The sequence below is a fragment of the Cardiocondyla obscurior genome, linkage group LG02, assembly GCF_019399895.1.
Source record: "Cardiocondyla obscurior isolate alpha-2009 linkage group LG02, Cobs3.1, whole genome shotgun sequence".
Classification (NCBI taxonomy): Eukaryota; Metazoa; Arthropoda; class Insecta; order Hymenoptera; family Formicidae; genus Cardiocondyla; species Cardiocondyla obscurior.
Window position 1 is genome coordinate 5,405,410 of NC_091865.1, and position 61,176 is coordinate 5,466,585.

At 41.5% G+C, this 61,176-nt stretch overlaps 3 protein-coding genes and 2 pseudogenes across 3 annotated transcripts; 2 read left to right on the forward strand and 3 right to left on the reverse strand.

The window, feature by feature from the left end:
- Window positions 1-9,425: 9,425 nt before the first annotated feature.
- On the reverse strand, window positions 9,426-10,722 carry LOC139110219 (histone-lysine N-methyltransferase SETMAR-like). The gene is made up of 2 exons (XM_070669856.1): window positions 10,294-10,722; window positions 9,426-10,076 (listed from the first exon to the last, which is right to left on the reverse strand). The coding sequence occupies exons 1-2, from the start codon at window positions 10,720-10,722 to the stop codon at window positions 9,426-9,428; spliced, it is 1,080 nt and encodes a 359-aa protein (XP_070525957.1).
- A 19,490-nt stretch (window positions 10,723-30,212) lies between these two features.
- On the reverse strand, window positions 30,213-32,145 carry LOC139111915 (uncharacterized). Its single transcript, XM_070672545.1, has one exon. It carries the CDS (start codon window positions 31,346-31,348, stop codon window positions 30,368-30,370), a length of 981 nt encoding a protein of 326 aa, XP_070528646.1. The 5' UTR covers window positions 31,349-32,145; the 3' UTR covers window positions 30,213-30,367.
- LOC139110234 (uncharacterized) lies at window positions 31,763-34,824 on the forward strand (annotated as a pseudogene).
- A 4,337-nt stretch (window positions 34,825-39,161) lies between these two features.
- LOC139110243 (uncharacterized) lies at window positions 39,162-49,082 on the forward strand (annotated as a pseudogene).
- Window positions 49,083-54,759: 5,677 nt separating this feature from the next.
- LOC139110248 (uncharacterized) lies at window positions 54,760-55,362 on the reverse strand. Its single transcript, XM_070669879.1, has one exon. The coding sequence runs from the start codon at window positions 55,360-55,362 to the stop codon at window positions 54,760-54,762; it is 603 nt and encodes a 200-aa protein (XP_070525980.1).
- Between the last annotated feature and the right edge of the window lie 5,814 nt (window positions 55,363-61,176).

Below are 61,176 nucleotides of genomic sequence, written 5' to 3' on the forward strand. Positions count from 1 at the left end.
TCTAAACTTTGGAGAGCTGTATCTCGGCAAGAGTTGGTCGGAACGGATCGAGTTATAAGAGTTTTCGACAGAACTCTTGTGGGGGCCAGCAGAACTCCGCTGAGAACTGCGAAAATCGTGAAAAAATTTCCTGTCTTATGTTTGAATACTTTTTTGATTTTTTAAGGGATTATTTGCACAGAACTCTTTATATAATATACATGTATAGGGAACTCTAGAACTCTTCAAAATCTATCGATTAAAAAAAAAATTAATTTATCGCAAAAGGGCTGCGTGAAGTTAGCCCCCCCATTATTTAATTAACGTTTTTATCGCTTTAATCGACGGAACTCTTTATAAAAATAATAAGGAACTCTAGAACTCTTGCGAGGGCTATCAAAACTCTGCTGTTTCTTTTTGAAAATCAAAAATAAGGGGCTAACTTCATAGACGTAACACCTGGCAAGGTGCTCCGTCCTGCACTGAAATTTCACCGCGATCGCGTCGCGTCCCTTAATCCGCGCGTATTCGATATCCCGCGTTAGATCACCGCGATAAACCACGCCTAGACGTACTATCCGCGTTACGAATCGCGCGCCCGATTATATCCGCGATCTCGCACAGGCGGCGTCAATACGCCCGCCGAAATTATTGTCGCGATCCGCCTACTGATTTCCGCGTATCGATTACCGTCGTATCGATCCGTCGTAGATCATAGTTTGTAACCGTGTTCACGCCTAGCGTCATATACTCTGTATTCGATCTTTGTTTATAATTGAAGGCGTCTCTATCACGCGTCCGTCAAATTATTTTGTGTGATAATAAACTGTAAGTTAATTTGTTACAAATCAAGTCTCGTACATTCTCGGATCTACAATTCTTTCGAATCCTGCATTTTCGGTGAGCATACCGGGTATCCGTCGTCTGCACGATATTCGATACCACAGAATTACGGTCGTTTTAATGTACGTAAATATTTTAGTAATACTAAGTTTTTAAGATTATTTAGAAAAAGTTTATTATCATAAAATGAAAAATATAACGGTTTTAAAATGTAGGCTCCAATTTGAAAGAGATTGATTCACAGTTTTTTATATAACATTAATATTATAATTAATTACGGTGTAAAAGAATAAAGTTGACAGTCTTCAATATAAAAAATATGTTTTAGGTGTACAAATAAATTTCCGCCGTTTTTTATTAAAAAAAATGGGCATTTGTTACAAAAAAACAGTACCTGTGTTTTAATCAAAGTATTGTCCATCGTTTGACACTAATTTTTGCCATCTTTCAAGCAGCATACGGATACCGTGTCGGAAGAATTCTTCACTTTTTGAGTTTATCCACGAATCGATCCAATTTTTCGTATCTTTATATGATGTGAAGTGCTGTTCAGACAAGCCATGCGCCATCGATCGAAACAAATGGAAATCAGATGGAGCAATGTCTGACGAATATGGCGGGTGGGGTAAAACTTCCCGATTAAGTGTTTGCAGATAAGTCTTGACAGACGTCAGTTTATGTGGAACCCAATGTCCTTGTTTCTGAATCATTCTCAATAATTTCAACCGATGTGAAACTGCTTGTTGAGTCACTTTTAATGTAAGTGGAAGTTCTTCTTGCATTTGGCACAAATCTTTATTCAGTAATTCTTCCAATTCCGCGTCGTCGTACACTTTCGGCCTTCCGCTACGTTCTTTGTTTTCGATGTTAAAATCATCGTTCTTGAACTTCTGAAACCACTCACGACAATTCACGAAATCGCGAATTTTTTCTCGTTACACTGTCATTTCCGCTCGGGACGCGACGGTTTTAGAACTATCGTGGTTGCCACTCGCGAATTGTTGAGTGCTATGATTTTGACATAGCAACAGCCGAGTGTATAGCGGGCGACCACGAGCCGCCCGCAGTTATTTGTAAAGTATATCGCGGTACTGAATATCGCCGTCTGTTATCCTTCCAAGAACGCTGTATAAGGAAGAAGACTGAAATAATAAACGGTGGTACATAAAAGACAGAGGTTTTTTTATTTAATAATTCCTTAATACTATCTGGAGAACGGACCCGACAGCAACCCCGCGGTGCAACGGTGGATACTCGTCGTCATCTCCCAAGGAAGTCTCTCAGCGTTCCCGAATAGTATTATCTAATCGTCTGGTCAGTTGATAGACCGGGATGCACTCGTCTAAATTCTCAGTTAGCCCCAGTGACTGTACTGCTACAGTCCATTAGCTCCATTACTTCAACTACTGTGGTGACGAAGTGTTTTAGAGAGGCAGCATTCCTATTGACTCTTGCAGGTTCACTAAAAATGCGATCGAGCCCGGCTTGAAAAAACAGGCGCTTATTTTCAAATCACTTAATGAGTTTACTCCATGACGGGTTGAGCGATTCAGCGGTGAGCGAAAATCCTGATATGAACTTTGCAGGAACCTCCGCAAGACATCCACGCAAATAGTGAAACCGCTCTACATCTGTTAATGATTTGCGCTGCATTACAATGGATGTAAACAAATCTCTAAATTCTGGCCACGCTGAGTATTCTCCTGAGAATTTCGATAATGAAATGATTGACAATCTAGAAGTTGTCCGCTGAGTTTCTTGAGGAGCTACAGGAGAAGGAATTGGAAATTTCTTTATGAGTGATGTCTTCACTCTACTGAGTAATCTCTTACTGGCCATATAAGCAATGGATTCCTTATAGAATGTGTGTTGCTTGAAATATTCATATTTCTTAAGAGCTACCGGCCATGTTAACTCAAAGTATAAATGCTCGTCGAGAAATGCCTTGTGCAAATCTTCCAGTTGATCCAACATGGCGTTGATTTTGTTTAAAGTTGTCTGTTCAGGATCTTCTGGGCACTTGAACCCGAGTTCATAAATGGCCTTGAGTCGGGCCTGTTGTAAGTGAACTTTGAAAACCAACTGAAGTTGCAATGCGCCAGGTAAATTTCTTCGAAATGAGCGGTCTTTTGGCACGTCAAGCTGTAGCGTCAATGTTGTTTTTTTGTCCTTCTGTTTTTTTGTTCTTCTGTTTCTTTTCTTATCTCTCTTTTTGTCTCTTTTCTTTTCTTTCCCTGAGTCGGCCATTGTGAACACGCGTGAGCCGGCACTGTGCACGTGAGTGTATGATGCTAAACACGCAAACACGTAATGTACTCGTGTTCTGCTGGCTCGACTACAAGTCCTGCGATCCAGCTCGAAGGATCACAATTATACAGGGTGAATTTTAATGGTTGTACCAGCCTTTTACCGTACGAGCTAATTACCGACTGGAACTTTGATTACCGATTTTTTCAATAGATCGCGGCGCTATAGAAATCGATCGCGCGTATAAGCAAGCTAAACATTTTTATTTAATATATATATTATTAATAATATTTGTGGCTTTAAAAGTGGACTTCCACACCACCTTTGAGGTGCCACTTTTGGCGCGTTAAGTTTTTTTAAAGTGGACTTTCGCCTGTAGCCATATCGTACCACATATCGTCCTATTTCCGACGGAAAAGCTAAACAGATATATTGAGTCATATCGCGTAAAAGTACATGCGAATGAAAATTTTCATCGGCATGCAATCGTGCGCAACATGTCTGCAATATATCCGTTTAAAACTTTATTTAAGTAATTGCTCAAAATGAGCCCCCTCCATCCGCTCACAAAATACCGCCCTTTTCAATAATGCGCTACGTACCCGGCGTAGGATCTGCGGACTTATTGCGCGGCAAGCTCGCACAATCCTGTCTTTCAAATCATCTACGCTTGCAGGTCGCGTAGCGTAAACCTCTTGTTTAACGTGACCCCACAGAAAGAAGTCTAGCGGTGTTAGGTCTGGTGAACGCGGCGGTTATTCGTGAGGACCATGAAGACCGATCCAACGATTACCAAATTTTCTATTTAACAAGGCTCTTGTTTTAATGGCCGTGTGCGCAGGATGGCCATCCTGTTGGAACCACATATTTCTACGTAATTCCAAAGGCACATCGTCCAATAAATTTCCAAGATCTCGTCTAAGAAATCTTCGGTATTGTTGGCCATCGATCTTCCCATCGATGAAATATGGTCCAACGATGTGGTCCCCAAGAATACCCGCCCAAACATCACAGACCACCGGACTTCTACTTTGCTGCATCCAGTAGGGATTCTCGGTGGCCCAATAATGTAAATTGTTAACCACCACCATTATTGGAAAATACATTCGTCCGAAAACAGAATGTATTTTGCAAAATAATAGTTTTCTTCACTTGCATTAAGGAACCATCGACAATACCGCAATCTGCGAACGTCATCGTTAACATGGAGTTCTTGAGTAAGGCAGATTTTATAGGGATGGAAGTGACCCGATTTTAAAACTTTACATACCGTCGCCTGACTCACTCCTTGGTTCCGAGCTACGGTCCTCGTACTGATGGTCGAATTATTCCGAACCGTTTCTCGGATTTGAGCCGTGTTTATATGCCGTGTTCGGCCTATAAAAAATATGAAAATAATGTAAAGCTATAAACTTATTTTAGCAAAAGTTTTTTAATTAAATATGTTATACCTGCAGGCTTAATAGGACGAAATTGTCCGTAACGTCGAAGCCTCGCCGCCAGCCTTGAAAAAATTTGTCGGTACGACTGTTTGCGCTTCGGGTACCGCTGAGAATACATTCTGCGGCTGCGCTGGATTTTCGCACATAGGAGGAACATTGGCAATATATTATTAGTAATTAAAGTATTGTTAAGCCTGGATGTGCTCAATACGCTGAGGCGAATAATAAAATTCATAGTTTGTTACTGTTTTACTTTCGCGTTTGTTTCTTAACGCGGTGTCTTTAACAAAAACAAATGCTTGTTACTGAAACAAACGCGAAAGTAAAACAATAACAGTAACAAACTATAATTTTTTATTATTTAGTCGTTGCCTCGCTTCGATATTGAGCAACAGATAACCATGGCTCATAATTTTACTAATAGTGAGATGTGGCGATACGCCAATGTTCATACTATGTCACGAAAATCCGAGCGCAGCCGCGAGAATGTATTCTCAGCGGTACCCGAGCGCAAACAGTCGTACTGACAAATTTTCAAGGCGCGGCGAGGTTTTCGACGTTACGGACAATTTCCTGTCCTATTAAGCCTGCAGGTATAACATATTTAATTAAAAAACTTTTGGCTAAAATAAGTTTATAGCTTTACATTATTTTCATATTTTTTTATAGGCCGAACACGGGCATATAAACACGGCTCAAATCCGAGAAACGGTTCGGAATAACTGACCATCAGTACGAGTGACCGTAGCTCGAACCAAGGAGTGAGTCAGGCGACGGTATGTAAAGTTTTAAAATCGGGTCACTTCCATCCCTATAAAATCTGCCTTACTCAAGACCCATGTTAACGATGACGTTCGCAGATTGCGGTATTGTCGATGGTTCCTTAATGCAAGTGAAGAAACTATTATTTTGCAAAAATACATTCTGTTTTCGGACGAATGTATTTTTCATAATAATGGTGTGGTTAACCGCCACAATTTACATTATTGGGCCACCGAGAATCCCTATTGATGCAGCAAGCGCATTTCACAAGTCCGGTGGTCTGTGAATGTTTGGGCGGGTATTCTTGGGGACCACATCGTTGGACCATATTTCATCGATGGGAAGATCGATGGCCAACAATACCGAAGATTTCTTAGACGAGATCTTGGAAATTTATTGGACGATGTGCCTTTGGAATTACGTAGAAATATGTGGTTCCAACAGGATGGCCATCCTGCGCACACGGCCATTAAAACAAGAGCCTTGTTAAATAGAAAATTTGGTAATCGTTGGATCGGTCTTCATGGTCCTCACGAATAGCCGCCGCGTTCACCAGACCTAACACCGCTAGACTTCTTTCTGTGGGGTCACGTTAAACAAGAGGTTTACGCTACGCGACCTGCAAGCGTAGATGATTTGAAAGACAGGATTGTGCGAGCTTGCCGCGCAATAAGTCCGCAGATCCTACGCCGGGTACGTAGCGCATTATTGAAAAGGGCGGTATTTTGTGAGCGGATGGAGGGGGCTCATTTTGAGCAATTACTTAAATAAAGTTTAAACGGATATTGCAGACATGTTGCGCACGATTGCATGCCGATGAAAATTTCATTCGCATGTACTTACGCGATATGACTCAATATATCTGTTTAGCTTTTCCGTCGGAAATAGGACGATATGTGGTACGATATGGCTACAGGCGAAAGTCCACTTTAAAAAAACTTAACGCGCCAAAAGTGGCACCTCAAAGGTGGTGTGGAAGTCCACTTTTAAAGCCACAAATATTATTAATAATATATATATTAAATAAAAATGTTTAGCTTGCTTATACGCGCGATCGATTTCTATAGCGCCGCGATCTATTGAAAAAATCGGTAATCAAAGTTTCAGTCGGTAATTAGCTCGTACGGTAAAAGGCTGGTACAACCATTAAAATTCACCCTGTATGAATTTTAACTTTAATGAGGTGACAGCAAAAAATTAGTTTACTATTCACATATACAGCTTTCGAAATTGAACAGAATCGTCGCGAGTCACAGCTGTACAGTCAAGTTAACCGCGCTAGACTGCAGTCACAATCACATGTTAATTGAGTCACTCACTGTAAATTCTGTCGAGTTTGTCTGTTTGTTGGTTGCCTTTTCTCTTTGAGGCGATATTTGGCCCAATGAGTCGTAAAACCACGCAAGTAGCCACTCCTGCGTGGTAAGTTTAAAATGTCCGTGTGATGTACTTTATTGAGTTCTTCACTCTGATGAATAACAGTAATCTTGAGATGTGTATTTTGAGAAGACTTCTGCGATGAGTTCAATACCCTAATACCCTGAGAGCTAAAATCCATTTTTATTCACACTAGTTATCCGCTTTACACAACTGCTGTACGCTTGAGCACCTACACCAGAATGAACGAGAAAAGCACGTGGCGACTGAAGTTTCTTCCGGCAGCGCCATCCGGAAGCGATGATAACGTGATGATCGGTCGATAATTGATTCTTACGCCCTCTCGGTGAGCGGTTGATAATTGATGAGTGCGCTCATGTATCGAGTCGTACTTAACGATTTCAATTTTGAACAACAGTGACTATAAATACATTTTATTTATATTAATGTAAAGAAACTATAGTTCTTTAATATTGCTCCGATTATTGCCGCTCTCTCTCGAACGTCGAAAAGATCGAGATCTGCACGATGATTAGAAGATAGATACAAAAGGTACACTTCTTATCAGTAATAGCGTTTTGCGGTGGATGAGTCACTCCGGTCTGCGGCGACGGTGGCATGCGTGCGCTAACGCATCAAGCTTCACACAACGATGCTCGCACATGTGCCGTGGAGCACCGAGGAGATCGAGAGGGCGGAGGAAATGGTAGTGGAACGCGATGTTTTAACTCCATCCTCCATTGAAACGTGCGATAGAGAGAGAACGCCATAGGCGATGCACGGGATTAAAGCGGTATACACTAGCCTTCTTGCTCGCACGCGTTTGTTTTAATGGGAAGCGTAAGGACAGACATATATGTTACTTAAACGCTACTATTTTGGTTTGTTATATTCGCTTACACCGCACGCGGTCTGATCTATTCGTACATACTGTAAACGCTAATACTTTTCTATATTTACGTGCTCCGCGAGCCGGCATTGCGTTTAAATGTAATGGCGTAAAAATAATTTATTAATATTATATTTAAAAAGAAAACATGTTATCTATTGATAAATTAAAATTTAAATATTTTTAAAATGTTTATGCAGGAATTTATGTTGATTTATTTTACTTCTCCATTTAATATATTAACATCAACAAATATCATGATGTCATTATCAATAATATTAACAATTAAAATAATTAATCAAAAATTAAAAATAAATTTATTATATTAGTGTTGTTTTGAGTTTTTTAATTGTTTAAGAAACTGCACTTGTTATTTTGTTCAAACGATATCACTTTTTGTGGTGTCGTAAAGCAAAGCGAACGTAATAGAGTGTTTAAAGTGTTATTTTTATTTTATAAGATGGTTCCAATCTTATGCTTGGAAATACGAGGACGTATTGTCAGACAGTGGCAGGCTAGAAGATCGGTAGCAGAAATTGCTGCTGATATTCCGTGCTCTGAACCAATTGTCCGACGATGGATACGACGATTTAATGAGAGCAGGGATTATGCTCTGCATGATCATCGTCCATTAAATTGTCGTCCTCGTATGACTACAGCAGAAGAGGATGAGGCAATCGTCGCTCGCGATGTGAATCGTCTTTTTGGATTTATCCAAGAAGCGATTAACGCAGCGAACGTTCAAGTTTCCGCGAGTACCGCCCGGCGACATTTAAACAAAGCCGGGTTATACTGTTATCGTCCAGCCCATAAAATTCCGTTGACTCCTGGTAATCACGAGCAACAGATCGCGTTTACTTAACAACATTTAGCGACAAGCCGTGCGGAGTGGGAAACCACGATATGGACCGATAAAAAAATCTTCGTATCGTGTGCTGATCACAAGTCACACGTATGGCATCCAAGAGATCAAAGGCTGGATCCGAATTACGTTGTGTCTACCTACCGTAGTAAGAGAATTTTATGTGCGATATGGGAATGGATACCCGGCACTACAATTGAAGAATTGGTGCACATATCTACGCAAATAAACTCGGAAAAGTATGTTCGCATACTGGAAAAAGTTTTTCTTTCTTCAATACGAGCAATATACTCAGAAAAGGATATGCCAATTATCCGATTGGTGCAGAATAATTCAGCAGTCTACATGTCACGTGAAACACAAGCGTGGTTTCGGAATCATCTGTAGATCTTCTTGATAGACTAGCCAGCTAGTTCGTCAGATTTGAATCTAATAGAAAATGTTTGGACGCAAATCGTTCAGCAATGGGAACCACGATGGAATAGAACGACAGCAGCATTAGTGGATCATGCGAGAGAAGTCTGACAAGGACTTTGGTTTCCATCGAACTTCCTCGCAAATTTGATTGATTCGATTTTAATCGTCTCAATCAAGTGATCGACCTGTCCGGTTATTGAACTGATTATTAAAACAGTGCGGTTCCACAGCTTCGACCACGAATTGGCCCTTTTCAGGACCAACAAATACAGGGTGTTAACGCAACATACACATCAGTATGTCGGGTTGCCTATCAACCTATCGACAGGGGCGGGCTACTAATTTATCGACACTATCAACAAATCGAGTTACCGAAATACTGCAGAATGCTGATCCATCTTTTTGGCGGGAGGGAGATTAAGTTTTGGCCACTCTAATATAATGTCAAATGTAAAATTTATAGCATAATAGGTATTGTCTTAAATAATATAAGGTTTAAATAACAAAAATTAAAATACGGGAAAACAACACATATAATAATTTTAAATATAGAAACATATAATAAACGGTATTGTTTATAACATATAGAACATAAACATATTTATACTTATAATAAATGCTCGATGTAACCACCGTTTTCTTCCAAACATATCGCCACTCTTCGCATAAAATTTTCCCTAACTTGTTTTAATGTGCGAGGAGTAATTTCAGAACACGCGTCGCGAATTCTCTGTTTTAATTCTTCAGCATTTTCTAGTTCATTTTTATACACTTTATTTTTTAAATAACTCCACGCGAAAAAGTCCAGTGGCGTGAGATCCAGAGAGCGTGGTGGCCACTCCTGAGGACCATAAAGCCCGATCCATTTTTCGGAAAATTTTTCTCTTAAAATATTCCTTGCCAAACGAGAAGTGTGAGCGGGATGTCCATCTTGCTGGAATCTCATTTCTAGTCTTTGTGCCAATGGCGCATCCTCCAAAAGGTCGTTGAGCCGATTCAGAAGGAACTCTGAAGAATATTCAGAATTTACATAGCCTTCAATAAATTCAGGACCAATTACATAATCTCCTATAATTCCGAGCCACACATTAACAGTCCATCTGTCTTGAATGTTTATTTCTTTAATACAACGGGGATTGTTCTCTGCATAATGGTGCTCGTTTTGCCGGTTTATGAACCCATTTTTTCTAAAAACGGCTTCATCAGTCCATAAAATATTTTTTAAGAATGGATCATTTCCGGCATCATTAAAATTTACCTGCGAATTATAAATTGGAGTCTAGTTAGTACGAAACTGATGGCACCCGTACAACACGCACGCTTGAAAGACGTTTTAAAAATATCTGTTCAGTCTAAAAGACATCTTAAAAACATTTTTTACAAGTTTAATGTTATATCGATAGTAACAAACAATAATAATTACGTTTAGTATATTGTAACAACAGAATAGCAAATAATTTTTTAAATAAACTTACATGGTTAATGATCCATTCACAAAAATTTAATCTTTGATCCTTATCTTCAGGTGTAAGTTTCTGAGAAGTATGCCGTTTAAATGGATGCATATTTAACGAATATTTTATAGTTTTATGCACGGCAAAATAAGACATATTTAAGTCCTTAGCAATTGCTCTCGTACTTGTATGAGGATTTGCCACAACAGCCTCTTGGAAAGCATCGATAATTTCCCGATTTCTTTTTGGAACATGAATGGGCCTGCGAGATTTGTAAAACTGGCCATTTGTTTTTAATCTCTCACAGAGACGGTGGAAAAATCCGTGGTCTACACGACGTCTGTCCGGGAATCTATTTGCGTACAGAGCAGCCGCTTGCTTCTGATTTTGTTGGCACTCACCATAAATCAGTATCATATCGGTTAATTCCTCATACGAGTATTTTTCCATTGTAATTTCTCAAAAGTTAATGAGACCGACCGTGTATGTTAACGCGACTTGTGTGACATGCACGCTTCGTTTTGATGTTATCTTTTTTAAATAAAAGATAAACGGCATTACAATTCTCAGGAGTGGCCACCACGCTCTCCGAATCTTACGCCACTAGATTTTTTCGCGTGGGGTTCTTTTAAAAAATGATGTGTATAAAACTGAATTAAAACATGCTGAAGTACTAAAAAATAGAATTTGCGACGCATGTACCGAAATCATCTTCGCATACTGAGACGAGTGAGGGAAAATTTTATGCGTAGAGTGGCGATATATTTTCCCGTATTTTAATTTTTGTTATTTAAACCTTATATTATTTAATACAATACCTATTATGCTATAAATTTTACATTTAATATTATATTAGAGTAACCAAAACTTAATCTTTCTCCCGCCGGAAAGATGGATCAGCATTCTGCAGTATTTCGGTAACTCGATTTGTTGATAGTGTCAATAAATTAGTAGCCCGCGCCTGTCGATAGGTTGATAGGCAACCCGACATACTGATGTGTATGTTGCGTTAACACCCTGTATATTGATTGAACATTTTTATTAGTTCGACATTTTAAATTGTCTTTCTAAATGCAGCAAAATATTAAAATGTCTTTCTCAAAACAGCGAAGTATTGTATTGTCTTTTTCGAGACAGCGGGACATTAAATTGTCTTTCACAAGACAGTGGAATATATTTTTAAAATTAAAATGTTAATTTTATTAATAAACAACATGTTTTCTTTCATATTATAATATTAATTAATACATTTTCACGTTTTTTGCATCGGCGCTTTGCTGCATACTTGCAGGCTTTATTGTATGATGCTTGACGCGTTTGCGCAAGCATGCCGCCGTTGCTGCAAACCGAAGTGACTCGTGCACCGCGAAATGCTATTACTGACGGGCAATGTACACTTAAAAGACGTGCAGGATTTATTATAGAGTGAGATCTTGAGAGAGAATGGTTAAAAGTAAATCCAAACGCTGACATACTGTAATTAGTGACGTTAAATTTCGTTTCTTTTTATTACAGGTAGGATTTTGTTCATAATGTAAAAACAAAAGATGTTAACAATAAAATAAAAAAAACTCTTTTTATTACAAAGAAACTCAATTGTGTCGATAATTAATAATTGTTGTCAACCTCCCGGAATAACCAAAGATCACATTATAATATTACTCGCTTAAGTTTTAATTGCTCTACAAACTGTTGAGAATATTATAATTTGCGTACTTTTGTAATATCTAAATTTTATTCTTTAGCGTTACGACCCTGAAGCTGTTACTGCCGTTAGGCACGTACATTATTATCTGTATTTTCGCACATCGAAGGCTGCTGTGTCAGTCGCTTTTAGTCGCTCATAAACGACACTTTAATCTAGTAAATCTTTATTCAAATATACATATACATTATAATACAAAGCAATCTTTTTTTTTGAACTCCGTTCTTCCTCAACACAAACAATAAAATAATTTAAATTTTTTGATGCATAACATGCATAAGTATTAAGATATGTATAAAAAATTGATTTAAAATTATATAACTGTTTCAAGAAACATTTTTGTCTTAAACTTACTCTCTTAAAGTTAATCAGTAAAAATATCGCTGATTGATTTAGTACAGCAGTATTTCACTGACAATCAGTGATTTTTAACTGAAAATCAGCGATTTTTTACTGATTTTCAGTGATTTTTTACTGATTTTCAATGATTTTTTACTGATTTTCAGTGTATAATAATACATGTACAACTTTGCACTGATTTTAACCAGTGAAAATAAAATTTTACTGATGGATCAGTTTACGGCAAGCCAATGGCAACTCGTTTGTTAGTTGCTAGGCAACACGTTTGTTAGTTGCTAGGCAAATTGCGTCTACTAGTGGCTAGATAATGTTAATTTTTCTTGTGACTGTCTCACGAAAACAGTTTCTGGTATCGTGTTTATTCGTGTTTATTATATAACGGTAAGTTGTATATAAGTTCACAAACGTTTTCATGCAATTATTAATTATTGTAGTATTACAAATTTGTAAGAGAAAGGTTTGATTCACCAACGCGAGTTAATGTAATCAGTAGATTAACTTTCAAAGTTGCAACTGCCAAACATAAAGCTGATGTCAAAAATATAGATTAATAAACACCAGTTATATGTTTCATGATTGCTACTCTGAAAGGTAACCATTCGATTAGATTAACTCGTGTTGATGAAATAGAGCCTAAATTTTATACAATATACATAATTTTTATATATGTAATCTCGTTCTTTTATTTATAGTACTTATATTAATCTTTTATATTAATTTTACTACATTTTAGAAGAAAATAATTGAAATCCTAAACTTATCTGTTGAAGAACTCGGTGCAAAAATTGGAGAATTATCTGATAAGGATACACAAAAAAATTTTGAAGGCTAGTAAACCTATATACATTTAGTAAAAAATATATACATTTTTCAGTTTATTTTTTGTATAATTTGTCACGATATTTCTTTTAGTAGTCTCTCCTCCCGGAGGAGAGAGTCGTGAACAAAAAGGGACGACCGTGCACGGACGAAAGATCCGTGCACCGACGTGCCACGAGGGGTAGGGAGGGAGGAGGGGTCGCGGTACCTCGGCCGTAGTCCGGCGCGGGACGGCGGAATCTTGCACGAACACGAATTTTGGGCGCCAGGCACGGGCCCCGCCGTGCCGATTTTTATCTCGGACTAGTTATCCGGTCCTCGATAATTCCGACCTAATTTGAATCGCCGTCACGCGCGGGGGCTAGCCCATTCGAACGGAGAGGGGCGGGGTATAGCACGCGGAATTCTCGGACAAACAGGAACGACGACACAAAATAAGACGTACGCGAACACGACTATAAACAGAGGATCCGTTTATTAGGTTCAACGGAACCACAATTATATAAAAAAAAATAACAAAAATTAGAATAAGCGCACGAGAGTGAAATCTTCTCGCGTCGGCCCTGGATGTTGTGATGCCGGCCACGCGTCTCCCCTACACGCGACGGGCCTCCACGGGACACCGCGGCACGAGAGAATCTACGCGAAAACTCGCCTGTCGCGAACGAGACCGCGGGATTGCTTTTCCGACCTCAGCCGCTGCCGAGGGCTCTCCGTACGGACGCGACGGACGACAACTTCACCTACGATCGAAGCAATCAAAGCAAGCGAATTGCCCCGACAGGTCTCGCGGGGCCCAGGCACCGGCCCTTGGACGCCCGTCGGCTGCCACCCACTAACCTTACGTCCTTGTCCCACGACAAGGATCCGCCAAAATAATCTAACGGGTCCACGTGCCCGTATTATGTGGCCGGGTATCGTCCAAGTCCGCGTCGGTCTCCCCGGGAGGCGAAGGGCTGTACAATATAATAATTCCGCAATGCGGGTGGAAAATCTCACCGAATAAACGCTCCCTGACGTCCTTAGGTGTTCTCGCTTTTCCTCGCACTCTAGCCCTCTCTCTCTCGCTCCCGCTCTCGATCGACTCGTCCTCGCTCTCTCACTCTGGCTCTCGCTCGAATCGTTCTCGCTCACTCGTACTCTCGCCCGCTAGTCCCTATCTATCGCCAGTCTCGCACGCCGGTCTACACGGAAGAGAGCGAGGACCGCGCGAATTTTCGGCACGAGGCCCGGCGCATCCCCACTCTCGCGTCTCGCGGATTTTTCCGCGCGCCACGCTGCCGATTTTCCGCGGGAGCCGCTGCCCTCACATAGCCCTATCGGTACTAATAGGTTGGCGCGAGCTTTGGATAGCCCGCGGTCGTGCCACTCTCCTCGCAGGTCCCATTCCAGCGTCGAGACGCGTAGGCGGTAGGTTTCCTCCAAGGCCCTCGGGATGGGTGGCCTCCCATCCCGGGCCCGTATGCGGTCACCCTTTCTTCCGGACTCTCGCGCCTCCACCCATGGTCTGCCCTTCTTGCCCCTCTCGCGGTGCGGACGGCCGATATTCTCGTTAACATACGATAGCAACAGAATCCAGTACCGCGATCGTTAATTATCGCCTCAAAATCAAATACAAATCCTCCGAAGATTCCCGCGCCCCTCTTTACTTTCTACGCTATCGGGCCCGTCTAACGCCGCTGCGTTTGTGACGGTCGCGGGGAGCTGCGACGAAGCAGCCGAAGCCGCCACGTCACAACTCCCCCACGCCAAGAAGGAGCGTATCGGGGGTCCTCCACCCGCAGCCCTCCCCTCAGGAGGCCCCAGGTGACCGCGGGCCCAGCGGAATCTCCGGAGATGATGATCCCCCCCTTTTTACGTAGTCCAAGTTCACATATCAGGGGGTGGGGGAAAACAATAGTTCAACAGAATACGCAGTCCGTATCCATTCTCTTCTTCGTACCACCAATACTTTATTTGGTCCCGCCTCTGGCCGAGTGCCATCGAGCGTGGAAGCGATATGGCTCCTCTCGCGAGAGAGCGTTACAAACAGGGGAAAGAAAAGCGCATAAAAAGAAATAACATTGTCAACGTAACAGCAATACCCCAAACGCAAAAAAAAATCTTAACCTAATAACAAATTAACGTAACCGACCAACCCAACCAGGGGGAAAGAAAAAAAAAATAAAAATCAAACTCACTCATATATAAACAAAAACGAAGAAAGAAGAAAAAAAAATATATATCCGAATGGCTTCGGGCCGCCGGTAAAGAGCCGTACAAGAGAAAGGCGCAACAGGAAAAAAAAAGAAAAAAAGAAAAAAAATAATTTTTCCCTTTCACCGGATCGGGAAGGCCAAAATAAAAAAAAACAAACAAAAACAAAAAAAAATATATATCGGACGAAACAGGACGATTCCTTAATAAAACTAATGTCGGCTCGGGTCACGGCGTCTCTGGTCCTGGTCGCTAGCCCTTCGGATTCCGGGCGGTCCACCCCGTCGTATCGGAGCCTCCTTTCCCACATTTCCCTTCCCTGGGACAAACGGGCCCTGGGCCCTCCATGCCTCTCCGCATTCGGGACAGCTTCGGACGGTGACTCCCGGACGTCCGCAGCGGTAGCAGTAATTCCGTTGGCGTGGCTGCGGGCAGCGGTGCATGAAATGATGCCGTGACCCGCAGTTCCAACACCGTTCTCGGTCCCTCCGGAGCTCGGGACGTCCTATCGCCGCTTGCTCTCTTGGTACCGGTTTTGTCTCCTTCTCCGGTAGCTGGGGTTCCCGTACCTGGGGTTTCTCTGGTTTCCCGTCCCAGGCCGCATCTTCCTCTGTCCCTTTTCGAGACTTAGCCAGGGACATCATCAACAGATTGCCGCGGTACCCGGCCCCCGGAATCATCTCGTTCTCGTCGGAACTACTGCTGCTCTCGGAGACGCTGGGCCAATGCTCTTCCGATGCCCACCAAAGCGGTGGTTTGCTCTCGGCCATTGCCGGCAAGGATATGGCTTTGCGGAGGGGTTCGATCCGTATTATTCTCGGGATCTTCCTCCGCTTCAGCTGCTCCTCTACCGACTCGCCGCAGAATCGCTGCAAGTGTAGATAGTGATTGCAGATAGCGATCTCGGCTGCCTCCCAGAAGCCTTCTCGACCGACGCTCAAGTCCTCCAAAAGAGCGGCGACCTCGCCCACCTGGTCCGACATAGCGGTCCGAGAGCTCCTTATTGTTAGTAGGTTCCTAGGAGTTAGAAGGGTCGTTATAGGGTTTCAAGTCTTTGACATGTATTTTTCCCCCTGGTTGTCCTGATTTATCCACGAGCTCGAAAACGACAGGCGACAAAACTTTCGCTATCGTAAACGGACCGTGAAATTTTTTCGCGAGTTTGGCTGCAATGTGTTGCGTGGCGGACGATAGAACGTGTTGTCTTTTAAGGACTTGATCACCGATCTTAAACTGTCGATCTTTATGCCGAGCATTGTAATATCGCGCTTGCTTCTGTCGAGCCTCTTCCAAATTTTCAATAACCCATTCTCTCAAAAGTTGAATGCGCTCCATGCGCTCTTTCCATTTTTCGGGCTCTGTAGGCTCAACCTCTACGTTCGTCTCGGCTTTTCCGGGCCTAATTCCAACCGGTTGCGGTTCCCTCCCAAAATTAAGAAACGCGGGCGTAGCTTGTAGCGACTCGTGGTGTGCCGTATTATATGCGAAACGAAATTCATTAATGTGTACGTCCCATTCACGGTGATCTCTCTCTAAATAAGCGGTAATCATGGTTTTTAAAACGCGATTAATTCTCTCTACTGGATTAGCTTGCGGATGATATGGCGGAACGGTTGAATGATAAAGGCCGTATTTGTCCGTTAATTCTTTAATATCTCGGTTATTAAATTCCGTGCCGTTATCCGTGAGCAGTACGCGCGGTGCGCCCCATCGAAAAATAATTAAATCTTCGATAGCTTCGCGGATTTTTGATCCTGTCGCTTTTCGGAGTGGTCGGCACTCAACCCATTTCGTGAAAAGATCTTGTAGGACGAGTAAATATGCGTGACCCGATTTACTGGTCGGTAACGGTCCCATAATATCCGCGGCGACCACGGTCCACGGGGCTTCGATAACGCGTCGTCCCATCAATCCGGCCGGTACGTCTTGTTCGACTTTTGTTTTCTGGCAAATATCGCACCTACGCACGTAATTCACGATCGTTTTGTGCATGCGCGGCCAATAATATCGCGTCGCGACTCGACGGTACGTTTTCTCAATTCCGAGGTGTCCCGCCTGCGGCGGATCGTGATTTTCGCGAATAATTTCGATCCTATCTTTTTGCGGTACCACTAATTTCCACTGATCCAAGTCCGTCACGGCTTGCGATATCTCCGTGCGAGGTTTCCGAAAATATAGTTCCCCGTCTGCGATTTGCCACCCGATGTGTTTTTGTGGCTCTGCCGTGACTTCCGCTCTCTTCGCGTCGTACCACTTGTCCGCATCGACCGCGACAGCACAGAGTTCTCCGTCTTTTTCCGGAATCCGCGAGAGTGCATCCGGTACATGATGCATCGCGCCTTTACGATGTTCGACGACGTAGTCGTATTCTAACAGTTCTAAGGCCCATCGCGCTAACCTTCCCGTCGGATTTTTCAAATTATGCAACCACCGGAGGCTACTGTGATCCGTAATTACGCGAAAGGAATATCCCTCTAAGTAGGGGCGAAATTTTTTTATGGCCCACACCACCGCGAGGCACTCCTGTTCTGTTGTGGAGTATCGCGTCTCCGCGTCCGACAATGCACGACTCGCGAAAGCTATTACCCGTTCTATACCGTCGATATCCTGTGTCAGTACGGCCCCGAGACCCACAGAACTCGCGTCGGTCTGTAACACGAACGGTTCCGAAAAATCTGGACACGCGAGTGTAGGCGGGGTGGTAATCCGTTCTTTTACCAGCTCAAAAGCCGCCTTTTGAGCATCCCCCCAACCCCAAGAGTTGTTCTTCTTGAGAAGACGCGTTAACGGTTCGAGAACGGTCGCACACTGTGGAATAAAGCGCCGGTACCACGACGCCATACCGATAAAACGCCGTAATTGTTTAATATTTCGCGGCGGAGGGTAATTCCGAATGGCTTCCGTTTTATCCGGGTCGACTTTTAAACCGTCATTTTGCACCAAAAAACCAAGATATTTTACCTGCGAGCGGCAAAATTTACTTTTCTCGGGATTTATTGTAAGTCCCGCTTCACGAATCTTCGCGAAAACTTTCCCGAGCCACACTAAGTGATTTTCGAACGTTCTTGTGACGACCACAATGTCGTCCAGATACGCAAACGCGTGTGGTTCCATTTCCGGCCCGATTAATTTATCTAACAACCGTTGAAAAGTCGCGGGCGCACCCGTTAATCCATACGGCATTCTTGTGAAATGATATAATCCACGTCCTGGTACGGTAAACGCCGTAAGTTCGCGACTTTCTTTTTCGAGCGGAATTTGGAAGTACGCTTGGCTCAAATCTATCGTTGAGATATAACGCGCGGCTCTCAATTTATCTAGGATCGCGTTCATGTATGGTAATGGATACGCGTCTTTCTTCGAAACACTGTTTAATTTCCGAAAATCTAAACAGAATCGATAGCTACCGTTCGGTTTCTTAATCATTACTATCGGTGTCGACCACTCACTTTTTGACGGCTCTATTATTCCCGCTTCGAGCATTTTATCGACTTCCGCGTAAATAGCCTCTTGTATCTTAGGCGAAACCGGATAGTATCGCTGTTTTATTGGCGCGTTATTCCCGACATCGATTTTGTGTTCCGCGAGCGTCGTGGCACCCGGCTTTTCCGGATCTCCCTGGATCTCGGAAGCCAAAAACTCGGCGAGCATCTTCCCTTCGTCGGGCGAGAGCTCGCTAAGACCGCAACATAACGCGAAACCCGGATCCGTTCGCGCCTCTTTCCCCCGCCTTGGAGGAACCCATGCCGCTCGCCCCCGCGAACCGGCCGGAGACGCTACGTGTCCCGCTTTTCGGTGCGACTCCCCTGGAATCGCCCGAATCCCGCCGTTCGGCCGCTTCCTTTCCAAGGAACGCCGTGGTTTCTCGAGCATGGGCGCCTCGCCCTGCTCAAAGCGATATGTCGTTGCGGTATTATTAGCGAAGTGCCACTCTCGCGTCGCGAAATCTATCACTAACCCGAATGCCGTCAAGAAATCCGTACCTAATATGCACGGTAACGCCAAGGACGATAACGAACAGACGCTCAGTTGCTGCGTCTCATTCCTCAAAGTTATCGGTATCGCGGCTTCCCCCTGGACGCTCGCGATTTGGCCAGTGGCGGTGATAACTTGATTTCCGGTCTTTCCGCCAATTTTAATTCCGCGTTTTTCCAGCGCCCCCACGGCCTCCTCCCCGAGGAAGGTCCGGCTGGATCCCGAATCCAGCAGCGCCGAGAACTCACACGGACCGACGGAAACGCGAAGAAAATTCAATTGGGTTGAGTCCCGAGCTCCGAACGCGCTATACGCGAATTCGCGACCCCCGGTCGCGACGGAACTATCGAGGCTCCCACGAAGAGAGGTCGGATCGCCCCGCAATTCCGGCCTCTTCACGCGTTTCCCGAACAATCTGGGCAATCGCGCAATGTCACTTCCGCGCGTCCACAGCGATAACAATGCACGCGCGGCTTGGCCTTACATTCGCGTGCGAAATGACCGGCTTGCTGACAATTCCAGCATTGGCCGATTAATGGGCGCGAAATTTTCTTCGGACCTGTCCCCGAAGTCGAAGGAACCGCTTCACTGGATTTACTCTCAGTCGTCCGCACCTGTTCCTTTTTCGGTGGAGGCGGACGCTTTTCCCGTGGCCTCGTCTCCGGAACGCTTACGGCCGCTATCGTGTCGTACGAACGCGGTGTATCGCGCCGTGTCGTATTTTTCGGCGAACGATACGCTAGATCCGGAAATAAAGATTTATCGGGTGTCGGCGGAGCGCGATAACTTAACGCAGCCTTATGGCATCCTTCCGCCCGAGCGGCTAACAATTCGAGAGCTTCTAGGCTATCCACCGAATCTCGCGGTATCATCGTTTGTAGCCGCGGTAACATTTGCCGATGCGCGTACCCGATTTTCTCTTCTTCGCTCCACGGCGGCGAGAGTCGATCAAAAAGTGACGTGAGACAGGTTAAATAGTCCCCGACGGACTCCTGTTCTCCCTGCGTACGCCGCATAATTTCGTCCCGAAGTGCGAACTGAAAATCCGGATCTCCGAAACGTATCCGCCACGCATTCTTAAACGCGGCCCAATCCGTAAAACGCGTTCTTTTTGCGCGAAACCAATGTAACGCGACTCCCGACAAAAAGAAGGGCAGGCTCTTCAAAACGTCTGTATCAGATACCGCAATTAGCTCTCGGCCTTCCTCAATTCGTATGAGGAAGGTTTCCGCGTCTTCACCGCGTGCCCCCGAGAATTTAAGATTCCATTTCCGCATGGTGTTGTATGCGGCGGCTGCGGACGTACTCGGTTATTCCGGCGAACCCATACTGACCGGACTTCTCCGTTCCGTTCGCGGTTCCGCGCGAATTCGTCGCGTGGTAGTCTCAAAAGGGCTATCGGGGCGCCCCGCCCCGCCCGCGGGTACCTCAAGTTGTTCCGCGTCCGACATTTCGTTATTTCGCGATCTCCCGGCACTCGAGGCTCGACGCGACGTTGAAACTCTCCGCAACAATCTTAGCGCGAGTACAGAGTCAGATCCTTCGGTCGGCAAGCCACGTCTTTCTAATTCCGCGACGAGATGTGGACGGTCGGAAGCGAAAACCCAGTCGTCGTCCGGGCTCTCGGGGCGGCTCATACGGAATCACGCACCCCGAAACTACCGAAACGCGGATACTTATCGCTAGCCCACCCGAAAAATAGCACACAGAGAGAGAAAAAGAAAAAAAAATATAACTCAAGCAAAAATAAGAAGTCTGTTCTCGGCGCACAATTTTCGTACGCCGGGAGGCTCACCAAAGGCAATAAAATAGTATAGCGCAATCGCGCTCAATCAATTTAAGATACAACGCCAAAAAAAAGAACAAAATCATGCACGCAACACAATACAGTCAAATGAATTCAAATTATTAATACACCCGGTATATAGGGTGGTATGCGCGAGGCAACACAAAGCAGCGCGATCGTTATCAAAGCAAAGCGCCGATCGTAAATACGGCTTGGAATCTTCCGCGACCGCGAGTCGAAAGCACGCGGCCGGCACACCAAATAATTATTTCTTTTAAAATTCCGAAACACGAAATCGCAAAGTTTCCGTCAGTCCGAGGAATTTTCCATTTGGCGGCCCCACGTTGGGCGCCAAATTTTGTCACGATATTTCTTTTAGTAGTCTCTCCTCCCGGAGGAGAGAGTCGTGAACAAAAAGGGACGACCGTGCACGGACGAAAGATCCGTGCACCGACGTGCCACGAGGGGTAGGGAGGGAGGAGGGGTCGCGGTACCTCGGCCGTAGTCCGGCGCGGGACGGCGGAATCTTGCACGAACACGAATTTTGGGCGCCAGGCACGGGCCCCGCCGTGCCGATTTTTATCTCGGACTAGTTATCCGGTCCTCGATAATTCCGACCTAATTTGAATCGCCGTCACGCGCGGGGGCTAGCCCATTCGAACGGAGAGGGGCGGGGTATAGCACGCGGAATTCTCGGACAAACAGGAACGACGACACAAAATAAGACGTACGCGAACACGACTATAAACAGAGGATCCGTTTATTAGGTTCAACGGAACCACAATTATATAAAAAAAAATAACAAAAATTAGAATAAGCGCACGAGAGTGAAATCTTCTCGCGTCGGCCCTGGATGTTGTGATGCCGGCCACGCGTCTCCCCTACACGCGACGGGCCTCCACGGGACACCGCGGCACGAGAGAATCTACGCGAAAACTCGCCTGTCGCGAACGAGACCGCGGGATTGCTTTTCCGACCTCGGCCGCTGCCGAGGGCTCTCCGTACGGACGCGACGGACGACAACTTCACCTACGATCGAAGCAATCAAAGCAAGCGAATTGCCCCGACAGGTCTCGCGGGGCCCAGGCACCGGCCCTTGGACGCCCGTCGGCTGCCACCCACTAACCTTACGTCCTTGTCCCACGACAAGGATCCGCCAAAATAATCTAACGGGTCCACGTGCCCGTATTATGTGGCCGGGTATCGTCCAAGTCCGCGTCGGTCTCCCCGGGAGGCGAAGGGCTGTACAATATAATAATTCCGCAATGCGGGTGGAAAATCTCACCGAATAAACGCTCCCTGACGTCCTTAGGTGTTCTCGCTTTCCTCGCACTCTAGCCCCTCTCTCTCGCTCCCGCTCTCGATCGACTCGTCCTCGCTCTCTCACTCTGGCTCTCGTTCGAATCGTTCTCGCTCACTCGTACTCTCGCCCGCTAGTCCCTATCTATCGCCAGTCTCGCACGCCGGTCTACACGGAAGAGAGCGAGGACCGCGCGAATTTTCGGCACGAGGCCCGGCGCATCCCCACTCTCGCGTCTCGCGGATTTTTCCGCGCGCCACGCTGCCGATTTTCCGCGGGAGCCGCTGCCCTCACATAGCCCTATCGGTACTAATAGGTTGGCGCGAGCTTTGGATAGCCCGCGGTCGTGCCACTCTCCTCGCAGGTCCCATTCCAGCGTCGAGACGCGTAGGCGGTAGGTTTCCTCCAAGGCCCTCGGGATGGGTGGCCTCCCATCCCGGGCCCGTATGCAGTCACCCTTTCTTCCGGACTCTCGCGCCTCCACCCATGGTCCGCCCTCCTTGCCCCTCTCGCGGTGCGGACGGCCGATATTCTCGTTAACATACGATAGCAACAGAATCCAGTACCGCGATCGTTAATTATCGCCTCAAAATCAAATACAAATCCTCCGAAGATTCCCGCGCCCCTCTTTACTTTCTACGCTATCGGGCCCGTCTAACGCCGCTGCGTTTGTGACGGTCGCGGGGAGCTGCGACGAAGCAGCCGAAGCCGCCACGTCACAAATTATGTTTATAAAGTAATACAATTGTATGTAAAATCGTATTTATTACTTTCAGTTTTATATAGAGTTTAACATATACTATCTAAAAAATGGATTTAAAATGCTTTATGTGTTACGCGATTATAAAGGGAGGATTAAGTGGTTTAGCCAAACATTTTAAAATAATACATGGTTTAATGCTTACACATGGTATAGAAAGAGGTGGTTTTCAATGTGGTCATAAGGGATGTTATAGCAAATTTTATCAATTTTTTTCTTTGAAAGAACACGCAAATAAACATCTTTATTCTAAAAAAGAGAATAATATAGACTGTTCTGAAGAAGATGTAGATTTTGTTGATTTAAATATCGAAACTATTAATATAAATAAAAATTCTGAAAATAAAGTTTGAGAAAATCTAGATGATGTTGACACTTTCAAAACTGATGACAATTTCAATTTAAGAACTTCTTTAATCAGTCTAATAATTAAATTGCATTCGAATGCGTCAATGACCGGAAGCACTGTAACCAATATTCTGAATAAGTATGAAAAAATAACAACTAATTTGTGCGGATTACTAAAAGCAAAAGTCATAAAATTTTTGGAGTCTAAAGAAATGCTAAATAATCCTGACGTTAACGATTTATTAAATTCCTTTAAAATAGATACATTTGTTGAAAATTAAAAACATTCGAACAACAAATGCAAGCTATAGAAAATAATACAGAATATAATAAGGCTCACGAAATACTTTTGAGAAAACGAATAGAAAATGTAATTGATCAGAAAACAAATTCTTGTGTACTAAAAACAGTTTTAGATACCTGTCAGTATGTTCCTATAATTGTTTCTTTAACAATGGTCCTGAAAAATAAAGATGTACGTGCTATAATAGAAGCAGAGAAAGAATCAAATGATGGTGTTCTTGCATCTTTTATTGATTGGCAACACTTCAAAAATCATCTCTTTTTTCAAAAATATAAGCATGTCATTAGAATTCAACTTTATTACGATGAATTGGAAATTAAAATTCACTTGGCTTTAAGACTGGCATTCACAAATTAGGAGTTTTTTATTATACAATACAGAATCTTTTACCTCATATGAATTCTGAATTAAGTAGTATTCACGTTTTGCTTCTTTGTTCTCATCTTGACATAAAAAAATACAAAATTGAAAAAATATTAAGTTCTTTCTTAGAAGATATGCGAAAACTAGAAAGCGATGAAGGAGTTCTTATGCTTTTAGACAAAGAAAAATATATTTTGCGTGCGTCACTGATTGCATTTTGTGGAGATGGATTAGCTGTTTATGAAATATATAATCTTCTGAGTCCATCCTCTAATTTATTTTGACGAATGTGTCTTTACACTAGACAAGATTTACTTAACGGAAGCACAGAAGTTAAACAATTGAGAAATGTAGCAGTTTATAACGAACACTTAAATGTACTGCAGAATGCAAACTATAATGATAATGCTAAAACATTAACTGGAATGCATAGAAACTGTTGCCTACATTTATCTCGTTATTTTCATATATGTAGAAACCTTATTTTTGATCCAATGCATAATATTCTTTGTGGTATTGGGCCTATGATACTAAAATTAGTTTTAGTTCGATATACTTTGGAATTGAAACTATTTAATATAAACGATTTTAATAACAGAGTAGCATTATTTCAATATGGCTTTGTTGAAGAAAAGAATAAACCTTCAGCAAATTTTAACAATCGACTGCTGAATCAAATAGGATATACTTTAAACCAAAAAGCTATGCAAATATGTTGTCTTCTTCGCGTTTTCCTTTTCTTAATTTCTGATTGGTATTGACAGGAGAAGAGCATTTACAGTTGATTCTTTATTTGCTTAGAGTTATGGAAATTGTGTTTGCACCAAAGGTCACGATTTCCCTAATGCCTTATTTGAGAGCCCTTGTTAAAGACTTTTTGGAAAAATTTCAACAACTTTTTCCTAATGTACATCTATAAAAAATTAGTCGTTACAAAATTTATGAGTTACACCGCGGGATGTTAACGTGGCCGGTTAAATTAGAACGAAAAGGCGGATGGTAGTCCCTTCGTACGAACCGATCACGCGGAGACACGCGATGAGCACGTGGCCGGTGAATGAGATCCGCACTGAGTGTTTCTATGAGTTTTACAGATAGTTTATTGAAGTTGAGATCTGTCCGTCTGATTTAGAATTTAGAGTCCGCAATGAGTTTAAACTGAACACACAATTATATTAATTATGAGATCACACGCTGCAAAGTCTGATGAGCTATTAAGCACGAGGTTCAACACGCCTCGTGCTGCAGGATGATGTCTTCCAGATGATTCTTGGCGTGTTGCACACGACGAGGATGATCTGGATGAGTTGCACTGAAGACAAAGCGATAAGTGATCCGATGAGTGATGCAATGAGTAAAATTCCTACGAAAAGCACACTGCACGTTGATGCACACGAGGTGATGCTCGGCACAGCTGAAACGACAATGATAAGACTCGAGCCGGCAACGCCTTCAAGAATCGGAGGCAATAATCGAACGACGGATCGATATCGATTCGTCGCCGGCGATCGACCACGAAGTGCTGCCCCGCGGCGGTAACAATTATGATTATGAATTCAAATCTTTGAACAAATAAATATATTTTATCATTTGACACATTACCCAAAATGTATCTTGTGGTCAAGACCTCTTCAACTGTATAATTGTATACGTTATGAATCCAAACATAATGAAATTAAACTAAAAGCACAAAATATTCATAACTTTAAAAATCCGCCAAAAACATTAATCAGAATTGTTCAGTGTTCTCAAAGTGCTAAGTGGGAAAGAGAAGATGCCACAATTTTTCGAACTGAAATATTAAATGGAAAAACTGTTTCAGTGCAAGCTTGTTAAAGTCATACATATTTATATACTTTTAGTTATGTCGATAACGATTCGGTATTTAGCACAAATGCTATAAAAATTAATGGAGTGGAATTTTGATTTAATTTATTAGTATGTCTTAAAATTAAAAAGAAAACGGAAATCTACCACTCTTTGGATGTATTAAAAAAATTTTAATATTAGACAAAGACGAAATATATTTTTTGACCAGATTATGTAAAATTGCTAGATCAAACGAATTTACAGAGTGAAGTTTGATCTAAATTATGCTTGGTGTCTTGTCCGGATGAACATTGTAGTCATGCTTCTGCATGCGTACCTTTCAACAGTTTTAGATTACCGCCTAAGCGGAAAGAAAAGGAAATAGCGGCGCTGGCCACGTTGCACGTTCTCTGCAGCGCCACGTACTCTCCTCATTATTTTTTAAAGATGTAATAACTAATCGCCTGTAAATGTAAATTTGAATGGGTTGGGAAAACGATAATTAATTGTGGGAAGGAGGTTTATCCGGACGAGACACCAAGCATAATTTAGATCGAATTTCACTCTGTGAGTTTGTTTGATCTAGCAATTATGCTCAGGTGTCGTCGTCCGGATGAACGTTGTAGATGTTCAGATTAGCGATTAGTAACTAATTATAATGACGTGCTTCGAACAAAGTTACATAAAAAATTTATTCAAGTTTAACTAACAGGTTAACTAGAAAATTGGTTATATATTATTATCGCAATATATATTAACAGCTCCTCAGGAGTACCGGGATACTTGAAAAAGGGATGGAAAGAGAAGAGGTAGAGGAGAGTGGCGAGGTTCAGGTTGGGAGAAGAGATGAGGGGGAATAAATATTGGGAGAAAGAAGAGAGAAGGAAGTGCAGGGTATGCGGAAGAGTGGAAGAGTCTTGGAAGCATGTTTGGGAAGAATGTGGAAGCTGGGGAGCGGAGGGGACATGGAGGGATTGGGCGGAAAGGGTGCTAAGCGGAGAAGGGGAGGGCGAGATATGGCTAAGAAGGATTCAAGAATTCAGGGGGGAAGTGATAGAAGAGAAGAGGATAATGGAGGAGGGGGAGGTATGAGTGGAGAAGGGTTGGAAAAGGAGAGAGTATAATTTGGAAAGAATGTGTTAAAACGAGAGTGCTTCGGAAGCGGGGGTCCGGGAGAAAGAGAAAGAGAGAGAGAGAGAGCGAAATAGAATAGGAGAACATTGTTATAAAGCGTTGTGCGAGGGGTGAGGGTGCGGGGGAGTATGCGGGGGGAGGAAGAGAGGGGTTGAGGAGAGAGCGAGGAGTGAGTGTGAGAATTGTGAGAGCGGAGGGATAATTGTGAGAGATGAAGCGATATATGCGTGTGCGAGAAGAAAAGAAGAATTGTAAAAGTTTGTAACCCGAAAGGGAATTCAATAAAAATATCTATCTATCTATTAACAGCTCCTCAATAAAAAGGAAAAAAGAAGGATGAATTAGAGAATAAAGAATTGACAATTCTGTTTAATTTTAGAAGAGGGGAGGAGCTTCTGTCTTATGTTCTGAGTACTTTTTGCGAGAGTTATTCTGGATTAATTAAAGGTCTGTGATAAAAATTTGCGAAAACGCGAGATTGGTCTGTCCAGCCGGTCGCTCGTTTAGTTAGGTCCACCGTTACTCCTCTTCGGGCAGCTGCTGAGGTAGAGGCGTGCCTTGTACTGTGAGCGGAGAAGACGTCTATATTGACTCCGTATTCTTGTAGTCCAGTTTTGATCCAGCGACTGATTGTTTGGTGAGATACAGGTCTGTGAGGTTTTGACCAGGAAATAAATAGGTAATCGCAAGAAGGTGGGCGTAAGTTTTTTGTGATGGTCAGATATGTTTTCATTAGGTTAAAGATGCACAACGACTTATTTTGCTCAAAAGGAGAGAAGACGAAGAAGGGTTGTGGGCGGCTGGGGCCTGACGTCTTTAGTCTGTCTGGGACGCGAATAATTAGTTTCTGATTAATTAAAATTTGGGAAATTTTGAACGCCGCAAGCGTTTGGACTCGTTGTCCTGTACCTAGAGCTAGGAGAAGGATTAATTTTTTTGAGATGGTTTTCAAAGGAAGGTCATCGTGGGGGAAGCAGGGTGAAAGTTTGTTCAGGACTGAGTCCGGATCCCAGACAAATTCATACCGTGGACGTGGTGGTTTGAGGACTTCTGCTCCTTTACAGAATCGTCTGATTAGAGCGATGCTGCCTATGTTGTTATCCGAGACCAGCGAAACGGCTGATCGGATGTTATTGATATAAGAGAAGGAGTTGGTTTGTTTTAATTTTTGTGCTAGCAATTCTAAAAGGTGTATCGGCTTTGGTAAGAAAACATGGACGGATGTCGATTTGCAGAAGAGCCACCAGTCTCTGAGTGGCTTATCGTACTGTTTTAGCGTAGAATCTGCTAAGGAGGCCAAGGTGGTATCTAGGGCGGAGGGTAGGACGTCGCGGTTTGCAAACGCCTCCCTGATAAGAGCCCTGCTGCCAGGGTAAGCGTTTTCCATCCTGGGTGACAATTTCTGAAGGGTGAAGAGAGAAGGTTGTAAGTAGGTTTGAAAATAACCGGGTCCGCGATGAGAAGCTGTGAGAAGAGAGGGAACCACGGTTGTGAGGTCCACCAGGGGATAACGACCATTCCTGCTCTCTCGTGTAGAATTTTTCGTAGGACCCTGGTTAGTAATATGAACGAAGGGAAGGCGTAAAATTTTAGATTTGTTCACTCTAAAGTTAATGCATCAATGTCCATGGCGCCGGGGTCGGGGAACCAAGAAACATAGGACTCACATTTAACGTTAATAATCGAGGCGAATAAGTTTATTTCGAAAGGACCAAGGCAAAAAGATAAGTGAAAAAAGCTTCTTCGGAGAGGGACCATTCAGTGTCGACGCTGATGGTTCTGGATTCAGAATTTGCGATGGTACTGTCGATGGAGGCGATGTACGATGCAAAAACGAAAACATTGTGTGATTCACACCATTCCCAGATAGACTTTGATATTGACATTAGATGTGGGTGGTGAACTGAACCGAAGCGGTTAATGCAGGCAATGGCTGTTGTGTTGTCAACCCTGAGAAGTATTTGACAGTCGTAGAGATCTGACGCGAAGCAACGTAATGCGTAGAACACTGTTTTGAGTTCAAGCCAGTTTATGTGATTTGATTTTTCTTCAACTGACCACCATCCGTGTGTGCGATGATTGTCACATGACGCCCCCTAACTTGAGAGTGAGGCGTCCGAGAAAATTTCGCGATTTAGTGTGCCAGATCGGATAAAGTTAACTTGATCGTTATTTGAGAGAACGTTGAGCCACCAATTAAAGTCTCCTGAAAGGGAAGATGGAATATTCATGGAAGCCGAATAGTTGTTATTGGAGTTGAACAGTGCTAAGATTTCTACTCTCGCGAAAGCCTTTGTGTGAAACATGCCGTATTGAACCGCGGGGCAGACTGATATCAAAGAACCGAGCAAACGTGTAAAGTCTCGAATGTGGCAGAAGTTTTTTCGCGAAAATTCCCGTGTTAATTTTAATAGGCCTTTCCGACGTTTCAAGGGAATGGAGACGGATTGAAGCCTGGAGTTGAAAATAAATCCTAGGTATAGATACTCTTGAGAGGGGGTAAATTGAGATTTCTGAAAATTGATGAAGAAACCGAGAGATTTTATCAAGGCTGTGGTAGTAAATAGGTTTTTTACACAATTCTGTTTAGAGTTTCCAAAAACGAGGATATCGTCTAGGTAGATGACCAAGAAAAAATCTTTGATTTGTAGGTGAGTGATAACTGGTCGTAGGATTTTAGTAAAAACGAGGAGAGCAGTTGCTAGACCAAAAGGGAGAATTTTAAATTCGTAAACTATGCCTCGCCATTGGAAGCGTAGAAAATGACGACATTCTGGTGATATAGAAGCTGACAGGTAGGCGTCTTCCAGATCGATGGTCTTCCAATTGAAAATGTTGTGGACGCAGGAAATTATTCAGGTCCTTTAGATTTAGAATAAATCTTAAACCACCGGATGATTTTTCTCTTAAAAAAAGGTAAAAAGAAATTGTTTTTCCCACAGTGGCACAGCTGTGATGGCTCCTTTTTTTAACAATCTTGAGATTTCCCTATTGCATGCGTGAGCAATGAAGAAGAAGAAAATCGGTTCTGTTAAGGAGGATCTGGGTGGGGGGGGAGCAGAAGGGGATGACGTAACCGTTAACTGCCTGGAGGACTTCAGGGTTTGTGGTAATTTTTTCCCAATTACTTGAGTATAATGTAAGTCTCCCTACGGGCCTTACATGATTTAACGGCGATTCCGTGACCTGGATCTCGTACGTTGGGGATAGCTGCGGCTCTGCAATCGTGGAGCCCCTTACCGGCGTGGAGCCGCGGATGTTCGGGCAGAGGCTTTGTAGTTTGACCTCTGAAATGTTGGCTGACGAGTAGGCTGGTTGGATATCTTGACGGTTGATGATGTGGACGGCGTGGATTTGGTTAGTTCCTTCTCCATCTTCTCGCACGTCTGTGCGGACTTCAGATTTTCTGCAAAATTTGTGCCGAAGAGCCAGTCGTCTACCGTTGAAAAGTCGGTCGCAGATTTGCCCACGAATGTCAAGCAGGGTTTGATATATGCCTGTCTGGCGATAGATAGGCGAAACTGTATGACTGCTAAGAGATGCAGGCCCTCTGCTTGTTTAGTGATGATAGGTTTGAAATCGCCTTCCTGGGGGAAAGATTTCTGGTGTAACCTAATTAAGTCGGTTAAGCCTGAATCTATGGCGTTGAGAAAGGCGCCTACTTGGATTTGTCTTTTAATCTGATATTCGTCTCTTTTAATGACAGCTTGTTGTTTGAAGAGAGCGGATGTTAGCTCTTTATTAATTTTGAGAGGGCCTAGAGCAGCTAGTTCTCCTTTGAGCTCATGATTGACTAGCAGTTTTTGACGTAGTTCTTCTTTTAATCCGGAACGAACTTCTGTTTTTGCGGCATTAAAAATGGCCGAATCCCAGGATTGGCTGGCCAACGTGGACTGTTCCTCACCAAACAGTTCCTCTAGTAGCGAAGGTTCTTCCGTTTCTAGAGTTACATGCTCTTGAGGTGTATCCGAGAAGCTCACCTGTCGTTCTGTGGATTGATCCTCAATTATTTCTGCTGAAAGAAAGTAAAGAAGAATGAGATGGAACAGTCGGCTATATTTTCTCTTCGCTGGCGAGAAAAATATACCTGGTGCAACGCCCCGGTTCTCAAGAACCGTCTGTTCATCTGCATCAAATTCCTCAGGAGCGATTGAGGCCGTCGAAGGCAAAACGTCGTCCGGTTGAGAGCGAAAACTCGTCCCTGTATTTTCTTTCATGAATCTAAAAATTTCTTGTATGGTGGTTGCCAGCAGTTTGTCGGGGGGCGACCTTGCCGGGGCCGTCAGTGAGTGTGCGCATGGCAAAGAGCTTGGCCGCGACGAAGAGCGTCGCCGGGACGATGTTCGAACCCGTGATGACGAGCAAGCCCGTGGCGACGAGCTGGATCGTTACAAGTCGCGAGACAACCTCAATCGATCTTTCTCGAGACTTACGTCTATGTTTGTGCTTTTTCTTATGGTGCGCGTGGTCCGGATAATCCTTTTGTGGCGCGGGACGTTTGCTCTTAGGCATCTTTGTATTAATCCACTTAGGTATTTAGTTATATATCACAATGAGCGAAGCACGTGTGTTGCGGTACGCAACAGGAAACACAATGAGGAGAGTACGTGGCGCTGCAGAGAACGCGCAACATGGCCAGCGCCGCTATTTCCTTTTCTTTCCGCTTAGGCGGTAATCTAAAACTGTTGAAAGGTACGCATGCGGAAGCATGACTACAATGTTCATCCAGACGACGACACCTGAGCATAACTCATTTCTTTGATACCGATTTCAATGTCTTCTGTATTGATTGTGAAATACATAAAACTTCCCAGTTGTTTGTAAATTGTCAAAGTCTGGTATGCTACAAACCAGTGTCTACGTGGTCTGAACCAATATTTGACTGTTCTTATGTTAGTCTCCGTCATATAATTTTATGATTAAAAAGTTAGATTTGTTTTATTACTGTTTAAACATATATTTAATTTTTAACTTGCGCAATATACTGTATATGTATTAAAGCTATTATTTTTCTATACATATTTATTTATTTTCAGATGAAGGAATCGATGGTTCAGCATTTTTGCTGCTCACGGCAAAAGATTTGAGTGAAATAAAAATAAAAAAAGGACCAGCAAAAAAAATTATATTTTTTCTAGAAAATTGTTCCAAAAATTTATTTTAGGTAATACTGGACTAAATGTGTTTTACATAATATTTTTGTATATTTTTTATAATTTTTTTTTTTTTTAGACTGAAAACGTAGATCAACCTTTAGACGTAAACGATAATATTCAATTTTTTGACGAAGAAAAAAGAATTATATCATCACATATTTTACCTGTAGAAAATGTAACAAACATTGTCGCTGAAATACCGTCTACTAGCAGCAACACTACTTCAGTGACCGTAATTCCTAATAAAGATATAGCTACTCCAGAGATACTCAAAAAACAGTTTACGGTTGATACTCATACTTTTCTCTTTCCGATAATTAAATTAATATTTATTTTTATATTAATAATACAAGGTGTCCCATAGTAAAGTATCGTAATTGCAGGAGTAGGTAGGGCTTGTCAAGACAAATAGAAAAGCCTTATATCATTTTGTAAAATTCTCAACCGTTATTGAGAAAAAAATTAATTTTTCTAGCGCAAGAGCGACAAGGAAGCTACGCGTGAAAAAGCGCGACAAGCGACGGCACCATTTTTAGCTACTCGTCTGTCGCGCTCACTCACGCGTAGCTTTCTTGTCGCTCTTGCGCTAGACAAATTAATTTTTTTCTCAATAACGGTTGAGAATTTTACAAAATGGTATAAGACTTTTCTATTCGTCTTGACAAACCCTACCTACTTCTGCAATTACGATACTTTACTATGAGACACCCTGTATATAAAAAAAAAGTAAGTTATGATAGTTCTTTGAAAATTAACAGCTTTTTAAACATTACCAATAAATTTTACTTTATTTTATTGATGAACAATTTGTTATTAGTGTTATCACTGCAGAACAAATATATTTTTTAAATAATTGTTTTGTGTCATTTATTTGATATTTTTTGCAGATTTCATGGATGAAATTTAAAATGCCTACCAAAGAAAATAAATCTGTAATATCAGAATGTATTGTTGTAACCTGAGCTGCACTTCGAAGAATGCGCTCTGGTTGCAAACCACCCCGGAAATAGCTTGCGTTTTCGACATCGGGCAAGGACCTCGGGATTATCGCCCGATGTCGAAATAAGGAAATGAACTTACATTTAACAATTAAAATAAGGCCGCGCGGTTGACGAACCTCTCCGGTCAACCACCGCGGCCGAAACTCACTGAGGTTGCAACTCGGCTGAGTATATGAGCGACGGCTTGGAAGCCGTCGTGGGCACTCCTATCAGGAGAAACGTGACGCGTGTCAAGTGTATCGACAAAGAAATAAACAAGTACAAAGCATTGCTAAAAGAACATCTTTATTAATACTCCACACCCGGCTCCTCTCAACGGTGTGGTACACGTTCCGGCGAACGGACCCACAACCGCACCGTACCACGGTGTAACAGTATGTCTATTACAATGATAAATCGAAAAAAATGAATTTTACAAATATGTCCTACAATTGATGAAATATTTAATAAATTTCCTCGTTTAGCTGATTATTCAGGTCTAATGGTGAGTAATAATGATATGTTTTTATCGTTTATTTAGTATTAAATTGTATATTTAATCTTTATGTTCTAATTCTTTTACAATCAAAATTTATGTCTTATATTTAACGTACATTATATTTGCATACTTTTAATTACAGATTGATGAGGAATTCAACAGGATGTACAAGGAATCTTCTATTTTTTTAGAAAAATTTTACACTTATTTTGTACCTCGAATTCATACATACTGCAACACAGTAAGACCGGATTTATATAAAATTTTTGCTTTTATTGAAGATGGTACAGTTCAATTTTTTATTCTATAACTTTTTTTGACAAATTATTTTATTAGTTACATATATTAATATATTAAAAACCTAATTACAAATATTTTACCTTGTTTTCTAGAAAGTCTTCGTGCTATATTAATTTTAACACATTTACTTCCTGTATGCAATTCCATACGAAAGGGAAAAAAGAAAAATAAAAGTTTAACAAAGCAAATAAGTTTAAATAATACGTTTAAATATTGATTTTTTATGATTTATTTTTAAATATAACTATGGAAACGCGTACTTTAAACATTTTTTTATTTTTATTTTACATTATTAAAATTACTTTTCAGAATACAGATTTAAATTATCAATTTCCTAATTCTGCACTAATACAAATTTGGCCTGTAAGTTTTGCTATTTTATTTAAACTTTCATGTTATTACTTTTAAATACATATAGTTACTTTTTTTTATAGGAAGGATCTAACATAAACAATAAGGTTGAATGTCTAAAACAGGACGCTCAAGGTCCAATACAGACATATATAATTTTAATTAAAGGGCAACGTCCAACTCATTTTGTTCAGGCTGACAATAACACAATAACACCGAATATGAATTCGTCGGTCGTCGCGTTAGATTTATTATTTAAAATATTTCACGTGTTAAATGTAACATATCCCAAAAATCTAATTAATTTTTTTAAATTTATGCAACAATATTGTTTTAAAGTTTCTTTGGACAAAGCACACGCTTTTGTAGCGACTACACATATAAATATATGTAACATAATTCCTTAAACATATAATAAAAAAAATGTGTTGTATTAACTGATTATTTGTTTATATTTACAGTTAGAATAGTTAAGATTCACTGATATAAACTACTAGAATCACTGATTAAATTGTGTATAATAATTATTTATTTTCAGTTAGCTATCACTGATAATGACAGTGACTGAAAAACACTAATTAAATCAGTGGTTTGCGACTGACTTGCAGTGCTGCAAATTTAACTATAACCATCAGTTATTATTCACTGGGTTTCAGTTATTATGTACTGTCACGTTATCTTCCCTCGTCCGCGAGGGAGAGAGTCGCGATCAAAAAGAGACGGCCGTGCACGGACGAAAATCCGTGCACTGTCGTGACACGAGGGGTAGGGAGGGAGGAGGGGTAGCGGTGCCTCGGCCGTATTCCGGCGCGGGACGGCGGGATCTCACACGAATACAATTTTGGGCGCTAGGCACGGGCTCAGCCGCGCCGAGTTGTATCCCGGATCGGTTATCCGTTCCTCGACAATTAATACCGAACTCGAACCGCCGTCACGCGCGGGGGCTAGCTCATCCGAACAGAGAGGGGCGGGGTATCACAGACGGAATTTCTCGGACCAACGGAAACGACGGCACAAAATAATAGATACGCGAACAAAGCGAATACAGTTTTCAGTCCGTTTATTAACACGCAACGGAACGAGGCGAATATGACGAGTAACAAACAAATAACAAAATTTTCATAATCGTACGCGGGTTTGACCTATGGGCGATCACCTAGATCGAGGCTTTAGTTCGAACCGATAGTAGATCGCCACGAATATCTCCCGTAGCTCTCGCGCCGGCCCTGACTGTTTTGGGTGCCGGCCACGCATCTCCCTTGCACGCGACGTGCCCCCACAGGACACCACCACCCGTAAGAATAGACGCGAAAGCTCGCCCGTTGTTAACGAAATCGCGGGATTTCGGTTCGCGACCTCGGCCGCTGCCGAGGGCTCTCCGTGTGGACGCGGTGTACGACAGCCTCTCAAATCATTCCCATACTTAGCGCAAATAAATCGGGTCGGCGTCTCCCGCGGGGCCCAGCGACCGGCCTTCAGACGCCCGTCGACTGCCACTCTCTAACGTTAAGTCCTTGCCTTGCAACAAGGATTCACCAAATTCTCTATCGGGCCCGCGTGCCCGCGCTACGTGGCCGGGTCTCGTCTGAGCCTAGGCCGGTCTCCTCGGGAAGCGGAGGATCTCGCAAAATAGTATTCCCGCTGTGCGGGTGGAAGATCTCACCGAATACGCGTCTAGGCCCTCGAGTCGTCCTCGCTCTCTCGCTCCTATCGTCGGCCCTTGCTCGGTCTCGCTTCCGCTCGCTCGCTCCTATCACTATTGCCCTCGCTATCGCTCGCCTCGGTTGCCGGTCTACACGGAAGAGCGCGAGGACCGCGCGAATTTTCGGCACGAGGCCCGGCGTATCCCCACTCTCGCGTCTCGCGGATTTTTCCGCGCGCCACGCCGCCGATTTCCCGCGTAAGCCGCTGCCCTCACAGAGCCCTATCGGTACTAGCCGGATGGCGCGGGTTTCGGACCGTCCGTTGTCGCAACAATTCTCCCGCGGGTGGTTTTTGGCGTTGAGACGTGTAGGCGACAAGCCTCCTCCATGGTTCTCGGGATGGGTGGCCTCCCATCCCGGGCCCGTATCCGGTCACCCCTTCTTCCGGAAGTTGACGCCCCCGCCTATGGCCCGCTCCTCTCGCGGCAAGGACAGTCGGCAATCTCGGCAACATACGGTAATAACATGATCCAAAAATCGCGATCATTACTCCTTGTTTCGCCACTAACAAAAAGAAAACCCCTGGAGGCTTCCGCGACCCCTCCCCGCTCTCGTCTCTCCCGCGACTTCCTTGGCGCCACTGCGCTTTTGTGACGGCCGCGGGGAGCTGCAACGAAGCAGCGAAAGCCGCCACGTCACAGTACTGATTGACTTTAAGAGAGTATGGATTTTGAGATATTTTAGTGTGTAGATTAAAACAAACCACTTTCTATATTTATTTTTAATTTATAATATATATATAAGATGTTTATTATCTCCTTAGAGGTACACCGAGGACTTTCGAATTCTCATAAACTTTCAATACATATAAACATATACAACAGATATCAACATAATACTCAACATCTAAACAAAACGTAACATAGCATATCCTTTACAAAACCTTTGCTTTACATCATTTTCTTATCTCTATCTTAATTTTATCTTTACAATCTTCTTTCTTCTTTATACCAATTCTTGAAAATTAAAACTTAACCTACGCCTTCTTACACCTTTACCTTATTAATTACGCGCCGAGAGAGAGAGAGAGAGAGAGAGAGAGAGAGAGAGAGAGAGAGAGAGAGAGAGAGAGAGAGAGAGGGAGGGAGGGAGAGGAGAGGGAGAGGAGAGGGAGAGGGAGAGGGAGAGGGAGAGGGAGAGGGAGAGGGAGAGGGAGAGGGAGAGGGAGAGGGAGAGGGAGAGGGAGAGGGAGAGGGAGAGGGAGAGGAGAGGGAGAGGGAGAGGGAGAGGGAGAGAGAGAGAGAGAGAGAGAGAGAGAGAGAGAGAGAGAGAGAGAGAGAGAGAGAGAGAGAGAGAGAGAGAGAGAGAGAGATATTACGTTTCTATTCTTATCTTTACTTACTCTGCCTTATTCTGCCTTATATTTCTACCTTGAATCCCCGCTTCCGACGCTCTTCATTTTACTTCTTCCTTTTTATTCTTTTTTATTCTTCCATTCACACCTATCTTTTCCCTTATCCTTTCCAGTCTTTCTAACCATTCTACCCCCTTCCTTCTCCTCCCAAAATTTTCTTCACCACCTCCTCCCAGCTTCTCTCATTTTCCCAATTTATACACTACTTCCATATATATTCCCACATCTTGTCTTTCTCAAAACACATTCTACATTTTCTTTTCTCCTTCCCCTCCCAATACTTATTTCCTCTCATTTTCTCCTCTAATCTAAACTTTGCCATCCTTTGCCATTTTTCTTCCTTCCAGCCCAGCTTCAAATATTCTGGTATCCCTTATTCTTTCACTTTTTTATAATAATTATTAAATCTTGATCCTCTTATCTTTTCCCATCTTTCCTCTGTTTGCATTTCTTTATCTTTTTTCACCAAATACTCCCCTTTATTTCCCATCTTTGTCTCAAATCCTCCACTTCTTTTTCTGACCACCCCAATTTTTCAAAAAATTCCTTCCTCTCTTTTTCCCATTTCCCTTCACTTCTTCCCTCCCTCGCCCTTTCCTTTATTTCTTCCCAGCACCATTTAGCTAACTCTCCCCCTTTCCCTTCTTCTAGACGTTTTTCATACTTCCACGCTCTCATCCCTGCTCTTCCCTTCAGTATATCCCTCTGTAACTCCTCTCTCACCATATATCCTGGTACGTATCTTTTCACCCCCAGCACCCATCTCAGATATCTTTCCTGCAGTATCTCTACCTTCTCCCTTTCTTTCCACCCCTATATTTCCACATTATAATTAACAACCGACCATATCAGTTTGTCAAATAGCCAGTCTTCTACTTCAATCTTTTCCGAACCTTCTTTTGCCTATACTCCATACCTGCCCCATTATTCTTGCCACTCTTTCCACCCTGTCTTTTACATGCTCCCTCTGTTTCCCGTTTTTTATGATCATATATCTCAAATATTTAAAACTTTTTACTTCCTCTATTTCCTTTCCTTTTTAAACCCACTTTACCTTCTTCCATCTCCCTCCACCCTTTCGACATCTTATTATCTTTGTCTTATTTACGTTCACTTCCAGACCTTTCTCCTTCACATATTCCTCCATATTTTTAATCATTCCTTTCATTACCGCCTCATTTTCTGCCATCAATGCAATGTCGTCCGCGTACGCCAGCGAGTAAAATCTCTTATCTTTTATCTTTATCCCTTCCCATCCTCCCTTTTCTAATTCTTCGTCCAAATCTGCCAATAAAAGAGTGAACAGGCTCGGACTAAGCGGGCAACCCTGTCTTACTCCCCTTGTCGTCCAAAAACTTTTCCTTTTCTTCTCTTTTACTTTAACTTTACTTTAACTGTATTTACTTTTTCCTCCAAAACTTCTTCACACCTTCTTATCAATCCCTCTCTTACCCCCCTTTTCTTCATTGCTTCCACCAATTTTTTTCTGTCCACAAAGTCAAAAGCCGCCCTCATATCAATAAATGCTATTACCATTTTTCCTTCCTTATAATTTATAATATACAAAATTAATTAATTTAAAATTGAATGTTTTAGATATACAAGTAAAGTAACTAGTGTGATAAAACCTTTGATTTTAATTACAATAACAACGACAGCAACAGGAGTTATTTTTGGAAGTCTAAATATGGTTACTGTAAGTAAAACATAAATTTTATTTTAAAAGAACTTGGCACTGCTGTTTAAAAAAATTTTGATTTACTTAAATGTATAGTACATTATTCAATTTTATTATACAAGGTGTTACGTTTCAAATTCCACCGTTTTTTTTTTTTTTTGACGCGCAATTAAAATAAACATCCCATAAAAGAACGGACCATAATCCATTAACGAATGAATATTAACAAACAATAAATTTTTGAAAATTATATTCTTTCAAAAAACTAAACTCACAAAGCATTAAAAAATTTATCTATCGAAAAAACACATGCTCGAAATTTTTATGTAGCGAAAGGGGACCAGCAAGCTGAAACAACAGAAATAAAATTTACGCAACACTTAAATATACAATTAAATATCATTAAAAAAAAACAAAAATAAAAGCATTAATAAAGTCTTTTTGACTCGCAATCGCGACACGCTCACGATATCTTATTAAAACCGAAAGGCGGATATGCCATAATTGTGTGGGTTAAGAATAACAAATCATAAAAAAAAAAAAATTTAACATAACTGGAAGGTTCAAAGATAAAATTTTATTTTGTTTATAACACCTTGATCGAATTAAACTAAGCCCTTTGTTATATCTAAATTTGGTAATTTGGGAAGGTGAAGGGAAAAGCTCGGAATAACAACTTGGTATAATAAATACGTTTATATTCGTTCCATACTTTGACTACATGGTTTGAGAGCCAGAGCTCAACTGACTGGACGAACTCGCATCACAAAAGCAAGCAGCTTCGGAAAAGTTTAGTCAGATTTACACGCACTACATATTAGATTTCGCATGTGGCGTCATCGCAACGCAGATTGATAAAGGACAGCTGTACGATATATAATACCCTTGAAAGCAGAAACCACGCATAAATATTAATAGTAAGCTCCAATAAATGATAGGAATCTCTTTAGTTATTAATAAGTACACATAATTATAAGAAATCACGGAAGAGTGAAAGATCTAAATTAACAAATTGAAGTTTAACAAGGGAAGGTTGCACTCCATAGAATACCGATTTTGTTCAAACTCGTAGAATTTGAAGATTAGTGTTTCCACATTACTCCGGTAAAGTAGCTCAATGTATCTCTAAAAAATAACAGAAAAAATTAATTTTAAACATTTTCGATGTGTTTAAGTACAGTACAGTTATACTTATTTTCGAAGCAGCGTAATACCTAGCGCAGACAGCTCTAGCCTCGTAACCGCGGGATCGCTAGTTCAAGTCACCTATAGGTAATATTTTTTTATTTGTTTTTAAATCTGTATCGAAATAAACAATTATAAATTTTATTTAATTAATAATAAAATAAATAATATAAATAAATAAAAAATTAATAAATATTATATAAATATATGAATAAATAAATAAAAATAAAATAATTAATTAAAAAAATGAATATTATATTTAATTACAAAAAAGAAAAAATAAAAATATTAGGCAAGAAAGTGACTTGGATTTGACCTTTTCCTCCTGATATCTGTGGTTTGTGGGCTTTGTCCCCACGTAGTATTACTCACAAAAAAGGTTAAACAACCCGAAAATTAAAAAAAATATGATACTTTGTGTGCATGTAGAGTAGTTCATCTGTAACATAAAACTATTTTTTGTTTATGCTAAATTTCACTTTAAAGGGGTGAAACCACCCCTTACAAATAGAAGGGTTTTTACTTTTTTCGATATAACTCGAAAACTATTTAAGATATCAAAAAAAATTTTATATAAAAGTTTTATAGTGAAAACAACTATATTTTACTGCAGTAACAAAATTAGATAAAAAAATTTTTTTAACAAAATGTTTTATAAAATTACAAAAAAAATTTTTTTTTTAATTTTATTATTGCAGTTAAACGGAGATGTTTCTACTATAAAACTTTTGATAAAACTTTTTTTGATATCTTTAATAGTTTCCGAGTTGTATGGAGGAAAGTAAAAAACCTCTACATATGAAAAAACTTTATTTCCGTAAGAATTATTTTTAAGCCGCAACTAAAAAATTTTTAATTTATTTGTTACTCTATATGCGTAAAGCTTCTCATTATAAGAACAATTTAATCAGGTTAATACGCTCAATAATAATAATAAGATTTCCATAAAAAAAGTCAGAGAATTTTTTAATATTCAAAATTGCGAAACTGTGTGTGCAATAATTCATCTTTAATATAAAACTTTTTTGGGACTTTCGTTTCCGATAGTGTAGCGAGCTGACGTATGTGTGAGCGAGTGCGCGTTGGGAAAAAGGTTTTATAGTTAAGAAAAAGTTTATAGAAGAGGAGGTGTGGTGCTGAGGATAGAGGAGAAGGTTTTTAAGGTGAGTGATTGAAGGGAAAGTGAAGAGATAAAAGTAAAGGGAGAAAACAGAGAAAGTGTAAGGCAAAAGATTTGGAGGTTAGGTTGGCAGTGACAGGGAGACAAAGGCTGTGGGTAAGACAAAGGAAAGAAGGATGATAAGGGGGCGAAAGAGAAAGTATTCAAAGATTTAAATTTAATTAATTGGCCATGTTACCGCCGCGGGGGCAGCACCTCGTGACCGATCGCCGGCGACGGATCGATATCGATCCGTCGTTCGATAATTGCGTCTGATTCTCGAAGGCGTTGCCGGCTCGAGGCTTATCATTGTTCGTCTAGCTGTGCCAAGCATCACCTCGTGTGCAACAACGTGCAGTGTGCTTCTCTCGGAATTCTTACTCATTGTGCTACTCATTGTTCTACTCATCGCTTTGTCTTCAGTACAACTCATCCAGATCATCCTCGCCGTGTGCAACACGCCAAGAATCTTCTGGAAGACATCATCCTGCAGCACGAGGCGTGTTGAACCTCGTGCTCAGTAGCTCATCAGATCTCGCAGCGTGTGATCTCACGATTAATATAATCGTGACTCAGTTTAACTGAGTGCGGGCTCTCAAAGACATTTAGACAGATATCGAATTAAAGACTAACTCACGCGTGAAACTCATTATTTAAACTCAGTGCGGATCTCATCTATCGGCCACGTGCTCAACGCGTGTCTCCACGTAACTCGTATATTCGAAGGGCTTCCATCCGTCTTTCCGCGTTAAATAAACCGGCCACGACCGCGTTACCATCCCCGCGGCGTTAATCGTAAATCTCTCATAAATTGTAATTACTCATTTTTTATACAGAAAGGAAGAGGTAGTAAAGAATTATTTTTGAGCCGCAACTAAAAAATTTTTTATTTATTTGTTACTCTATATGAGAAAAGCTTCTCAATATAAGAACGATTTAATCAGGTTAATACGCTCAATAATAATAATAAAATTTCCACCAAAAGAAGTTAGAGAATCTTTAAATATTCAACATTGGGAAGTTTTGTGTGCAATAATTCATTTTTAATATCAAACTTTTTTGTTCGTGCTTCAATTCAAGTGACTGATTATGAAATTGAAAGTAAATGTGAACTTTGTGTGATCTGTCGAAAGACGAGAAATAACAACAAAAATGAAACGGAATCAGGTTTTATCGATAATTTTGTCAAACTTTCCGATTAACTTGATGCGGATGTTTTTACTCTCTTATTTATGATATGAATAACACTATATTACATTATTGCAAACAAAAATGATATCAAGTTATTTAATAAAAATGAGTTTTATTGCGTCTTTTGATTTATATAAATATGTCGGAAATATTATTTTCAGTTTTACTTAAGACAGCAATCTGACATTATTATATTGAAAAGTTTGTGATCTTTTCTAGATAGAATTTTCTTTAATATAACATCATTCAATATTGCAAACGTAATTAATACGTTAGCAACATTTTAAATTGTAAGTATCACACCATTAACTCCATTTGAAATTAAAGTACACAAGAAATTCGTAACATTATACAAAAATGTCAAGATACACGTTCAATATCATCATTTAAACATGATTACATGCTTGATTTTGCTGATCCATCAGAACTGCACGATGTACAAGTTGTAAAGTATATTACACCAGCAGAAAGAGAAGAAGACACATTTGAATCTGAAGAATGCATTATTGATAATGAAGGTTAAACGATCGGTTTTTATTACAAAGAAAAGCTGTTAAATTTTGGAAAAACGGAAAAACGACACGTCGAACTTTAAGTAGTGTACAAAACTGTTTTTGCAAAGTTAAATCGTTACAACAGCTACATAGATGGGAAATGTGTATAGAGAAAGGTGAAACAAATGCAGACAAATTTGCATTTATAACGGAATATGTACTGCAAAAGTTTGAAGAAGGTTGTGATAGAAAAACTATTATACATGATATGAATTTAAGATTATGGGTCTTGGAAGCAAAGAATCAAATGGATTTACTTGAATTTAAGGCAAGTAAATGGTGGATTTGGAAATTTAAGAATGTACTGTCACGATTTTATACTTTCCCCCTCGCGGAGGAAAGTCGCGAGCAAAAGAGACGGCCGAGCACGGACGAAAAATTCGTGCGCCGCCGTGACACGAGGGGATAGGGAGGGAGGAGGGGTCGCGGTACCTCAGCCGTATCCCGGCGCGGGACGGCGTGATCAGACAACGAGATGGTTTTGGGCGCCAGGCACGAGCCCAGCCGTGCCAATTTTATTCGCGAATTAATTCTCTTTTCCCAGCAAATAACGATAAACTCGAACTGCCGTCACGCGCAGGGGCTAGCTCATCCAAACGGAGAGGGGCGGGGTATAGCGGGCGGAATTCTCGGACGGACGGAAACGACGGCACAAAATAAGTTTTACGCGACACCCAAAAATCGGGTAAACCAGTACGCCGTTTATTACGGAATATAAAATAATAATAATAAAAAAAGAATGATATAAAATAGCGAAAAGAAAAGGAGAAACGCGATCGAGTGCCGTAAAGTTGCCTTGATCGTATCGGCAAATTAACAATACCAAAATCGCTAACGATTAGTTTATTTAGATCTCGCTTTTTCGTAACTCTCGCGTCGGCCCTGACTGTTTTGGCGCCGACCACGCGCCTCTCATGCACGCGGCGTGTTTTCGCCGGACGTCGCAACATTAAAGAATCTACGCGTAAAGTATGTACGGTCACCCGTCGTCAACGAAGTCGCGAACGCGAATTCCTACCCCGGCCGCTGCCAAGGGCTCTCCGTGTGGTCGTAGACAATCAAATCCGTCAGAAAGCAGTCACCGATACATGCAACCGATTGCTGTCCCGTTTTTCCCCGCGGGATCCGGCCGGCGTTATCTGAACGCCCGTCGAAAGCCACTGATCCGCGCGGGATTCTTGCTCCGCGACACGTTTCACTAAGAGATCTACCGGGCCCGGGTACCCGTTCCGAGTGGCCGGGTATCGTCCGAATACGCTGTCGTCTTCTCGAGAAGCGGGAGGCTTCACAAAAATATTAACGCCGCAAAGCGGTTGAAAGATCCTCATCGATAACTGCTCTCCCTGTCACGGACTCGTTTTCGCTCTCTCTCTAGCGCTAGTGGCCGCTTCCACACAGAGTAGTCCTCTCACTTGCTCCCGCTATCGCTCGCTATCGCTTAGGTCGACCGCTCGGTTTGCTTGCCCACACGGAAGAGAGCGAGGACCGCGCGAAATTTCGACACGAGGCCGGGCGTATCCCCACCCCAAGGTCTCGCGGATTTTTCCGCGCGCGAAGTCGCCAATTTTCCGCGGACGTGGCAGCCCTCGCGGGACCCTATCGGTAACTAATAGGTTGGCGCGAATTTTGGATGGTCCTCTTCAAGGCCTTCGTGATCCTTCCGTTGTCGGATTTCAGAGACGAGGTGCTTTGGTCGGACGCATCCTCAGGTGTTCTCGGGATGAGTGGCCTCCCATCCTCGGCTTGCATGTTGTCGTCTCTTTATCCGGGCGTCAGTTATTATTTCCGCGGTTCCCGCTACTTTCGCTTCCCCCGCACGGTGTGGCTGGCCCGTAGCCTCGGCGACATACGATAGCAACAAGAAGCATAACCACGGCCGTCAAATTTTATTGCTCGGACACGGACAAAGAATTCCGGAAGCGTTCTCGCGACCCCTCGCCCCTCTCTTCTCGGCGGTTCGTCCGGCGCCGCTGCGCCCTGGGACGGCCGCGGGAAGCTGCGACAAGGCAGCGAAAGCCGCCACGTCACAGTACATAGAATTGTTTCCCGTAAGATAACAACATTCAGAACGCGAGTTACGCTTAAAAGTATAGAAAATCTACGAGATATCGCAGAATCGTTTGTTTCAAACGTAAAATCTAGTATTCCAGTTATTGGAGATGAAGAAGTTTATAATGTAGATGAGAGTGGCTTCAACCTTGAAATACATTCTGGGAGAACATTGGCGAAAATAGGAATAAAAACAGTTGAAGCAACGGTTCAATCGGTATCTGCTACGACACACAGTTACACTATAATGCCGATTATTTCAGCAAGTGGAAGTCTTTTTTAACCATTATACTTGGTTTTAAAGGAATCTAAAGGAATATTTGGTCCAAGAGTGGAAAAATTTCTTTTCCGTCCAGTTAACATCTATATTCAAGCTTCGAAATCAGGGAAACTTACATCTGAACATTTTGAAACTTGTTTTAGCGAAGTGTACCTACCGAATACTGGTCATAAAAGCATGCTACTACTTGACTCGTGGACGGGACACTGTCTAAGCCAGTTACAGCATTTAATTCCAAATAAAAAGGAAGTACAATTTGTAACCATTCCGAAAAAGACGACGAGTATGATTCAACTTTTAGATGTGTTTAGATTCCGGATTTGGAAAAATTTTGTACGCAGATTTTTAGATAATGTAATTTTCCAAGAAAGAGATGTCAATTTGCATTCCAATAATAAAATAATAAAGTTGCAATCACTAACGCACAATTAGCTTTCTTTACCTAGGTTCAAAAATCTTTTCAAATATGCTTGGATTAAAAGCGGATATGTAGAAACGCATTCTGGAGAATTTCAAAATCCAGTGGATTTATGTTACTTTAAAAATAAAAAACTGTTCGTAAAACTAGATAAAGTTATTTTACATTATTATATACAATATTTATGCACAGAAACATGAGGAGGTCAATAGATTTTAATTAGAATACGCAAAACACATCCTTTATAATGAAGCGGTCGCGGCTCACGCTCTGTTCACGTGACGTTGCACGTGTCGGCTAAATACCGCATTGGGCGTAAGTTCAGTTGAGTTGAGAAGCACAATAAGTCCACAAATAAGAGAACACGAAATTATATTAATCGCGTGTGAGTCTATTATCTGATTTTGAGTCTATTCTGCCGCGAGTATCACTGAACCTCTTGGCCTTGATGAAATGACAATGGTGATGTACCTGTAGTTTACGCTGAGTTGCTCCTTCTTATAAGTTGAGAAAGCCTACAATTTTAACTGAGTAGCTTCCGTTGAGTCGTCCAAATCACCAATGTAAATCTTGAGTTACACAATCCGCGCACGTGTTATCACATTGAGTGCCAACATACAATTGTCGGTACCGGAACCGGCAACGAACGGGCGGAACACGAAAGCGCCGCTAATCGATTAACGGATCAATTAGAATTCAATCGACGCTGCCGTGCGCTCATGAGATGCTGCCGCTGGTGGGCGCGGTACATTTAATCGCATTATTATACAAAAACATATACCTAAATGTAAAATTTGTGAAATGGATGCTTTTATACGCTGTGCATGGTGTGTTAAATATTCTGTTTTAAGCATTTTTATGAAGAATACCATTATTGTACTAATTATAATCCGTAAATTTTAGCATATCTACCTTTTTACACTTAAACATTTCTTACAATGTATAATTATGAAACGCAAATAGTGTACAAATAGTGAATGTAAACGTTTTAAGTACGTACAAATAATATGTTTAAATAAATAAAAAACAATGCAAATTTATAGAAATTATAATTCAAACATTGTTACATTTTGATACAAATTTATTCATTAATATGTTAAGAGTCAAGAATCAGAAACATCCGCATCAAGTTAATCGAAAAGTTTGACAAGGTTATCGACACAACCTGACTGTTTCATTTTTGTTGTTATTTCTCGTCATTCGATAAATCACGAAAAATTTATATTTACTTTCAATTTTATTATCAATCACTCGAATTGAAGCACGAACAAAAAATTTTATGAATACAAAGTGAATTTTAATGGTTATACCAGTCTTTTACCGTACGAACTAATTACCGACTGGAACTTTAATTACCGATTTTCTCAATAGATCGCGGGGCTATAAAAAACAACCGCGTGTATAAGCAAGTTAAACATTTTTATTTAATATAAATATTATTAATAATATTTGTGGCTTTAAAAGTGGACTTCCACACAACCTTTAAAGTGCCACTTTTGGCGCGTTAAGTTTTTTAAAGTGGACTTTCGCCCGTAGCCATATCGTACCACATTTCGTCCTATTTCCGACGGTAAGCTAAACAGATATATTGAGTCATATTGCGTAAAAGTACATGCAAATGAAAATTTTTATCGGCATGCAATCGTGCGCAACATGTCCGCAATATATTCGTTTAAAACTTTATTTAAGTAATTGCTCAAAATGAGCCCCCTCCATCCGCTCACAAAATACCGCCATTTTCAATAATGCGCTACATACCCGGCGTAGGATCTGCGGACTTATTGCGCGGCAAGCTCGCACAATCCTGTCTTTCAAATCATCTACGCTTGCAGGTCGCGTAGCGTCAACCTCTTGTTTAACGTGACCCCACAACAAGAAGTCTAGCGGTGTTAGGTCTGGTGAACGCGGCGGCTATTCGTGAGGACCATGAAAACCGATCCAACGATTACCGAATTTTCTGTTCAACAAGGCTCTTGTTTTATTGGCCGTATGCGCAGGGTGGCCATCCTGTTGGAACCACATATTCATATGTGATTCCAAAGGCACATCGTCCAATAAATTTCCAAGATCTCGTCTAAGAAATCTTCGGTATTGTTGGCCATCGATCTTTCCCGAGATAAAATATGGTCCAACGATGTGGTTCCCAAGAATACCCGCCCAAACATTCACAGACCACCGGACTTCTGAATGCGTTTGCTGCATCCAGTAGGGATTCTCGGTGGCCCAATAATGTAAATTGTGGCGGTTAATCACACCATTATTATGAAAAATACATTCGTCCGAAAACAGAATGTATTTTGCAAAATAATAGTTTTCTTCACTTACATTAAGAAACCACCGACAATACCGCAATCTGCGAACGTCATCGTTAACATGGAGTTCTTGAGAGTAAAGCAGATTTTATAGAGATGGAAGTGACCCGATTTTAAAGCTTTACATACCGTCGCCTGACTCACTCCTTGGTTCCGAGCTACGGTCCTCGTACTAATGGTCGTTTTATTCCAAACTATTTCTCGGATTTCAGCCGTGTTTATATACCGTGTTCGGCTTATAAAAAATATAAAAATAATGTAAAGATATAAACTTATTTTAGCAAAAGTGTTGTAATTAAATATGTTATACCTGCAGGCTTAATAGGACGAAATTGTCCGTAACGTCGAAGCCTCGCCACCAGCCTTGGAAAAATTTGTCGGTACGGCTGCTTGCGCTCCGGATACCGCTGAGAGTACATTCTCGCGGCTACGCTCGGATTTTCGTGACATAGTATGAACACTGAAAGCATGTCATATATCTCACTATTAGTAAAATTATGAGCCATGGTTATCTGTTATGCTCAATATTGAAGCGAGGCAACGACTGAATAATAAAAAAATTATAATTTGTTAAGAGACACCGACGTTAAGTAACAAACTATAATTTTTTTTCTGCTACAACTATTAAAATTTACCCTGTATATATATATAAAAGGTGTTTATTTCTTATAAAAAGGTACACTGGGACTTGTATACAAACTTCTTCTTTTACATAACAGCAACATAACATAACCACTAATATACGAACTTTATTCTCAATATCTATTTTTACAGCCTTTTTCTTCCATTCTATTTTCTTTTCATTCCTCCATACTATTCCATTCCTTTACATTTTTATTTCTTCCTACTCGCCACCTTTAATCTTTTATAAACCTCCATTTTACAATATTACCTTATCTCTATCTTAATTTAACCTTTACAGTCTTTTTTTTTACTTCTTCCAATTCCTGAAAATAAAATCTTATTTTACTCTTTCTTACATTTCTACCTTACTGATTACACGCCGAGAAAAAGAGAGATCACATTTCCACTCATACACCTACATCCTCTACCTTATTTTACTTCACACTCATACCTTGGACCCCCGCTTCCGATGCTTTTCATTTTTTTTTCCTTCTTCTCATCCCCATTCATTCCTCCATTCACACCTATTTTATCTCTTGTCCTTTCCAATATCTCTAACCATTCTACTCCTCTTCCTTCCCCTCCTAAAATTTCCTCCACCACCTCCTTCCAACTTCTCTCATCCCACTAATCTATACACTCCTTCCATATATGCTCCCACGCCTCATCCTTCTCTAATCACATTCTAATTACTTTAACTTTCTAATTACTCTCTCAAACTCCTCCCTCTCTATATCTCCTTCCTCATCTTCTTCTCTACTTCTTCCTACTTCACCCCCTACTCACCATTCCACCCCTCCTAACATATCTCTGAAATAATCATCCCATTCTTCAATCTTTATTTTTTCCTCTGTTTCCTTTTTTCTCTTTCTTCCCTTGTTCACTATTTTTCATACATCTCCCTCCGTTCTTACCTGTTCTATCTTCTTCTCTCATCTCACCTTCTCCTAAAATTTTTTACTATTACACAGCCTTTTATATTTTCCCTTTACCTTCTTATTCTTTTCCCCGCTACCTTTTCACTTTCTCCATTTTCGCATTTCTTCTTTTACTTTACATTTACTACTCCTACAATCTTCATCCCACTATTTTCCCTATGGCCTTTCACCTACCTTATCCACTTCTTTCTTCACTAATTTCTTAGTCCTTCCTAGTTCCTAACTAAAACTCCAATTTTCTTCTATATTATCCCCTCTTTCCCTTCTCTCTCCAAACATCTTCCTAAAGATCTTTCTTTTCTCCTTATTCCATTCTAACTTAATTCTCTTTTTTTAATGCTTAAATCTTCTCACCTCTCCTCTTCCACCCCTTACCGACACTATTAACGGTTGGTGGTCTGAATTTACCTCCTTCCCTACCTTTATTTCTATAATTTCTTCTTTCGTCTCCGTATTACTAATAACAAAATCTATTACCGTCTGTTGTAACCCGACAGCGCACGCTGGTCGTTGACCACCGCGTGCGCCACATTTTTTATACAACTCAGCAGATTGCCAAACTGTTGGAATCTGCTGAGTCTAAGAAGCCGTCTTGTCAGCCTTTCGTCATCGCGCGCTATCAGCAGAAGGCAGTAGGGCACGCGGCCACTTCCTTCTGCTATTTCGCTGACAAGACCGAAAATAATATATAATGCACGAGCTCCAAAGCTCGTGCAAGTCAGTCTGAGAGTACGAAGTAGCGACTCGTAACTCCAACGCCGATGTACAAGGAAGAATAAACGCATTTAACGATTGCAACAAATATCTACATTTATTAAAAAAACCATCTACACCGAACGTGTATATTCGGAGGACGGACCCCGTGCACCGCTCCGGTGCAACACGTCTTTCCCCTTCTTCCCACATACGTCCACTCTTCTTTTTTATCCCCCCTTACACACCCGTTTATTATCCCCCATCCTACTTCTTCCAATGCTTCATAAAATTTTCTTTTTTCTCCCGTGATCTTTTTATCCATTGTTTTCCTTTCTCTTTTCTCCTTGTTTTCTTCTGCATTTTCATCCCATAGCCTCCCCTCCTTTTCCGTTCTTACATTGAAATCTCTCTTTATCAAATATTTTACCCCCTTCTCCATTTTCTCTAGCCATAATCTCATAGACTCAATCATGTCTTCTACTCCTCCGCTAACATATACCCCCGCTATTTTTTACCATACTCCCCTACACCGTATCTTTAATCCTATCCATCCATTCTTATCTTCAAAACCTATTTTTCTTTCTTTTTTCAAATCTTCCTTTCACCCCATTACCATTCCACTCATTGCTCTCCCTTTTTTACTTTTTTTTTGTTTCCTTATTAATCTACTTATAATTCTTTGGCAACCTATGCTTTATCCTATTCCATCTTTTTTCCTTCAGCCACGTTTCATACATATATATCACATACCATTTTCCTATACCCTTCCAAAACTCTTCGTCCTTATTTTCTAACCCCGCCATGTTCCAAAAACTTATCCTCATTTTCCTAACTTCTGCTCCTAACTTTCCATTAACCCTTTCCTTCCTTTCCCTATCTTCTTCTCTACCCCCTCTACCCTCCACTTTTCTTTTCCAGTCCAACTCTTTATCTTCGCTTTACCCATCAATTTAAAAAAATTTACATTTATTCTGTCTACCGTCAACCACTTTATCTTGCTCCTTTCTGTCTCAAAAGTCCTTGCTCCTTCCCATTTTCTCAACTCTTCCTTCAGATCATTCCATAACCAAAGTTTTCTGTTTACCCATATTTTTTTATACTAGAACAATACAGGCGCGTGCTGTGCGCGCGCATTAATTCAATAAAATAGCAATTAAGTCGAACCTTGAAACATGTTTCAATATTAATTAATTGTGCGCGCGCAATGTTTTACTTCAAAAAACCAAACCTCATAACTTCTTTTTTGACAGCTGACATTTTCTCTCGCTTGGCGAGAAGCAAGCCAAACAAGAGAGAACCAATCAGCGCGAGTTTTAAACGGCAACAATAGATTCGAGATTTCGAGATTCAGCAAATTCAAACGTAAAACACCTTTTTTTAAATAGGAACCAATCTTAACTTGCTTTCCCTTCCTCTTTATTTTATTTGCCTCTCTCTTTATTATTCATTCTACTTTCCTTTCATACTCTGTCAGATCATCCCCTATCCATTCTGTTCTGTCCTTCAATTTTTCTTTCCCTCTCATTATTTCCAATTTATCCCTAAAATTTTCCATTTTTACCCATATTATCCCAAAACCTCCCTTATTAACTCCCCCTATTTTATCGACATCCTCTATTCTCGCTTTCACTCCTACTGATCCAAATACCTCTTCCACCTGTCCCATTAATGACTTTTTATCCTCTTTTTTTATCCCTCTTATAATCAAATTGTTCTTCCTCTACTCTTTTCTCTCCCTTTCTTTTCCCAACTCCAACATTCTAGTTCTCTCCTCCAAACTTAATACTCTTTCGCACATTTCTCCTGACACTTCCACTTCCTTTCCTTCCCCGTACTTTTTCTCTTTTATTCTCTTTTCAATCTCGTCTATCCTTTTTTCTAAACCTACCTTCTCTTTTTTCCATATCGCTTTTAAATCCTCTATTTCCTTTTTAATCTGCACTTTAATCTCTTTAACTTCCACCATCTGGGCTTGTATTCTTGCAAACCCATTCCTCATTTCCTTTATCACTTCCTCAAATCTCTTTCTGCTTACCCCTCCTTTTCCTCCTTTTTCACCTTTCTCTTCCTCCCCCATTGCTTTTACTGGCGACCTATACACCATTACACTTTTCCTAAATTCTTCCAAACCCTCTGCCATCCCTTTCTCCTCCTGTCTCTCCTTCCTCTTCTCACCTTTCTGCCATGCTTCCATAATCGGCAAACTATTTGATTTTTTCCTCATTAACATGCTTACTTTCGCCGGACTCTCCACTTTTTTCTTTACTTTCTTTTCCCCTTTTCTTTCTTCATTACATATTTCAACACTTTCCTTTCCCTGTTCACTCATATTTTATATATACCCTGTCACTTTTCTTTTGTCTTTACTATCTCTTTCTTTCCTCTTCGCCTCTTTATCTTTCTCCTTTTCTTTGTCTTACCCTTTGTCTCAGTGTCACTGCCAATCTAACGTCCAAATCTTCCGCCTTACACTTTCTGTTTTCTTTCTTTACTTTTATCTCTTCACTTTTCCTTTAATCACCGACCTTAAAAACCTTTCCCTTTATTCTCAGCACCACACCTCCTCTTCTATAAACTTTTCCTTAACCAAAAAACCTTCTTCCCAACACGCACTCGCTCACACATACGTCCGCTCGCTACGCTATCGGAAACGAAAGTCCATGTTTATTTTCTAATGTAATACGACGTAATTTCTGATTCAAATTATTTAACATATCTATTTTTAAATACGTATCTATTTTTCTTTTTTTGCTTTTATTATAAATATAGACACATAAATAAATAAATAAAATTAATGTCATAATTCAATGTAAAGTTAACAAATAGTCGGAGTAACGTCAGGGAATAAAAATAAAACATTAAAAGTAAAACGTATATGTATAATTAATTGGTAGAAACCCTTTCCCATACACTTTATTTAGATAAAACTATAACGTGGAGTTTTTATTTAAAGGTATTGTAGAATTTTTTGTTACTAACGCAAAAAAACGTTGGGTATATGAGATTTCAGAATTTGATAAAACTTTTTATACATGTAGGAGTGGATATTAGGTAAATTAAAAAAAACAAAAAAATATATATTTAATATAAGGTTTTAAGAGGTCAAATCACCCTTCAAAGTTGAGACGGTTTTATACTTTTTTAAAATATATCTCGAAAAGTAATTTAGATATAAAACAATGTTTCATACAAAAGTTTTATGATAAAAATAGTTTTATTTAGCTCCAGTAATAAAATAAAAAAAAATTTTTATAACAATTAAACAAAAAAAATTTGTTAAAATTTTATTTTTTTAATTTTGTTACTGCTGTTAAATAAAACTATTTTTACCATAAAACTTTTGTATGTAATATTTTTTTATATTTCACATAGTTTTCGAGATATATCCAAAAATGTATAAAGCGGTATTAACTTTGAGGGGTGGTTTTACTCCTTAAAACTGAATATAAGCAGCTAATATTATTTTTTTAATTTATCTGTTGCACCGCAGCCGATGCACGGGGTCCGTCCTTCGGGATCCGCGTAAGGGGCGAGGATAGGTTGAAATATATATACAGGGTGATTCAGAACAAGTATATATGTGGACGTTGACGGTGTCCAGACGGCGCTACAAGTCGCGCAGAGTAAGGGAGTCACAAGTTAGGACAGAAAGGCAAACACTTGACAGTTCACAATTAACAATCAAATATATTTAACAAATAGGTAAAGAAAGTAACACGCGATTATAAATGTAATAAAGAGAAGCATACAAATAATAAAGAAAAGTAATCCTCTCATTTGAGGAAATAAGAGCGGGTCGGTATAGACCGCGTCGACATATCTGTATTCCGCAGCGGCGGAAAGATGCTGTCAGCAGCAGACGCAAGGAACTCGCAGTTTGCAGTTCGCAGTTCGCAGTTCGTGATTCGCAAGAGGCCTGGCCAGGCTTGGGCACGCAGTGTAATTCGCACGTATGCACTCGATGCACAAATTGGTACGCGATCGACAGTAGAAAATATTAAGTGTCGTGGAAGACGACAGCTCAGCGATGTGCTCGCTCTGAAACTCGGAGGGACTCTGAGGGCTCGGCTGACGCAACGAGCCTTCCGAGCCGTTGTCTTAGAAAAGTAAATCGGGAAAGTCCCGAGAGATTAACCGTAATCAACCGGGGAAGTCCCGAGACAAAAGCTGATGTCGGACGATGATCACGGAGTGACTAATATTAAAAGGAAGGCCGCGGGATTAAAATTTGCTTTTTTTTCCGGACGGCCGGTAATGTATGAGGTGGCGTCATCGGGCGTGTGACGTCGGAGGGATCCGCCACAACCACTCCCCCTCCAGTTTCCTGATCATCCAGAGAAGGAAACGATACTCTTCGTGGTTTTGAAGATGAAGGTTTATGCACCTCAGGTGATGAGAAGATAAGATCTTTAGAAGAATTGACAGGAGCACGTGATGCAGTTGGACGTTCACTGACATTTGTTTCCAAGAAAGCCGGTTTCAATGAATCTGTAGAGACGACTTTCTCCAGTTCATCAATCTTGATGACATATGTTTTGTCGTTAAGTCGTTTGATGATCTTATGAGGTCCTGTATAAGGTGGCTGCAGAGGTTTTCTGATCGTGTCGACGCGTTTGAAAACGTGGATGCACGTTGAAAGCTTAGGATATTGGAACGGCTTGACTGTTGAATGATGAGAAGTCGGAACTGGTTTAATAGTTTGAATGAAGCGTTGGTAGTTGGTTAAAAATTTGGCAGAATTTGCTTGTAAGTAGCGTGTCACAAAAAATTCTCCAGGTAAACGAAGAGTAGTGCCGTAAAGCATTTCTGCAGAGGAGGCGTCCAGGTCCTCCTTGTGTGCAATTCTGAGGCCGAGTAATACCGAAGGAAGTAGATTCGGCCATAGAGTTGTGGATCACACATTAATGCTGTTTTGAGTGTGCGATGAAGGCGCTCAACAATTCCGTTAACCTGTGGATGGTATGGCGTTGTATGAATCCGGTGAGTTCCCATGAATGAGGCCAGACAGGAGAAAAGAGCAGATTCAAATTGACTTCTCTGGTTTGATGTGATTGTAAGAGGTGTTCCGTATACACAAATCCATGAGTCGTAGAAAGCGTCGGCGACAGTACGGGCTGAGATGTTCTTTAAAGGAATAACGACAGGCCATCTGGTAAAACGATCAATGATTGTCAAGCAATATTGATAATCTTGACAAAGCGGCATTTTGATGATGTCCAGATGAATGTGCTTGAAGAGGTTGTCAGGGCACGTGAATTTGTCGAGGGCCGTACGGTTATGTTCAGAGACTTTGGCACGTTGGCACGATTCACAGGTCCGTGTCCAATGGGCAATGTCTGAATTAATGTTAGGCCAGCAGAATTTTGATTTGATGGTCTTCAGAGTTGTTCTGTTGCTGGGATGAGACAAACTGTGGATGACATCAAAGGCGGTGCGTCGAAGATCCAGCGGTAGGTAGGGTCGCACCAGTCCATCGGAGGTGTTGCAGAAGATGTTGAATCCATCGATGAAGAAATTCTGAAGGTTGAGCGAAGAATTAAAGAGAACTTCATGAAGCTGATTGTCTCTTGACTAAGCCTCGTGAATTGTGCGAGTGTCAAGCTGAGCTGGCATATCAATAGTGCACGTTCGAGAGAGAGAATCTGCCACGCTGTTATCCTGCCCTTTAAAATGCACTATGTGCGCATTAAATTGCAGGATGTAGTCAAGTTGGCGAGCTTGTCGTGGTGAGGCTTTATCCGAACGCTGTAAGATGGCGTAAACCAACGGTTTATGGCCGTTCTGATGGTGAAGCTTTGTCCTTCTAAGAATCGTTGGAAAAATTTGATAGATGCGAAGATTGCCAATAGTTCTCTGTCGTCGGTACTGTATCTTTTTTCCGTGTCACTCAGTTTACGGGAGAAAAATCCGATGGGTTTTGATACACTGTCGATTTTTTGTTCGAGAGAGGCACCGATCGCTGTGTCTGAGGCATCCGTCGTGAGAGTCAGAGGTGCCGTGTTATTAAGAAAGGAAGGCTTGCAAGCATGGACTATGGCATCCTTGCAGTCTTCAAAAGCCTGATCAGTCTCTGTTGTCCATACGATGTCTTTCTTGCTCTTCTTTGGTATATTCTTGAGAAGCTCGTGTAGAGAAGCCTGTGTAGAAGCTGCGTAAGGAATACATCTCCTGTAGTAGTTGAGCATCCCGAGGAATCGACGCAGTTGCGTAAAAGTCTGTGGTTTTGGAAATTCGCGAATGGCTTGAACCTTGCGTGGTGGAGGTTCGTATCCTTGTTTGGAGATCGTAAATCCTAGGAAGTTAACAGATGTTTCTCCGAAGCAGCACTTCTCCAGATTGATAGACAAGTTGTTTTCCCGAAGTAATCTGAACAGCTGCTTTAAGTGTTCCAGATGTTCTTCATAAGAGGAAAAGAGAATGAGCAGATCATCCAAATAGCTTTTGACGAAAGGCATTTCTTGTAGAAGATTGTTCATAACCCTCTGGAATGTCTGAGAAGCGTTGCGAAGTCCCATGGGCATACCAAGAAACTCAAAAAAACCGAAGGGAGTTGTTACGGCTGTCTTCTCGATGTCTTCCGTTGTTACCGGCACTTGATAGTATGCCTTTTGCAGGTCTATTGTGCTGAAGACTTTGTTTCCTTCACAGTCTTGCAATAGATCCTCGATGATAGGTGGCGAGTAACGGTCCGGAATCGTTTGGGTGTTGAGACGTCTATAATCACCCGTAACTCTCCAACCACCCAGGGGCTTGGAGACAAGGTAAAGTGGACTAGCCCATTGACTCGATGGACGAATGACGCCTTTATCCAGTAAATTATTGAATTCTTTCTTTGCTGCGTTGAGCCGATCACCGATGAGGCGATGAGGTCGCTCGTAAGTCGGAGGTCCTTGCGTAATGATGTGATGGCGAACAGCAGTCGGATTGTCAGTGAACGTTAAAGCTGTTGATGACGCAGGATCCGCATATTCTTAAAGTAATTTGTCGTAGCTGTCCCTGAAAGGTCCTTCCGGAATAGGTCGTTTTTCAACGTGTGAGATATTATAATCCCGCACCGCTTAACAAAAACCAATGGTAGATACATTTGTTTTAGAATCTATTAATTTCTTATTTTTAAGGTCAATGAGAAGACCGTAACGCGCACGGAAGTCTGCTCCCAAAATAGCTGTGGTAATATCAGCAATAATAAAATTCCATTTAAAATCCCGTCTGAGAGAAAGATTGACAGTGAGATTTTGTTGACCGTATGTTTTAATCCGGGTCGAATTAGCCGCAAAGAGCGTAAGTTTGGGATTCGGTTTGACGTGAACCTCGCCGCGTGGTATAAGAGCCGGAAATAGAAGAGCCGGAGTCAATTAAAAATTCAATTCCCGAAGCTCGATCAAAAACGATTAGGCGTTTTTCTGAGTTGGGAAGGCCAATGGTAGCCGCCTAAACGTGCGTTGGCGCAATTAGTTTCCCGACGCGGTTGGAGGGGTAGCCTTCTGAACAAATTTACATGGCTGAATACAACGTAAAGCCATGGGTCCCCATCGCTGATGATAGCGACAAATGTCAGAAGGAGCTTCGCGGAAGCGTAGACGCGATCAAAACTGAGATAAAGAGCGTTCCCTTGTGCGACGGTCGTGATTGAAAGCAGTTAAACTCTTCATCTGATTGAGAAGATCGCGACTGAGTCCGATGAGCTGCGACATTGAAATCTGTAGAGCCAAAAGTGAGGTTTGAATCGAAGGATCCATAGAACAGACAGAATTTGCCTCAGCCGGTATTTTATTTGCAGACACGGCTAAAACAGTAGGATTAGTGTTATCCTCGAGGAGCTCATCTGCCGCGGCCGCAAGCTCATCCAGCGAAGAAGTCTTAAAGAAGCGTAATAAACGCTGCGCACTAGGAAGCAGCAGGTCCATCTATTTAACACGAAGAACGTCTTCCGAAGCGCGATTGTCCGCGAGAGATCGCATGCGACGGAGTAATTGCGAGGGCTTTCGATCACCCAGCTCTAATTGGGTCAGCAGCTTCCTCATTTGTAGGTCCGCCGAGTTCATAAACCGATCAAGAATGGCCTTCTTGAGGCCCGCATATTTGCGTTCTCGCGGCGGAGACTTAATGATGTCTGCCACTTCCTGGAGGGAGTCGGAGTCCAGTTTGGAAACCACCATGTGGTATTTAAAATCGTCGTTCGTGACGCGGTTGATCTGGAAAGCAGATTCAACCTCAAAAAACCAGAGCCCCGGGTTCTCCTTCCAGAAAGGTGGCAATTTGCAATTTTTAATTGCGTCGGTAGATTCGTCGGCAGCAGCCATATGGCTGCCGGATACAGATTGCATCGCCATGCTTTTGGTAGGCAATGATGTAGCGGTATTTTCCTGTGACTTGGTCTGATCAGCTTGCGTACTATTTGGCGAAACTTGAGGAGTCAATACCGACGGATTAGACATCCTCTTCTTTTTCTTTTTGGGTTTCTGATTCACTATCGAGCTATCGACAGGATCAGTTATCAGGCGCGACGGAACCGAACCCGTATCTGTACCCGCCTGAGTTAGCGAAGGCTGACGCAACAAGACAAAAGTTAAGAAAACAAAGAAACCGTTCGTCAAGTCACAGGAAGTGATGACGCCGTACCAAAGTCATCGGATATCAAAGAACAATAATAAAACGTGACCAATAAAGAAAATAACGTAATTCAATAACGTAAATCACAAATAAATGAACAAACTGGACGTAAATCGGACCAATGTAATATAATCAAAAGAAATTATCAAAATAAAAATTAAATAACGACTCGGAATCTAAAGATTCATCTTCGACTGGTCACGGTCGAGTGCTTGTCAAATTGTAGAAAAAAGGAAAAAAAAAATTATCAAAATCAAATAATGATTCTGAATCAAAAGATTCTTCCTCGACAGTCCATGGTAGAGAATCAAATGGTTTCGCGAAAACAAAAATATAAAATAAAGGAGAGGTCCCTTAATAACAAAAGTCTCGCGATAAAAATACTGAATCGAAAGATATCTCAACAACAGGTCGAGAGTTTGTTGATTTGACGAAAGCACAAAAAATAAAAGGAGTGATTACCTTTATGTCAAGGAAATGGCCAAGTAATGCCAGAGTTTTGCAAAGCTGCGTACCCTGATTATGATCGCCAGATCAGAGGGACCAAAATCAAAGAATGCAGAAAAGTGACGTTTATATCACGTCGGGGTCACCAATGTGGACGTTGACGGTGTCCAGCCGACGCTACAAGTCGCGCAGAGTAAGGGAGTCACAAGTTAGGACAGAAAGGCAAACACTTGACAGTTCACAATTAACAATCAAATATATTTAACAAATAGGTAAAGAAAGTAACACGCGATTATAAATGTAATAAAGAGAAGCATACAAATAATAAAGAAAAGTAATCCTCTCATTTGAGGAAATAAGAGCGGGTCGGTATAGACCGCGTCGACATATCTGTATTCCGCAGCGGCGGAAAGATGCTGTCAGCAGCAGACGCAAGGAACTCGCAGTTTGCAGTTCGCAGTTCGCAGTTCGTGATTCGCAAGAGGCCTGGCCAGGCTTGGGCACGCAGTGTAATTCGCACGTATGCACTCGATGCACAAATTGGTACGCGATCGACAGTAGAAAATATTAAGTGTCGTGGAAGACGACAGCTCAGCGATGTGCTCGCTCTGAAACTCGGAGGGACTCTGAGGGCTCGGCTGACGCAACGAGCCTTTCGAGCCGTTGTCTTAGAAAAGTAAATCGGGAAAGTCCCGAGAGATTAACCGTAATCAACCGGGGAAGTCCCGAGACAAAAGCTGATGTCGGACGATGATCACGGAGTGACTAATATTAAAAGGAAGGCCGCGGGATTAAAATTTGCTTCCTTTTCCGGACGGCCGGTAATGTATGAGGTGGCGTCATCCGGCGTGTGACGTCGGAGGAATCCGCCACATATAGTCCCTGAAGGGACGTGTTTTTGAATCAAATCTGAAACGATTTTTTCTCTATGAAAATTTTATTTGAGGTCTAGTTTTCGAGTAAATTAATAAAATATTTAGCTACTTACCGGACGGATACAAGTGGTAGCCAGGGACGTACGTGACTTATCGTCAGAAAGCGAAGAGCCCCACGGTGACAAGCACTCGCGCATAACACTTTTAACATAAAATTGATAATTGATCTGACACTTGCAAATAAAATAATTGATACTATTAATTAATTACTACCGGTAATAATTATTTTCTTTATACATTAAACCATCGATTGTTAGACGAACAACACACGCTAGAAACAATTTGCGCGCGCACTCACGACAACTTTTTTCACTTAAGGCAGCCTCAACGTATGCTTCTATAAGCAATCAATGCGCCTCAGCTGCAGATTTTTTTTAATTGAAGAAAGAAATTAATAGTTTCCGTAAATGACGCTTATTTAATTCAAAATTTGACATTTTCGCACTCAAAACAATATACTATTCTGATAAAAATTAACTAATATGTCAAGGTTAACTTGTTCACAGGTGTTCAACTTTACGACAACGACATTTTAAATAACAATTTTAATCGTAACTTACTGGTGGCGCCAACTTTAATCAAACGGCAGAAACTTATTTGTACACTTAATAATATTTACTAAT

Coding starts and splice junctions, on each gene's coding strand:
- LOC139110219 (XM_070669856.1), bottom strand. CDS start 10,722: ATGGAAAAATACTCGTATGAGGAATTAACCGATATGATACTGATTTAT. Junction 10,077..10,293: donor GTGAATGGATCATTAACCAT/GTAAGTTTATTT, acceptor TATAATTCGCAG/GTAAATTTTAATGATGCCGG.
- LOC139111915 (XM_070672545.1), bottom strand. CDS start 31,348: ATGAAAGAAAATACAGGGACGAGTTTTCGCTCTCAACCGGACGACGTT.
- LOC139110248 (XM_070669879.1), bottom strand. CDS start 55,362: ATGCTTTACGGCACTACTCTTCGTTTACCTGGAGAATTTTTTGTGACA.